Genomic DNA, 60,948 nt, shown 5'->3' with positions numbered 1-60,948 from the left:
TTTATTAATACAAAAATTAATCGTTTTGTTCTTATAGTTATACTACAGCTTTACTTTGTGTAGTCTTTACACTTAAAATCCTTCACTTCTAATCCTTGTACCAGCACTTACAGATTTCTTTTGGTTCATATCCTAATAAAATGGATTAAAAGATAAAATTTGTGTAAAAGATTCAAAAGTACTTGCAGTGAGTGACTGAGTATATTTGTCGTGATTTTAAAATCACAATCTCCGTGAATACGACACTCTTCTCATTTAATTCTTTCAAGTCTTTTTTAATCTCTACTTATGTTGTAAAATGTATTAGAGATAAAGTTTGTGTAACTAGAAGGATCACAAGAGATCCAAAAGTATCTATATAGACGGAGTCTATCTAAAAGGTAAAATTTGTGTATTTATAAGGAACAAATGGATATTTTTTCTTTATTAACTATATATGAGCGGTACCTTTATCATGATTTTAAAATCACAATCTTGGTGAATACGACACTCTTTTCACTTATTTATTAATTAATTGTATGACCCGTAACTTTATGGTGATTTTTAACACTATGATTGTAGGGTGTTCAGTTGTGGACCCGTGGGCTGCGATCATATGTGGGTTTGTGGCTGCTTGGGTGCTCATTGGGTGCAACTTGCTGGCGGAGAAGTTGAAGTATGACGACCCTCTTGAGGCTGCACAGCTTCATGGTGGGTGTGGCACGTGGGGGATTCTCTTCACTGCTTTGTTTGCAAAGAAAGAGTATGTGAATGAAGTGTATCCGGGGCTACCTAATAGGCCTTATGGCCTGTTTATGGGTGGGGGTGGAAAGTTGCTGGCTGCACATGTTGTTCAGATTCTGGCCATCACAGCTTGGGTGAGTGTCACAATGGGAGCAGTGTTCTTTGTGTTGCATAAACTGGATCTTCTGAGGACCCCACCTGATGAGGAGATGGAAGGGTTGGATGCAACCAGCCATGGTGGATTGGCATGTGAGTTTCACGAAAAGGAAGAAAGGAAACTGGGATTTGGATCGGCAACTACTGTTTGATCTTGTTTTGTAATGAAGAAAAAAAAAGACTCCTCTCAAGTGAGAGCATAGAAACACCTTATTTGCTACTTTAAAGACAAACTGTAAAATACTATATATAGTAGTAGCTATCAGTTGTATAACTTTCTGGTATGTTCATGTTTCTCTATTCAATAGAGGTTTGCAAACATTTTAAACACATACAAAAATTGTTTCGACTATTTTATTTGGTTTACCAAGTTTATTAGAAGCATGGCAAGTTAAGATACAAAATTCATTTTAATATCTGCTAATTAATTAATGGCATTCCATGAGTTCTCAGTCATGCAATTCTGTCTCCAAATATAATTGGAGTGTTTTCTAAATAATCTATGGAATAGTAGATGGAGTGTGTTGCTCCCGGTTCAATTGGTAAACCAAGTTGCATGGTTCAAATTAGGGGTGTGAAAAAATCAGTTTCTGAAGAAAAAAAAACCAAACCTAATCAGTTTTTAAACTAAATATAAGAATGAACTGATTTTAGGAATCCAACTGGTTATCAAACTTTTTTTTTTAATTTTAAAAAACTGATTTTCATAATGATTATTTAATTAATAATGAAAATGACATTTTCACGTCCAAATCAATGGTTTTCAACAAAGAAATAAGAGAGCTTTTGGAGAGTAGTGATCAAGAGAGACATAAGAGCATACCAATCTAGGTGTGTGTGCTTTTGGAGCTTTTCAGTTAAATATTTTGTTAAAGCACATCTAGGAAGAACCGTTGAGGGACCGGGAAGAAATTGCTGAAAGTGATGTACAGAAATTCACTGTGCTCTTTTTGTAGTACATATGGGCAGCAATAATTTCTCCCAGCTTACCAAACTGTATTCTGCATATTAAGGTTTCTAACGATTTTTATCCTTACATAATAAATATCCTTTTTTAACCAATAATATAAATAATGACAATGTTATTTATTAAAACTAGCTAATTATAATGACACATGCATGACACATCAAATAATATAATCTAATCCTATTCGTTCCTAATTCCATGCATTTAGTTATCACTGTTAATGAACGAAGTACAAAGGAATTCACCTGAAGCAATGATAAGAATGAAATGAAAGGTTACATGGATTAAAAGAGAAGTTTCCCATGAAAACAAATAAGGAAGCTAGGAAGCACTATCACACTCTAGCTCAAAGCCATCCAGAGCGGTCTTTAGCTTTCTCAAAGCCTTCTATAGGAAAAACAACATCAAGATTACATCATGCATGCTACAAATTACATCAAGTCCAATTGCAATTTATTAAAGTCATATGCCCAATAATAATCTTGGATGACAGAGTTGAGAATCTAACTCATGTAACTAAAATGGCAGTACATGATATACAAACTAAATGTGTGAAGCAACAAGTTGCTTCCTGCACCCCACGAATTACTTTTCGCACTGACAGGTATTTTTTTTTTCATTTTAACTTATGGATTGGCCAATTTGAAATTCACCCATCTAAAAGGTAAAAAAGGTCATGAAGTGATTTTTAGGTGCAAGAAGCAACTTCCATGCAAATATTATACAACTGCTTTCAGATAATTTAGGCTTAATTTTTTTATTTTTTGATGAATTTTAATTTCAACAAATTAATTTATCACATTTTACCTCCAACATTTTAAAAAACTTACAAATTACCTTTAGTTGTTGAGCTGACATGCTGTGCTGAAATGATTGTACTTTTTAACCTTTTTACACAATTGTAAACACAACAATCCAAGTTTTATAGAATGTATTTGAGGATATAAGCAAAAACCAAATTCTGTGTCACGTGTGAATTAGCCACATGGGAAGACATTTAGCGTAGCACCGCAACAAACTAGCTTTATATTCATGCATATTAGAACTCCAAGTTATTCATCATTTTTCTTTTCCTATACTCAGTGTCGCTCTGGTCTCCAGATCTTGAGAAAGATTTCACGTGCAGGTCAGTGTTATCCCAACATCATCATCATCTTGAAGAGAGATCTACTTATTCTAAAAATAATTTTTTTAGAATTATTTTTCATCTATATCATTTATTTTTTTGAGATTTAATAATAAAAATTAGTTACTTATTAGAACTATTACATCTTAAGAAAATAAATAATGAAGATGAGAAGTTGAAGTAAGTGAATCCCCTCCATATATATATATATATATATATATATATATATATATATATATATATATTTCATTCACATTTTTTCATATTACTCCAAATTTTCTGTTTTTGTCCGATTAGAAGGAGGATAATTAATAGAGTTGTCAATATCTAATTAGTTCTACAGCTACATTTTCTTTAATTGAAATGTACATACATTTAGCGATTAAAATTCTTTCTTGTTCAAAGAGAAAGTATTAATATACACTTGTTTTTTTTTTTTTTAAAAGTAACGCAAGTGGTGAAAAGAAGTAATGAAACCTGAAACTTCAGGCACACAATTGAAAGTACTTCTTGTGGATGACGTTGGGATCTTCCTAGTGACTTACCGAAGGATCACTACTACAAAAATAATATTTTAAGTCGGTTCTATAAGATATTTCAAGACGGTTTTGAACTGTCGTAAACTGCAACGTCGTAATATTACTAATATTTATAATGACGGTTTTGTAACCGTCTTAGAATGTAGAATTTATTAAGACGGTTGCTGAAATAACCGTCTTAGTATGTAGAACTTTTTAAGATGGTTATTGAATCAACCGTCTTAGTATGTAAAACTTTCTAAGACGGTTATGAGGATAACCGTCTTAGATTTGCATATGCACAAATGACATACTAAGACGGTGTTTTACAAAAGTCTTAATATGTAGAACTTTCTAAGACGGTTATGCTCATAACCGTCGTAATAAGTCTATTTTTTTAAAAAAAAAATTTGTTGCTGCTTTACTTTTTGTAATTTTTTTGTGTTGTTTTATTTTTTGTAATTTGTTAGAATATCTAATACACTAAACTAAACATTAATTTGAAGCAAAAGTATTACTCATCATTTTCAACAATTATAAAATCATTTAATTATATAATACAAAAATTAACATAATTAATGAGAGTCTACAAATTTTCTCTAAATTTACATTACTATAAAATTGAGAATTCTTGAACTTATAAGCAATTTAAAAGTATGAAGGGAGGAAAAAAAAGGACTAACTAGTAGCAGCATCAACAAATTTTCCATCAAATAAGAGTTGGGTGTGTTCTACTTTAACTAGTGGTTTAATTGGTTCTTCAATGGCAGCAGCAGTGCTGAATTTACTGAGCCCTGCACCAAGAGCACCACTTCCACTTGAATATCAGACAAAAGGGTCAATTTATTAAAATAAAATAAGACCATTAATGAAAGCTCCAAAGCCTAAAAACACCAATCATAAGGCATGATCATTCATCATCTTGGCAGGGGACATATATTGAAATGGTCCCTGAAAGTAGCCTCCAATTGTGAAAGAAACAACATGTACTTGAAAGGCAGTGTAACGGTGAAAAAAACAGGTGGTATTATAGTTATTGCTCAAACTTGTATTACAGTTAATACATAGGATTAATCATAGGATTTGCGTCCAAAATTAGGATTCTTATAATTGATGTAAATATATATATATATATATATATATATATATATATATATATATATATATATATATATATTTTACAATGAAGATTCTGAGGTTGAATTTTTTTAATTTCTTCTTTTGATTGATAAATATTAATGGTTAATTCTTGTTAGTAAGAGAATTTTAACACATAATCTCTTTCTCAAAGTCATGTATTAATTATAGTGTGTTCGTTCATGGAATAAGAGAATTAGAATTAAATATTGTGTGGTAAAACAGGTATGTCTACTATAATAGACAGTATATAGAAATGAGCTATAAGTTTTGAAATTCACTAGGATCGACCTAAATGGAAAGAGCAGCTTGAACAAAATTCTAAGTTCAAAATCCTAATGGCCCCTTTCTTATTAAAAAAAAGGAATGAAGTCTGCCTCAATTTTGTATTAACATTTTTAAGTAATAACTTCATTGACATTAATCATAGCTCTAAGTTCATACATGTAGCAGTGGACCACTACTTTATTCCCATCGCCAGTGCCCAAAACTATTGTACGTATATATATAAATAATGATCATGGTTAAAAGTGGCAGATTGTTAATTGGTCAATATATATATATATATATATATATAAGGTAATTACTAATTAGATCTCATTTGAATTCAAAAGTTTTATTTTAAGGACACGATGAATCTTTTACCAATACCAAAATAATAAAATATATGTGCTTTATAGTAGGCAAATTAGACACCTGTTTGAGGTTGAGGATCTTTAAGATAAAAGTTATCCGACAAACTCCTACATAATTTCTTATGCTTTCACCAGCATTTGAGTTCCATCATATGTGCCTGACTGCTATATTTATATTGCGGGTTCTACAGGAGAAGATAAATTTAATTAAGGATTCAGTTTTTTTTTGTCACATGAAGAATTAGAAAATGATATTATTTTTAATATTTTATTTCACGGGTTAAAATATTTTTGTAAAAAATAAAATAAAAATAAGGTGATATTTTAATTTTATTATTATTTATGAAAATTACGCATAATATTTACATAATTATGCAAAAACTAAAAGTGTGCTGGAAGTTATATTTACGAAATCAATGCCTTATACCATCATCATAATTAAAAAATATTTTCTACGTTTCCCACACTATGCATACAACAGAAATCCGTAAAAATAAAATTAAAAAACCAAAACATACAAAGAAAGTGATCAAAATCTAATTAAAGATTAGTGATTTACCCCACACTATCACTGGTAAAATTTGTTGGCTTCCCAAGCACTAGAATTTCCTGTAAAAAGCACTCTCATTTTTCCAATAGATAGTGTATGGAACTCCCTGCAAAACAAAAAAAAAACCTTAATTTAATTATTTTTCACATGTAAAGGAACATAAAAATCAATAATATATTGGAGTGTCACATTTTTAAAGACCTTTTTGCATTTAATAGAAATGGACTGAGTCACCAATTAACCATTTAAAGACCTTTTTGCATTTCTAAAATCAGAAGAATAATTAATGCACCACGATAAAATTAGTGGAGCTTACTTTGCATGTGACGGTACAACTTCAGGGGTTTCCCCATTCCACAGTCGTGTACAAAATTCAGTATTGTGGCATTGAATCATGCTTATTTTACCTAAACAACCAAATAAAATATTGAAAATCTAACTAATGATAAAAAAAATACTAATAAAAACTACAAAATAAGAATTAAAAAAAAAACATCACAAGCACAATATAATTAAATAACAAAAGTTTAGATTATAAAACTAATTACAAAACTTGAAAAAGCATCTTCAAACCTATTTATTACACGTAAAATGACCAAACCTTTTAACTTTTTTTTGGATAAGCCAAAAAACAACATCATAGTAACTGTGAGCATCCAAAACTTTTAACTTGACAGAGACTTTGATCTATGGACAAAAACTAGTTAGCAGACAATAAATGATGTCATGACACTGAGTTGATATGCAATACCTTAACTGAATCTTGTACTGCCCTTGGATATGGAGTTAAATAATCCTTTGCGCCAATAAGGAGACAAGAAACTCTATAACCAGTTAGATCTCCTTGTCTACCAACCTTCTCAAGCAAATCTCTGGATTTCTTCCATGAATGTTCATCTGAGCTGGAAAACAAAGAGAAAAAAGCAAAACTAAGTTACAGGAGCAAAATGCCAAAAATAAATAACCAAATACGTAACTATGAATTAAACTAGATTAGCAAATCTGGTATGGTCATACTAATACAAGTATCTAAGAATCACTTTCTTATAATATAACATGAATTTGACAAGATACGACAACCTTGCCTAAAAACAACTACATACAATGACTATGACCAGAGTTAGATAATTTGTAATGTAGAGTTCATCTCACTTCAAATGTACCAAATAATCAAATCTACAAGAAGCTTTTCCAATAATCTAAAATTACTCTTGTTATATCTTGTAACATTACCTATATATACTCTGCAACACTGCTAATTATAATGAAATTCAGTAGAATACAACACTATTGAGAAAGTAACTGGGCATATTCTTGAAATTAATTACATTACCTCACCAACAACAGTCAAGGAAGTTCCAACTGGAAGTACCCGTTCAATTCTGTTGAGTCCAAGCATATGAAAACATGGTCTCAATTATGTGAATTTACAAAATAAGCAGCTTAGTGAATCCATGCCTTGGACTATTTTTAGAATAAGAGGTAAACTTCTGATGACAGCTAGACACAGGAAAGCATATTCATAATTGCCTAAAAACACAGGCCCGGTGCTGGTAAAGAAGCATAAAAAACTTGTGGAAACTTATGGTACTGATGCACAAAGGACAGTACACTAAGTCACTAACAAGTAACTGCCTTAATCTTAAGTGGTGTGTTTCAAAGTTTAACATCACAAGATTGGAAAGTTACAAACAATACTCGTTCTGTTAACCTTGTTTTTAGTTCCCTAATTATAAAACATTACAATTTGTCATCAGCATTCAAAATCAATGTGTACTTACCAGCTCCCCAACCAGTTCTTGCACAATTGTTTCTTGAAAAATTCCAATGAACTGCAATCACAGATTTAAATACCTTAAATTACCTTGAAAGATTTAGCTTTGATGGAATTCTTGGAAGTATTATATGAGTAAAAGATAATCAAAAGAATACTACATAGATAAGTATAAGAATTCACATATATATCGTTAAAATGAATCACCTCAGTCCATCTAGCACTAGTTTAAACAAAAGATTCTTTATTTTTCTCAAGGTAGAAGGATCATATAAATGAGTGACCAGGGAATCAATATATATGAACATTAACCAATAACTACAGACTACAAAGTGATAAAAAAAATAGGCAAAATTGTTATGTGAATGTTATTTACGTACACAGAGGCTACAACCTGCAGGTTCATCAAATTCAATCAAATAAAATAAAACCGAAACTAATATCCATATGATTTCATAACAATTAAAATATTTAACAGAAACATGCATGTGATCAATATCTAGAAAAAAAACAGAGATACGAGACTTGTAACGTGAAGCCAAGTCTTTCTATCTACAGCTAGGAATTCATCCCTTATATACAAAAGAGCTCCAGATATCACCCCTGCAAAAATACACACCCACCGATCAATCAAAATACACACACACAAATAAGAGCAAAAACATAGGAATGAAAAAAGATGGCGGAGAAATAAAAAAACATAACAACGAGATAAAAGTGAAACACAGGGACATTTCATCGAATAGATAGAAGGGAGTAAATCATGCAAACTTGCGAAGATTTATTTTCATATCTCCTTATCTAAATGCTATTCAAAATAGAGCAAAGATGTTTAAGATGTGAACGACCACTGGCTCGAACTCTTCCGGCAGCCAAATCGGCAAAATCCGCGGCGGCACTGTCGCCACATCGACGACGGAGATCCCAGAAGAAGGCGAAACGACACACAATTTTCCTCTCTGAGCGACGATTTGTTCGGCTCCTATGAGTCTCTGAGACGGACTATGCATTTTCAGCTTGAGGAAAAACGATAAAAAAACAAACAAAAAAAGATGATTCGCATTTGGGGGATTAGAGAAAAACGGTGCACTTTGGATGAAAGAGTGCAAAAAAGGAAAACGCACCAAGGGTCATGATTGAGCATGTCGCAGATCTCGATGTTCATGGCCCAATCAGGCCCTATGAGCATGTCGCTCGTGGCACGTTCCACCATGGAATTCACCATCTTCTCCGGTCACCGGTGCGATTCGAAACTCTCAACGAGATCGGCGATTCTCCGACGACCATAAACCGAACCATCGGTGCAATCGGAGAACATGATTCCGACACCGCACGCTCTTTCTCTCTCTGTCTAAAGAAATGAAGATTGACGCGGGAGTTTGGTGGATTCCATTGCTGAGGGAAAGGTTTGGAATGGGGTTAGAATTCGAAGTTTGAAGTTGGAAAGACGAAAGAGGAATATAAGCACTGAGCTTATGAGAAGGTGCCACGTGTCCGCTGAGTTGCGATTCGCGTTTTCAGATGAGAGAAAATATCTAAAGATAAGGACGGTTCTTAAAAACCGTATTTGAAAGGCTGTTTTCAAGGCGGTTTTTAGAAAACCGGCGTTGAAAGGTTGCTGCATTTTTTACCAAGGCGGTTTTTAAAAACCGTCCTTGTTTTAGTGTCGTAAATTTACCCCTTTGCAGTAGTGGATGTTTGAAAGAGTTGGGATAAAAGATGTTACTGCTGCGAAAAATGGCAAAGAAGCCGTGGATCTTCATCGCATTAATGGTCAAAGTTTTGACCTGATTCTCATGGATAAGGACATGCCTATCATGAATGGAATTCAGGTACGAAGTTAATTAATTGATTTCATAATAGGTGCTAGCTAGGAAATTCAAATTAAGCACTATCTTTATAAGATTTGGTTTACATATAATGAACATTTGTTTTGTAAAATGTACGTGCATTTGTGCATATAATGAGATTTTCTTGTTGGATGTTTTTACATTACAGTAGTTATATTTTGAAAATAAAAAATTCAAATATCCAATTAATAATTTCTTTTCTTTATCTCTTTTTTCTTATCAAATTAGATCATCAATCAAATCAATCATTTATCTTTCTTTAATTCTTTTCCCTCTCAAGTTGTAGACAATTCAAAATTGTCTAAGAAATATTTTTCTTTTATATATTAAGGCAACAAAGGAACTTCGCTCAACGGGGATCAGTAGCAAGATTATTGGTGTGTCGTCATCAAGCCGTGAAGAGAGTAATGTACAAGAATTTGTTGAAGCGGGGCTAGATGACTACTACATGAAACCCTTGACCGAAGAAATGCTTAGAGAAATTCTTGATAAGATCAAGCCTTGAACGGTGCAAGAATAGTGTTTACCGTTAAGTTTTACCATGTTAGCTAGTATATATATATGCTCTCCTTTGAACAGTGTCGTATGTACAAAATAAGGAGAAAACTCCAAAATGACCTTTTATTCTTTAATGAATCTTGCAAAGGGTCCAAGTTTTCAAGTAACTTTTAAAGTTGTAACTGATTTTGACTCGTTTTCAACTATATCCGCTTTTTTTTTGGTACAGCTAGCTATTCAGTGTTACTGATACGTCCTTGTGTGTTAGCTCAAGTTTCATGATAATTTCAGCTATTCAGTAATTAGTTCATATTATCACATAGCTATTCGGTCCTTAAACATAAATATATTGTTAAAACTAATATATGATCTGTCCCCCCCACGCCACCCCTTTTATCAAGAGAGGGTCTAAGTTCAATGTAGGTTCGATAATGATAGATTCTCAAACTTGGTCGATATGTGCCTAACTAAATACCTTCTGCACACTAAATATTTGTAGATTTGTATAAAGTCGATCGAGTAAAGTAATAATGAGATTTCCTACTTGATATGATTTATTTTTTTCATCGAGAGAGGTACATGCTTTTTGAGGTGCACCCTATTGCAAAGTGGTATATGTGAGATAAATTAGTCGCTTAATTACCCAAGTCGCAGGATATCTAGAAAAGAAAAAAGAGAGAATGAGGTGCATGCACCCCATAAGTGGTAGTGACATCTATTTTTGGAACCCCCAAAGGAAAAAAGGGTCGTCGCGGTTTGGCTGGATATCCTCTTTGTCGATTATGTAGTTTAGTTCCTCATTTCCTTTAATTTTTGGAGCAGTTATATTCACCCACCCCATTTTGGGCTGAATTGGGATGGAAATAAGATAGAGGTAGGGAGAAAAATTGACAGAAAAATTATAGGTGATGTGATGAAAAAATAAAAGAGATATTAAGAAACAATTAAATGGAAATGAGATGGGAAGAGAAAATGTATGTATAGTAATTAAGTATTATCCTAATTCTTGTATGAAAAGGAACATATTCGGTACAACGGACCTTACATTTGTGTCTTATAGGGGGTTTCTCCTGGGCCATATTTGGGAGGATGGAATAAGATGAGGCTGACTGATGGTAACTGATCGATAAACTTAAGCTAAACTGAATGTTATTCCAACTATATATATATATATATAGGCACAATAATTATCAATTTTAATATACGATAAAAATATATTTTTGAAAAATAATCACTTTATAAATATGTTTGCATTTACATGTAACCTAAATATATACACAGTTTTTATAAAAAAATTATAACAATAAAAAATATTTTAAATTAATGCTGCCTTTTGAGATTTTCTTTAATATGATATGAATTTGAATCAAATGTCAATTTGAATGTTGATATCATAAAAATCATGTAGTTATCATAATTAATAAAAAATTTATGTATAATTAATAAATATAAAATAAAATTAATAAATATATTTTAAACAAAGTAACGTATTAAATTAAAATTTGAAATATTTTTCCTCTTTTCTGATGTAAAATATTTTTCCTGTTAATGATCAATTTCTGGAATTTTCATAAATTAAGAGTTTCCATTTCTCTCATATAATATGCTTCGTCTCAATACCTTTCTATAATTTTTTTAAAAAAATTAAACTAAATAATTAATAATATATTAACATTTCAAAATAATCTAAAAAATTATTCCTATAAATTATAAATATGAATTTAATACTCTTACACGAGACACTAAAAACATCTTCAATGAAAACTTTTTAAGTAAATTTTTTAAGTTATTTTTTTTATTCTCACATTAGTTTGTGTGGTCCCAGAGTATCATATCATGATAGGAAATTCATACACAAATGTTTTAAGAAAAAATTTGTTACATAAATTCATTCCAATAGAGAAGAAACGGTAAGAAATAGTTTCTTTACTTAAAAAGAAACCCTTCAAAAAATCTCTCATTAGAGATGTCCTAAGCTAGTTATATATAAGAAAATGATTTAGTTAATTTCTATTCCTATGAGATGTACTTCAAGGTCATTTTATTTTATCAGTTTTATTTTATTATATACAAAGATAAACACTCTTTGAGACTCTTAGAAAAATATTCTCATTTATTGATTGAAATTGATTAAAAAGTGATAAAATTTGGTGAGTTCCAGTGGATTAATACTAATAGTTGTCCTCCATCACAACTCAACGTGTGTTATATATCAGATCTTTTAAAATGTGATGCTTTGTTATGTTCAAATTTCCCCTTAAAAATGTATAACGTTTAATTTAAGCGTGATGCCTTTTTGATCCTATATGTTTTAATTTAGTGGATACCTATTTTTCTCAATTTTAAAATATAATTATTGCTCATTTATTTTCTGAAGTAATTATTATTTTTTAAACAACCTATATAAAGTGATATTTTAACAAATAGTTTGATTTATTCATATCATAAATATTCACACAAAAAAAATCATATCATAAATGATAAAAAAAGTCAATGAACATTTAAAGTTAGTCATTAGTTACTACAAATGGAATTTGGGCCGGGCAATTAACATTGACCATGATGTCAATAGCTTACCGACCTCACTAAAAAAGAGTCATAATTATGTTTCTTTAATATTCAAAAAACAAAAAATGATAAAACTCAGAATTTGCCCTATATATACTGATATATATGTTAAGAATGGTTGATCAAAACGTCATAATACTGAAAACAAAGTTGCATACATATTCAAGAGAAGATGGGGGAGAAGAAAATTTTTGCTCTTGTGATGGCTTATGGTTTGGCAGTAACAACATTCACTGCATGTGATCAACATAATATTACTAAAACGTGCTATGGGTATGAAGCTTTACTTTCGTTCTGTGGGACTTATTTTGCTGTTGTCAAGTCCAATCCAAGTACTTATTGTTGTAGAGCAGCAACTATTGCGTTTCCCAAAGCCAACCATAACAGGGAAAGTACAAGATATCTTTGTAATTGTTTGCATGTTGTTGGACCACAATTAGATTTTCTAAAATCAAAGCTTGTAAGCCTTCCTGGTGCCTGTGGGATTAGTCCTTCTTTTTCTATGCAATCATGTATATATATATGAGGCATAATATCCATCCCCCAATCCAAAAATAAATTTGTTTTATTTATGTTTTGATCACACGTCATTGAATCGGTGAAAGCATAAATAAATTCACATTAAGTAATTTTTTTTTATTCATTTGCAGCAGTAATTAAGTTATTTTTTTATGAGAATATTAAGTAATCTAACCATGGTTAATTAAGGTTGAATCAAGTGATAATTAAACGTGTATTTTAATATTTGATAATAAGGTTGAATATGTTTTTAGTTTATGTTTTTTAATCAAGTTTTAAGTTTGTTAAATTAATGAATTTTGATTTCAAAAATATTTTTCTGATTTTTCTGTCTCTAAAATTTATTTTTTTTCCTGATAAAACAAGCAAATTTTGGTTTTTATAATATTAGTTTCTACCCCTCCTATCGCAACCGGAATTGCAAGATTAATATGATGTCATGTCTAAATTTATCATTTTTATAAGAAAATATCAATGAATATAATAATCATAAGAACTTGTTCGTACCAAAAAAAAGTTGGAATTATCAAACTGTGACAACTCAAAAATCCTAATTTAATATAGTAGGATTAACAAGACCTCACATCTAAATTAATCAGTTTTATTTTATTTTCATATGAAAATAAAATAATAATTATAATAATTTTTCTTAACGAAAAAGAGAGGTAACTGTAAAAAATCATAACTTAAATACCCTTATTTAAAATAAGATCTAACATTTTTTTTATTAGTGAGAAAGAAAACAACAGAAACAAAACAAACTAGCTCCTAAATTAACCTTTTCTTTTTATTTTACTTTTATATGAAAATGCATAACGTTTTATAATTAATGCGACGGACATAAATTAAGCATTTTATAATAAATAAATTGATCATACAAATACACAGATCAGTTGTTAGAATCACAGTTAAATGAGAAATAAATGAAAAAATAGGAATCGCCTTTTAAATTAATGCATGGGATTGATTATCACCATTATAATACATTTTTTTTTGTTGAATGACCATTCGATGCATTTTAATTTGAATATTTTAACTTAAATGTATGAAATATTTAAAATAAATGTTTATAATTCATGTACTTTTTTATGTTTGGCAATATTTTTTTTACTAGTTAGTTGAAAAGTTTATTTATTTGATTGTTTTGTGATCTGTTTAACCAATTGAGGTAAATTTTGTTGATAAACATTTTAGGATATAATATAACATGAATAATGAATACAAAATTTGCAAAAAATAAATGTAATAATTGAATACAAATATAATTAAAATAATTGATCTATACATAAAAATTACTAGTGTTTAAAATTAGTTAAAACAAAAATTGCAAATACTTTATATTTTTATCAGTAAAACAAACTGAAATTTATATAAAATTATCATATAAATATATTTGTTTTTGTTATTTTATATCAGTTACTTCACAAAATATTTTTACCACGATTGAATAAGCCAGCTTAACAATTTTTAGCTATCAATTGTGTAAATTTTTAACTTTTAATTAACTTTTTAGCTTTTAGTCAACTTTTTCAACTAATTTTACTAAACATAGTTATACTTTATATTTAAAATTGTTCCATGATACTATTATTAAGTTATTGTCAAATGATTTTACTATAGATAAAAACTTTGTAATTATTATTCTTAATAATAGTAATAATAAATAATAAATAATAGTAATATTCATTAAGGAGGAAATTTGAACATATCAAGTTCTCACCACTTATGTTCCCAAACTTTTAAGATTAAGAAGAAGATGTCACGTACTAAATAATCCTATTTTTTTTTTTATTGAAAATTTCATTTTAATTATATAAGAAAACGATTTACTTAATTAATTTCTATACATATGAGACTTTCATCAAGGTCATTTTATTTATTATGTACAAAGCTAAACACAATTATTATTATTCAAAAAAAGTGTCAATAAATAATTTCTTACAAAATTATTCATATATCAAATATTTTTAAACAACATATACATTTGTTTATACGCTATTAAGTATATATTAAAAAATTTACTCCATCTCTCCAAAAAAAAAAATAATTCACCCTGCATTACATATCTTCATGCATTAGTTATTATAAAAATCAACAAAATGATTATAATTTATAATTTATAATTAAATGAGAATGTAAATCAAACAAACTTTAATATATACAATGCATGTCAATGAAAATATATATCGTTTAATTTAAGCGTGACACCTTATTGACCCTATGTTTGAATAGTGTTGTAATTGGGTCCAGGCGAGATGTTGAAAAATATATGTTTTTAAAATCGAAGGAGTTGCCATTAATATTTATTTTAGAAAAATATTAAAAATAATTTTTGAAATCAAAAATAGGTTGAAGAGTCAAATATGTGTACCAAATATCTTAGTATCCTACGATATTCATCTTAAGATTATTATCTCTAATTAGTTAAACACATTATTTATAACTTTTAAAATATATTTATCTCCCTCAAAATAAAAATAAAAACTATGACTTATATGTTTTAACCTATATTTAATGTATATTTATTTTACTTTGATGAAGATTTTATTATTATTATTATTATCATTAAGGCGTAATTATTTTTTTTTGTTACAACGTAAGATTATATTTAATCTAGCTAGCTAAGCATAATAACATAAAGACAAACACAGAAAAAGGAAAACAAGGAATCCGAGGCAATATATATATATATATATATATATATATATATATATATATATATATATATATATATATATATATATATATATATATATATATCCGAGGGGACAGAGCTTAGAGAATTAATCTAACAAAAAAAAAGAAAAAAAAGAAAGAGGAACACATGCATAGGGGTTCGTAGGCTCATAGCATAAAATGGACGAAGATATATAATAAGAACACAAGACATAATACGCAGACCAAGTAACATCAGCAACAACCACAACTATCATCTCTATGAAAGAGAGGGAGAAAAAAACGTAGATATGGTGGCAACTGCAAAAACACGGGAAGTAGAAGAATACTTACCTTGGTGGATGCTTATGCTTTCTGCACGTTGGACTCAAGCTGGTGGGTTCATGGTATTTTATACGCCACAGCCCACAAAGGTGCCATGTTTGTGTGTGTGTTAAAGTAATAAGAGGAAAAGTGAATGAGTAATATTCAGACAAAAGGAACTTGTTCAAGGTGGTTCAAATTAAATGTGGAGAGAGAGCTGAAATTAAAGGAGTATAACTCAGTTGATTTAGAATTTAATGTTTGTAAATTTTTTGACACCGTCTTCATTCCCATCGATAAAAAAATGTGGAGAGAGCCACGGCTTTGGTTGAATGAGTGGTGCAGTGTGTGGCTTTTGGTATCTTTGCTGTGTGTGTTGGGTTGTGATGTTTCCCTCATTGTGTGTGTAACGTTGTGTCTGTGAGAGGAGTGATGAGTAAAAAACAAATATGTGGCTTTGCCTCTTGTTTATCATACTCAACTCTCTTGCTCCTTGTTTTATTTTTTATTTTTTTATATTTGATATCAAGGTTGTGTCGTTGTGTTGTAGGAGGTAGTGATTGAGGCAAGAACGAGGTGCAAGAGTGTTTCACAAAGCTGTTTTGTTTAAATCAAAAGGGGAGAAAACCGGGACACAGCAAAGAAGACTTTGGATCATATATACTAGGAATACCACAAACATAGTCCATCTTTTCTTTCTTTCTTGTTTTTTTGCTAATTTTCTTTTTTCCTTTTGTTTGCATTCGAATCCCTCATGTCTACAAGGAGCATTTTGAATCCTTTTACTTTTTTTGTACTATTTTTTGCAATTTTTTTGTATTTTTACATTTTATATATTTTGCATTTCAATTTTTTTTTTACATTTTTATGCATTTTCTTCGTTTAAACTTTTTTTCATTTTTTTAATATTTTTATTAGTTTATCAGGATAAAATTGAGTGTTCACACACATAGTCTTTTTTTTTCTTTCTTTTTTACTATGGACACATATAGTTTATTTTCTCAATTTTGAAACATAATTATTGCTCCTTTATTTTCTAAAGTAAATTCATATATTAGGGGAGTAATTTGTTTTGTTCATATCAAAATGATAAAAAAAAGTCAATGAACATTTAAAGTTAGTCATTAATTATTACTAATAGAATATGGTCAGTACAATTAATATTGACCACAAAAGTCAGTATAGGTTACCTCACTAACAAAAACAAAAACAAGTGTCATAATGTTTCTTTAATATTAAAAAGCGTCATCCTAACTATTGTTTTTTTAGTGTATTGATTAAGAAATTAAAAAAATATATTCGTTTGTAAAATTTATAAAAGAAGATAAAAAGTTGAATAATGTAATTTTACATATTTTAATACAATTTTTTTTAATTCTTTAACAAATATCCTAAGAAAACTAATTAGTAAAACCCGATAAAACTTATAAATAGTTGTATAAGGACTGATATGTTACGAATAGTTGATCAAAACATCATAATTCTGAAAAAGAGTTGTTTACTAATTCAAGAATGGGGGAGAAGAAAATTTTGTCTCTTGTCATGTTTGTCATCATGGCTTATGGTTTGGCAGTAACACCATTCACTGCATGTGATCAATTTCATATTCCTAAAACTTGCTATGGGTATGAAGCATTACTTTCTATCTGTGGGACTTATTTCGCTGTTATCAAGTACAATCCAAGTTCCTTTTGTTGTGATGCAGCAACTATTGCGTTTCCTAAAGCCAGTCGTAGCAGTGAAAGTAGAAGGGGTTTTTGTAATTGTTTGCGGGTTATTGGACCACAATTAGATTTTGTGAAATCAAAGCTTACAAGCCTTCCTGGTGCTTGTGGGATTAAACCTTCTTTTTCTATGCAGTCATGTATATATGGAGCCTAATATCCCTCTCCCAGACCAAAAATAAATTTGATTTATGAATATTTTGGTTAAACGGGTTATTGAACCGGTGAAAGTATAAATACATTCACGGTACGTAAGTAATCTATCATGGTTAATTAAGATTGTGCAAGTAATAATTAAATATGCATTTTACAATTAAATAATAGGGTTACATATATTTTTAGTTCATCATGTTAAAAGAGTTTTTTTATGAACAACTTATAAGAAACTTCTTATATTAAATATGTTTCTTTGGAGTTTTTCTATGAGCAAGTCATAAGAAATTTCCCACTTCAAACAAAAAAAAAAGTCATAAGAAATTTCAATCTTAATTTCTTCATTCATTCATTGACTCCTCAATAGTTCCATCACTAGTGCCTAAAATCCAATTTGAAAAATTCTTAAGAGCATCTCTTATGGGTAATTTAAGCAATTGAATTATTTATCTTATGTTAATTGATTCTTACATGTCACATCATAGTTAAATAATTCATATTTTACTAAAATGATATAGTTTTAAGCAATTATTAAATTATCCCCTTAAATGAAAAGAAAATATTTTTTTCTCATAAACAACCATTGCTTATATAAACAACAAGAGTTAATTTTAAACAATTTAATACGATATATAGACCACTTCCAATGATAAAAAAAATTAAATAACAATATTTGAAAATAAACAACTCATTAAGTAACCAACGTTCAAAATGTTCTAATTAAGTTATGTAACTTCATAATCTAAACTTCCAATCTCGAATCTTATGTTTTTCATAGTTTGAATACCTAATAATGATTGCATATATAAGAAGAAATGAATTAGTATCACCTCTTATAAATCAGTACATAAATGTGATTAACCCACAATTTTTCATATATTTGTATATATTAGGAAATAAAATCATTAACAAGACCTTTAGTTTACGATAATTTCTTTCAAGTCAATAGTTCCTATAATTTATAGTATATTTAAAATGCTAGAATAGCTAATAAATTTAATATCCTCTCCATTCCTTTTCAATTGTCGAATTTTTTGAGATTTTTATTTATTTATTTGTCATTTGTAATGTTCAAAATCACATTAATTAATGATTCTCTTATCAATTATACCTTCACTTGTCTCTTTATCTTCAATTAATTTACTCATACATTTATTATGGAGTGAAAAAAAAAGGTTAAAATAGAAAAGCTCGCAATTATTTTATTAGAATAAAAAAATCTATTAATTTTTTTTATTTCTACTACAAAAGAATCTTAAAAGACAAATAAAAAGTAAGGAGATGGTAATGTACTGGAATGCAACATAACATAGTAATAAATGATATTAAAAAACAATGGACATTTAAAATTGTCATTAATTATTATTAATGAAAGAAATAGAGGCATTTAACAAGAGTCATAATTATGTTTCGTTAATACTCAAAATAAATTAAAACCGATAAAACTTGTGAACAAGTCTATATATATACTACTATCATGCCACAAATGGTTGATAAAAACTTTATAATAGTGATAACAGTTGTATACATATTCAAAATAAGATGAAGGAGAAGAAAATTTTGGCTCTTGTCATGATTTATGGTTTGACAATCACAACATTCATTGCAAGTCATCAGCTTTATTTTCCTAATGTTTTATGTATATTTGTATATTAGGAAATAAAAAACATTAATAGTACCTTTACTAGACGATAATGTCTCTCAAGTCAATAGTTCCCTATAATTTATAGTATATTTAAAATGTTAGAATAGCTAATAAATTTAATACTTTATTTGTTTCTTTTTAGTTGTCAAACTTTTGAATAAATTCTGTTTCTATTTATCTTTAATTTATAAAGTTCAACATCACATTAATTTTTTTTATCAATTATATTCTCACCTATCTTTTTCTCTTTAATTAATTTACAAATACATTTATAGTGGAGTAAAAAGTAAAAAAAAAAAATCTCACAATTATTTTATTAGAATCAAGAAAATTTATGACATTTTTCATTTTTACTACAAAATAGCCTTAACAGATAGATATGTAAAACGGAACTAGGTAGTAATGGGCTGGATTGCAACATAACATAGTAATAAATGATATAAAAAAAGCAATGGACGATTAAAATTGTCATTAATTGTTATTAATGAAAGAAATAAGAGCATTTAACATTGACCATGAAAGTTAATAAGGACATTTAAAATTATCATTAATTATTATTAATGAAAGGAATAAAAGCATTGAACAAGAGTCATAAGATATCTCAAGTTGAATTGAATGATAAATATGTAATTATGTTAAATATTTATTTATTTTTTTTATTCGTAACAAGATACAAACATAATTCTCCCATAAAAAACATATGTGATGTATAAAAAAAAAGTCATAATTATGTTTAATTAATACTAAAAAATAAAAACCTATAAAACTTGTGAACAAGTCTATATATACTACTATTATGCTACAAATGGTTGATAAAAACTTCATAATACTGAAAACAATTAATTGTATTCATATTCAAGATAAGATGAGGGAGAAGAAAATTTTGGCTCTTGTGATGTTTGTCATGGCTTATGGTTTGGCAGTAACAACACTCAGTGCAAGTTATCAACTTTATTTTCCTGAAACGTGCAATGGATATAGAGAATTACTTGCCTTCTGTGGGACCTATTTGGCGGATGTGAAGTCCAGTCCAAGTTCTTATTGTTGTAATGCAGCAACTATTGCGTTTCCCAAAGCCAGCCGTAGCAGTGATTTTTGTAATTGTTTGCGGGTTGTTGGACCACTATTACAATTTCAATCAAAGCTTCTAAGCCTTCCTGGTGCCTGTGAAATTATACCTTCTTTTTCTATGCAGTCATGTATATATGGGGCCTAATTCCCTTTCCCAAACCAAAAATAAAATTGGTTTATGAATATTTTGGTTAGATTTTTTTTTAATCGAAAAGTGTTAGTGATTAATTATTAGTTTTTTTGGTTAATGAAGGAATCAAACTCATAATCTTTGTCTTCCTTCTTTTCTCACAAAATCAATCTTATATTTTTTTATTAGATTCTTTTATCATGAAATTAATTTTATATCTTTTGATTGGATTGGTTATTGAATTGGTGAATATATAGATAAATTCACGATAAGAAATCTAAGCATTGTTAATTAAGATTGGCTCAATTGATAATTAAATGTGTATTTTAATGTTAAATAATAGGGTTAAATATATTTTCAAATCATGTTAAGTGAGTTTTAATTTTTAGTTGTTAAAATTTGCATTTGAAACCCACGTCACAAAGTGCCATTTGGAGAGACGGAAAAGAGTAATTTTCAAAATTCAAGAACTAAAAAAACATTTAAATTTAAGGAATTAAAAAAAAATAAGAAAGGATTAAAACAATAATTAAGCTTGAATTTAATAGTGGACTTTATTACAACTTGTATCCATCTTTTTTTATAATATATTGTTTTGATTTTTTTTGTAAATTCTTTTTTAATTGTCTATTGCATTAATTATAGTTATGTTTCATCAATATTCAAAAATGTAATATTTACACACATATATAAAATAAATATTTTTTTACATAATTTGACACCCTTTTGTAGTTTTGTTAAATCATTAAGATTTTAAAAAATAGTTTTTAAAGTATATTTGAAAAATGAATTTAAATACATAGTAATATTATATATACAAAGCGAATACTAAGTTTTGGTGTACACGTTTCTTTATCCCATTTTACTCATAATTACCTTCCTAAATCTTTTTTTAATCTCTGTAACTATATTTTTCAAACAACACGTACCTGCAGTTACATCTTGCAAACTAAATTAACAGCTATTATTTAACTTCTATTATTTTTTATTTTTATTTTTAGAAATTACAGAGGTAAAGAGTAATCTTTTCTCTTAATAATAATAATAATAATAATAATAATAATAATAATAATAATAATAATAATTTATGTTTCTATCCTTAGTTATTAATTTATGTGCAAAATTCTTATTTTCCATTATTATTTTTATACAACATATTTAAATTGAGTAGAAGATTATATGTTAACAATTTAAAAAGACAGTTATTCAATTATAATTTATTATATACGATAATTTTATTAATTTTTAAAATAATTATTTTAAAATAATTAATTCAAATGATAAAATGTGATTGAATGACGTTAGATAAGTATATATTAAACTCTTTTAAATTAACCAAATTAAGATGCATATTACTATAATTTTAAAATTATTTAAAATACTTAGTGTGCTGATGATTTAGCTCTTCTGGCTGAAGTTAGGTAATATCAAGTTGCCTTGATCTTTTTTGCACTAGCTCTGGCCAAATAAGGACAACCAGAATTTACTTCTCCAACAAGAATGTTAACTGGCAGCTTCAGGAGGAGAAGATTAGTGAATCTTTTGGGTTTTTCCTAGAACTGAAAATTTGAGGAAATACCTAAGGTAAGATAAACTTGGTTCATGAGATCCTAGACAAAATGTCTAGTAGGATTTTGCCTTAGAAACCAAAACCTTGTCAGTTGTAGGATGTCTTACGCTTACAAAATTTGTTTTGTTTGCCATTCCCTCTTATATTATGAAAACCGAACGAGTAAAAATGCAGCCCGCACCCGTCCGTTTGAAGGATCGGTGATCGGGTTTCGGTTGCGAAGGGTGGGTACATTCCTGTTGCCTTCACTCACATTTTGGTCGCCGGAGATAGACTAGCTTACAGCTTTCCGTGAGCTTGCATGCAGCTCCGTCAATGGCATATGAGGTTTTCTTCATTCTTCTTTGTTCTGTAATAGTTTTGAATCCAGACAAAGAGAGAGATCGATGCAAGATTTGATTTTTGGATTTTAAGTGAAACATAGATGTAAGAAGGAGAGAGAACTAAAGCTATGGACTCTCAACGTCAACGACCCAAAATGAGTGTTAATGTTATCTTGGATTTTCAGATTAACTATTTACCGCAAGGCTAGGTTTGAAGATTTAGTTTTTTATTAATAAAAAATATGTTCACTGCTCCATGCTCTCAGTTGAAGCTACCTTAATAACTGGTGAGGCAACACTGAATGCTTTTGAGAAATATCTTTTAAATACTGCAACGTGAATGGTCGGGTGCGGGTTCGATGGTCCGTTTTTATCCGTATAAAACCGAAAATTTACTTTAATTAACCCGAGGCCCGACCATATCCGTCCGAAAGACTTACTTTTATCTCAGTTTAGTCGGATCATACTTTCTTGCTCACCCCTAATGAAAACTACAACCTTGCTCAAACAGATTTGTTATGATAATGACAAGAGCTGTAGAGACTTTTGTGGGGGAATCTGCATCTTATATATTGGTCTAAGATATGCACCCCTATAAAGATGGGAGGCCTAGGTCTTAGATTTGCTAATCTTGTTAATGAAGTCTTTTTTTTTTTTTTGAAAATAACTTGGGAAGTTTGTTCTGACTCCTTAGAGGGAGGTGGTGGGTTCAATTTCTTCTTACTAAGATTCTGATAAACTAATAATTAACATTTGTTGATAGAAAAAAAATTGAGAGGATTTTTAGGAATCAATTGCCTGGAGGTTAGGCAATGGCAAGACCATCAGGTTTTGGGTGAATAATTGGATCCTGACCGTAGGGCCTCTTATTTGTCATGCTCCATGGCATATTCAGGTGATTGAGCTTAATTAGAATGTGGCTCAAGTTGTCAACAGAGAAGGGAGTTGGAACACTCAGTATTTGCCTAACAATTTGCCCAAAGGAATTGTAGAAGATTTCAAGCTATGACAGTTCGCCATTATCAGAATGGTCTTAGAGTTTTGCCATCTATTGGATCTTATTTGGAAGTGAAGGAATACAAAGATTTTTAATGTCTTGGTCAAATAACTCCATGATTTTGATGAAACATCAATGCCTTGTTCAGGACTTGAAGCACATGCAAGAGATGTTCCCAATTCTTCAAAATAAGAGACCATATTCCAACTTATGCAGGGTTCACGTGGATACCTTCCATCTGCTAGAGTAGTTAAAGATAACTGTGATGGATGGAGACTATTTCATTTTTGGTCCTTCAGCTTCTGGCTGAGGCCTTCTAAGAAATGACGTTTAGACAATATGTTAGGATCTGTTGGATAAACTTATTCAAGAGTTCTTTTAGGAAACAATTAAGAAAAAATGAAATGAACTTCTTCATAAACTAAAAATTAACTTATGTATAAGTTAGAATAATCTTTTAGAAAAATTATATGACAAAACTTCTATAAATGATCTTATGCACAAGTTAATTTTAGCTTATGACAAATTTTATCTGTTTCTTACCCAAAATTCAAAACAGGAATAAAAAATGAACAAGGTAAGGTAAAAAAATGAAAATTAAAAATGCCCTTAACTTTTCACATGTTTCTAAGATAATCATTTTCTTCTTGCAGGAAATTAATGAGGCCACAGATAAGGACATAACTGTCCAAGGGTGGAACAAGGTAGCAAGAAACTGAGTTATTCTTCTATATAATCATCCAAATGTGTTACCCGTAATAAGATAGGGGGAACAAAATAATCCACACTCATTGGATATTCTACTATATAATCATCCAAATAAATACACTGATTTCCTATCGCTACAAGGGTAATTGTTACCCCATCCAAAACAACACGCTAACTAGTAATAAGCAATCCCAAATAAGTCAATTACCGGGTGGTAACCCAGGCTTCTACAGGGAACTAAGCTACATTTTCAAACTGCTGCATGATACTCATCTATAGTTTGTTTCATTGCATCTAACTGTGACATAATAAATTCCACTTTCTTGTGACAAATCTCATTGGCGATTCTTGAACCATAGTCACATTTCTCAAATGGACGATATTCACAAGCACTTTTGATTTCATCCCGCAATGCAACCTGAATGTCCTGAAAGATTTGAAAAAAAAAATGAAATTAAAGAGTTACAAAATTACAGCACAAGTTTGAGCATTAACATGATGATGAACTTTAAGTAACTGTAAGTACTAATAGGCTGATCTAGTTGTTGTTGACACATGTTAGATCGTCAGTATTTAAGACATTTATGTATGGCCCACAGATTCAGAGTTCAAATTCCAGCTGGCTGCAAGTAGGTGGTGTTAGAACAAGCCTATGAGACTGAATTTCTGTTAATGAAGGTGGTTAGGGTTATTGACTCAGTTAAAATTCTAATGAAATTTGGCAAATATAGGCTATTAAGAGATAGGGAGAGAAAGATTAGAGATATATTGTTAAGTTAGAGATTGGTTATGGGGGAGAGATCTCAGGTTCTTGAAATCCGAGAACAAATTTTATTTTTCTCTTCCTAACCAAGGCTCGCTGATTCTAGGCTAATGGAGATTTCGTCAATAAAATCCTATCTTTTCTTTCATTATTTTGCTAATTTCTGAACCAGTACCTAACAAACGATTAATGTAAAGTAAATAAAATATTCTTACATAATTCCTGCTGTTAATTTTATATAACGTTAATTATTTAAATGAGACCACTTAAATAAGACTAGTGCAGTTTTGGTAGTGTGTGCTCTTTTTGGGACTTGCACCCATAATGCCACCCTCTTTTATATACATGAATAGACAAAAGAATAAATTGATTTCTGGGAGACAAGGACCTTGATTAATTGCATGAACTCAAGGCAGTGGTTTTGGACCACATCCTTCCTAGGACCAACAGGGCTTGCAAGCTCATCCATGACTCCTCCTGCAAGCTCCAAAACCTTCACAATTCTCTACACATGACCAGCAGAAAGGATAAAAAAATTAATCGAACAAACTAGATATTCTGTCACTTTCATGACATTTTTGAACATGTTTTCAAAATATTACCTTTTCTACATTCTGAAGTCTCTGCAATGAAGTTGTCTGGCCCTGTGAATCCATGGTTGTTGATTCCTTGTGTTCCTTCTCTGTGATCACACACCAAAAACTAGGATTAATTTCAGATACATAAGGTTTGCCATTTGAAGATATACAGATTATAAATTGTTATAATCTGATACACCAGCAGGCTTCACTCTAAACTGCGGTTAATTTTTCAGTCAAACTCATAGCAAAACTACAGCATATTCAAGAAAAAAATAGCCATAGCCAGCAGTTAATTTTCAATCATAGCGTGCAAGTCACAGCAGAAAAACTGATCAAGAATTAAAAACAATGAGCAGAGGAAATGAGAGACGTGTAGCAGAGGAAATTTGGCCATGCATGCATGATGCATCATGTTCTCTATATTTTAAGCTCTTAACCTGAGCAGAGGAAATGAGAGAAGTGCTGCAGGGAGAGCAGCCTTTTACTTTATCTAAAATATACTTTATTAATTTAAAAACGGCCATATCTACCAATCAGAGAGTAAAGTATTTTCTGACAAGTTTGAATTAAAAAAAAATAATAATAATAATAATAATAATAATAATTAGCCTAACGGATCCCTAATGTTTAATTAGTAAAATACTAGAATCTTAATGGTCTGTTTGTCACGCTTAGAGAAAAATTAACCACAAATTCTGAGCATTTTGTTAACTGTTTTCACCAAAATAATGGTATTTGACTTAATAACTAATTATAAGCTATATGCTAGGGCCCCTGACCTGGATTTCCTACACTCATGCATTCACACAATCATGAGTCATTGGCGTTGGATGAAAATCTGACTGTTCAAATCTCAGATGCATATTTTAAACATGGTTTAACAAAATCAAATGAATCTTCTAATCTTCATTCGCATTTTCTAATTAGACACAACATTTAAATTTCAATATAGTTTGTTAATTAGAGAAAAATAGTATACTTGAGTTAAGGCTCTTTAGTTGAATGCTGTCTTAGAAGTTACGATTGTGAGTACTATGATATTTCTTACCATAGTAGAATAACAACTGAAAAAGATAGATGCACAACCAAATTGGATACTGTGAAAAAAGGAGGTCAAACTACAAGTGTAAAATACAATCAGCATTTCACAATAAATTCAATTCAAGGTCGAGCAAATGATCAAAACTACCACGGGTAACACAACAACCAGAACCATCAGTGAGATACATTAACTAGACAACCAGAACCATCAGTGAGATACATTAACTAGACTACAAATTAGCAATGAAAAAAATGAGGTTATGCAGCAAGAGACTCAAACTTATCAAATAGAATCTAAACATGGAACTGAAAAACAACACGATGAACAAGTAAAATAGCTCCATAGTGAATCACTACTTTAACCAATCCAGTTCCACAGATAATTCCCGTGTCTCTATGAAATAAATTGACAAAAAACACCTAATTTCAATTTCCAATTCAATTTTGACCAATGCCTTACCACAAACAGTCAAACATAGTTACAACACTGCTTCATGAAGTAACTAGTCCCCAAACCAAATGACCCAGCTTCGAAATTTGAACTCTTCCATCTCGATTGAACATTTAACTTTCTCAAATTAAGAAAGAATTCAAGAAAAACCCTCTCATGCATGCACAAAATGTATCTATCTGGAATTCAGATATCTAACAAACAGAAACCTAAATTAAAAACTGTTAACTCATAAAATATATAGTAGAATAAAAAATCAAAACCATGAAACCTTAAGACCAAATCTGAATGAACAAACCCTAACAAGAAATGGGGAGATGAGAGCAAGAGAAACAAACCAGAGAGAGAGAGAGATAGAGAGAGCTTGAGAGCCAGAACCAATGAGAACTAAAATAGTCATCAAAGTATAATAAAATCAAGATCATGAAACCTTAGAACCAAATTTGAATGGAGAAACCCTAGCAAACGAGAGAGAGCAAGAAAGACAAACCACAGAGAGAGTGCTGGTGTCGAGAGCGAGCAACGCCCGAAGGTCCGCCTCGCCTTTCGATCCAGAACTATTTTGAGGGGATTTAGAATTATGTGTTTTTAGGTAGTTGTAAATTACTTTTTCAAATTCTAAAATTTTAAATTCATCAATCAAATACTATATATAAATTTGTCTAGCTACCAAACAAATTCTACGTATCAACAACTACACTCTCACTTTTTATTTTTCTTATTTTTATTTTTTTTTGCATTTTAAAAAAAAATTCCTGTTTGCTTTTCCGACCCGTGAGGATTAATTACGAAAACGGGTAGAGTTTTATAAAAATTATCATAATAAGTATTTTTTTAAAAAATTATAAAAATAGATAAATATGATCTCACAATAAAAAATTATATATCAGGGTATGATTTCATTTTTTATTTGTTTAAAATATTTTTTTCTTTAAAAACTAAAATTATATGTTAAAATATATTTTTTAAAATAATTAAAAAAATGTTAAAATCATATTTTAACATATTATTTCAACTTTAAATAATAAAAAATTTAAAAACTGAAATAGTATGTATATATACGATTTTTTTTTATAATGAAATCATACTTCTAAATACGATTAATTCATTTTTGTAATTTTTAAAAAATTATGCAAGAGACGACTCACCAAGAGCACTGACACAGTATTCTAGTTTTAGTAAAACATCTAAACAAGTCATTTTAATGAAAATAAATTTAATTCCCACAAAAAAATACATTACCCAATTATAATTACCGCAACCAAATGCACTCACTCTTAGTTTCAATGAAATTTGGAATAAACCGAAATCGCATCAGAAGAAGAGGGAAGTACTTAGAAGTTAAATATAAAAAATAAAAGTAAAGGGAAAAAAAGATTTAGAAGTAAAAAAATAAAAAAATAACACTAATAAAAAATAACTAAGAACATGAAAATAGTGAATAATTATTAAGAGAGAGTAATAAAAGTTTAAAGAATGAAAAAAATGATAAAATTATTTAAAAATTGTGGATACCAAGAATAACTATTTCCTTTTTTAATAGTATAGATAATAGCAGCAAGTTCTGTTTGGTGTAATGAACTGAGAAAGGAAGAGAAGTGACTCTCCTACCTCGCACTTGTGAAGTGAAGAAAAAAGGAAAAACACGTACGTTGCTTGGTTATTTGTCACAGACAACTGGTGGCGGAACGACGGTGAGTAATGAACCTTAACTTCGTTCAAGTTGCTTAGTTTTCTTTCTAAATTTGTAATAAAACAGTAGTGAGCTTAACATAAATAAAAAATATATTTGATATATAAATTATATTTTTATTTACAATAATAATTTAATTTGTGATATATGATTATTAACATCTTTTAAAGGAAATCTTGAAATTCTTTTACTGCTGCTTAACAAGACTTTTCACAATTTGTATTTTCGTATTGACTAATTTGTGTTTGTTTGTGCACAAAATAAATTGTAAGCTTTAATTTAATGTTTTTAATTAAAATATATAATTACATTTTAATTTTTTAAATTATAGATATAAATATGAAAATAAGATTATTATGTATTATTAAATCAAACATCAATGGATCCTATATATCATAGTTCAATTATGTATTTTTAATAATATTTTTATTTAATAAATATGTATTTTTACATGCTTCAATTAATAATTTAAAAATAGGCTTCAAGACATTGGAATAGGTCTAATATTCTCAATGTGTGATAAGAGAACTTATAATATTAAGATTAATTGAAAAGGAAAAACACACATTTTTAAAAGAGAATATTTATTTTAAGAGAAACATTGATATCGTCAGTGAAGTGATAAAAATCCTTGTAGGTTAACACAAAAAAAAGACCATGATCTTAAATATATCAAATTGCACACAGTTTCTACTCCATCTTTTTGTTTTGACACTTGCATAAGCTTGCTAATCAAATCAATACTAACCTAAAATCATTAGTAAAACAAGACATTGCTACAGTGTTCTTATTCCTATATTTATTTTTCATTGTAAAATTAGAAACAAACTTTAATTCTCTTCTTTATTTAAATTTACGTCTCGCTCTCACATTAAAGTCTAATATAATAATTCTTTATACATCTATGATCTAAAAATCAAGAGCTTTCAAAATTCTAAATATGATGATTTTAAACAAGGCCTAATTAAAGATTCGATCCACTATCAAATTTATTTTTAAAAATGGCCTTTGAATTCACGATAGACAAGAAAAGCTACACTAAAGCACCGATTTTTTTAGAATTAATGGGCCGTCACCACTGATTTTCGTTAAAAAACTATGGTTGACAGCATTGAAGTGGTAAAGATTGCTTCTGATGGCACTATCACGCCATGCCAAATCATTGCATAGGAGTATAACAAAATATCTAAAATTCGTAAATGTATCATTTTATAGTTTGCAAAATTCAATTTTACATGACTAATTTACAGACATGAGGTACTAAAACATTAGAGGTGTTACAATTTCAACAGCATCATTGCATTAGCGAAACTTCTCCCAGCCTCTCGAAATAAAGTACAGTACACTCTTGCCTACCGTCCCCTTGTTAGCCATCTTTGTGATACAATAACTTGGTAACCCGATCATTTCTCCTCATCCTCAGAATCTGACTTTGCAAAAACTGGCTCAGGTTGGGTTTCTGCATATGCTGGAGCAATGAACTTTGGATCCTTTGCTGCAGCATCAGCATATTTCAGGATAGCTTCCCTTGGATCTTCCTCCATCCATGTCTCCTTGATCATACCACCTTTCTGCAATTACATTAAAATGTAAGTACCTTCCACTGTCACAATCTAAAGCATGAAAACTGCAAATTCAAGAAAAATAATACGGAAGAAATGCGCTCAAACAACAAACCTTTAGAAGATACTGGGTCAGTAAGCTTCCTTGACTAGTACCAACTCGTCCACCAAAGCCAGGACCTGTCATAGGTAGTTCAGGCTTATGGGACTTCAATGGATCCTTTAGTACTTTCTCTCGCTGACGCTTACGGCTAGGCTGATCTCTAAATAGTGGTAAAGCATGAGGATTGTGAATGACAGGTTTTGCCTCAAAGTCATCAATTGATTTTTTCCTTGGTGCACGTGCAACACATACAAGAGCTCCTCTTTCACTTACGGTTGGATCATATAGTATGTGAGTCCCACCTTGGCTTTTATCACCAGTAGTTGCAAAGATCTTTACCGATAAATGCAAGTTCAAAACGAGTTATAAGCAAGAGCAACAAATCCTGTTCAGAGAATGCAAGATGACACCAGAAAATTGTTAAGTAACGTCGCTGGGATATTATGTTACCTGATTCAGTTTGGGATGCCAAGAACACTGAACAACACTACAAGTGGGTGATATGCCAACTTTTGAAACAAGCTCAAGATTTACTCTATCAAAGAAGCACAATAAACCTCCTGTCATGCTCTCCCTTTCCACAGATGTTCCAGTCAAAAAGAGTCGCTCATCAGGACTGAAGGCAATATTTGTTTGTGCATAGTGATTTGGCAGATCCTCAAATACTTTTAATGGTTCTTTTGTTTTGCGCAGATCCCAAACCTGAGACATAATTCAAAAGTCAGGAAGATTAGATAGGGGTAAATACATGTCTAATTAAAGAAAGCAAAAATATCAACAAGCTATAAGATGATTTCATTGTGATCATTTATTTACCTTCAATGAACCATCAAAACTCCTTGACAATAAGATTCTCCCATCACTTGAAAATTTCAGACCACTAATATCATCCTCATGACTTTTCTCAATATGTACATCTGGCCTACTCCCCCATCCAGGCTTAATATTCCAAATCTGTTAAAATTAATTGACCATTCCAAGCAATATATAAGGAGATAGTTAATGGTGTTTCAATCCAAGCTTAATATCAGTAAACAGATATTGACTTTATTACCCAGTATTATAGCGAGAAAAGATAGATACCTGAATTGAACCATCTCCTATACCACCAGCAATGCATTTACCATCATGATCCCATGCACATGTGGTGACAGGAACTCTTCCAGGTCTCGCAAGCTTTGGTTTAATGACCTAACCATTGAACAATAACAACAAAACTTCAATAACATCAGAAAATTGTAAAATATAAATTAGAGCATAAATTTATTAAAACTTGCAATAATTTTTTCCCATTAAGTAATAAAACGGAGTAAGAGGGGATTTTATAAAGACAATGTCACACAACCGCATGCAATGTAGAAGCCAATAATTGTACAAGCAATGTTAGAAGCAAGAGATGCTTTCAGCCACTTTTCTGTATAAAGCCTAAAGTTTTATTTTAAGAAAATCCAAGTACCCCCAAATATCTGTTTGAAAGGCTCTTTATTTTCATATAAAGATTATAAATAAAAACAAAATCACAATGCATGGAACTAATCAAAAGAAAATATTTACCATGGAAGAAGACTAAGGTAAATTTTCCAAACCTGCTTCTGACTTTTGAAGTCATTGACATCCCATATGCGCAGTGAGCCATCCTCTGATGATGTTAAAATGGTCTCTTTAGTTTTTGGATGCCACTCTCCACATGTCAATCCAGATATGTGGCCCTTGGTATTCTTTAGATCACGAATATACATGTCTCCTTTCACAAACTCTCCCAAAGTAAGCCCATCACGATCATAAATCTGTGGGAATAGGACGAATGTTACAGTTAATGGAAAATCACTGGAGCACACACACAAAAAAAAAACTAGCAGATAATGATGCCACACACTACCTTTGCTTGAGCTGATCCAGTCACACACAAAAAGCGATCTGCAGTTGGACTCCAGCTTAAATTGCGAACTTGATGACCTTCAAATGGCTCCAGCTGTCGAAACGATTCCAAACGAGCATTCATTCCTTGAAAATCATACATTCGTACCATATAGTCATAGCTTCCAGAAAGCACTCTTGATCCCGTGTGGTCCACAGCAAGAGCTGACACAACCTGTTAATTGACCAAATGTTAATTGTTGATAAATTACTTCCTACCACGACTGATTTCCTTTCCCATCACATTCAGATTTTGAATACCTGCAGCAGCTGCTCATTAACATAGTCGGGGTCTGTCTTCTAGGGTTCTAGTCAAGGTTTTAAAATAACAATCCATGACAACAATTTTGGTCACATTGTCAAGGTTTTCGGAATCTCTGTGACCGCAATTGGGACCAATGAACCATATTGGCCACATATGTCCGCAATTTCCAGCAATATTGACGAATGCGACTAAACGCAACCACAAACTGCAATTTAAAACCTTGGCTCTAGTTTCTGTACTTACTCATTTGCAGCAACCCCAATCATTAAAAAAATAATTAATCGCAGCCCACAACTTATAGCAAAGTTAAAGTTATTCATGTTATCATAGTATGACATAAAAATAGTGTAAACCCTAGTATTCTCCCCTTTCTCATTTCAATATCATATTACTTAATTATTGACAAATCTCAGATAGCACTTCTACCTTATCTGAAAGCTTGGGAATTGGAAATGAAAATAGCTCTATTAGTTGTTCCCATGCCCTAGCAGGCACTGTTTATTGTTCTTTTTGTTCAATTCTGCAATTAAGAGAGAGAGAGAGAGAGGATGGAAGGGAATACCTTGGTGTGGCCCTTGAGTACAATCTCGTTGCTGAGGGGAATCCGGAAGCGGGTTCCTACCTCATCTTGATCCGAATCGTCTTCGGACTCCGACGCGATCGGCGGAGGCGGGGGCGGGCCAATCATCTCGGCGTCGTCGTCGTCTTCTTCTTCGTCGGCAGCTGTGGGCGGAGGCGGCGGCGGTCCCACCATTGGGCCGTCGTCGTGATCTGGCGGCGGCAGCGGAGGAGGAGGAGTAGGGGTTTTGGGAGGGCGGAGGGAATTGAGCCAATCCCTGGAAGAGGAGGAGACAGAAGGAAGGTCGTTGGCTGTTTTGGGATTGGAATTGGAACGACGTGTCGCATTGTGGATGGCTTCAAGAGGGGTTTGAGGCTTCGATTGCTTCCCGAATGAGAGAGGGAACTGAGCTCGAACACCGTCGTATATGTCACCTTCCTCCTCCATTCTTCTTTCTTTACACAAACTTCTACTACCTCTACCGCTACATTTCATTTTCATTATTATAGTCATGTGCACTGCCCATTCCTTCTGTTTTATTCGGACCTGGCCTTTTTTTTTTTGTTCTATTCAGTCCATTACCCCTGTCACTGTTCTTCGGGAATTGATATTGGTCCATCCAAATTTACTATTAGCCCCTACCAGAACTTCAAAAGATTAAAATACCCTTTCTCCTTTCTCCAATTATTGACACCCTTCCTTTCCCACCACCCTTTCTTCCTTCCTTCCTTCCTTCCTTCCTTTCTTTACTCTCCCCCCTTCCCTCCTTGCCACACAAAGCCTTCCTTACTCATGGTATTTTCTTTTTTGTGTTTGTCAACATAACAAAATTATGATGTCATTGTATGGTAGAATTTGTCTCATAATGAAATCACAATTTTATTTTGCTGCAAATTTGTCTCTCAATGAAATCATGATTTCATTGTGATGTAATTTCTATAAAAAAAATACACAATGAAATCACACTTCCATTTCACATTTTTTTTTGCACCTCCACTTCCATTGTTTAATGTGTTTTGCAACCACTTTGTATAGGGGAAACACACTTTCACTGCACTAGTGTGGATGCGCAAAAATCTACAATAAAAATATGATTTTAAAGTATGATTCCGTTGTGCATTGTGTAATGGAATTACATTTCTATTATAGAATGTTTTTCACACCCTTACTAATGCAGCAGAAGTGGGTTTTCACTATACAAAGTTAGAAATGTCATCTTTCAAAATTTGGAATGTTGGTAGGAGCCAATAGCTACGTTATTGGGGCTACTAATAATTCTTCAACTCGTATTTGAGAATCAAACCTACCATCCACAACATTTTGTATTATAAAAACAATTTAGTTTTTTGATGAATTGTTAGCTACTTTTATACTGTTAATTACATTAAATTTACCTTCAAAGTGTTTTTTTAAAATAATTGTTAAAAAGTAATTAATTAATAAGGAATTTTTGCCCTCTTCTGTTTTGTATAAGCAGATAGTTAGTATATTGCCATCCTGTTGGTACCAACATCTTAGCATTGTGGTGCTGTCTACGTCAAGAACTTCAACATTTAAAAAATATTTATTAATTTTACTGATGGTTAATATTTATTAAAAATCGGAACTTTAATGGCACTAATGATATTTATCAATTTTGCTGAGGTTTTTACTATCTAAAGGACTTGAGCAATTTTTGCTTAAGAGATTCAAGTCTGTTTCACTGGTACTAATGATATGTTGATAAGTGATTAATCTTTTAGGTATCTTTCTTAATTTACTAAATTAATTTGTTAGTATTATTTTGAAACCAAACCCAAAGTTAGGAACGACATCACCATCTTCTCTTTTGTTTATTTTTCTTCTCCTTTTGGTCCGGAAAATTAATGACAAAAGACACTAGCTATCGAATTTCAAGCAACTTCACAACACCAATAAGAAAGTTATAATGTTTTATTCTTCACATTTCCATATAATATTTCACACACAAATGGTAATTTGATGGGAGGGCGTATCTGTGTTTTAATTTTTTATTTTGAGAGTAAGGGAAGACGTAATCAATGAAATCACCAATCCCATTTGTTTAACGGAGAATTGATGGCAGCCACTGATAATTGATGGCAGCCACAGATAATTGAGGCTGTAAGCAGTAGGGACACCTTCGGCTAGTAGAGTGACGGGAACAAAATCATATGTGGTGATGTTTGCTTATTATTAATTTAGCAAGACTGAAAGAGAGAAAAACCTCATCATAATGTATAAGACCACATGCATGTATACGATGCACTATAAATTCTTTTGAATTACAAGTATTTACTATCTTGATTGTTTCTACCAAATCTTGTAAATACTAAATAATATGAATACAGTTATGTATTAGTATTTTTTTAATTATATTTTATAGACTTAAATATGTTTTCAAAAAGAAATTTCATTAGTTTTTCCCCTCGTAAACTTTAAAATGTTTAAAAATGCTGTTTTTGTCGATATTTAATGTGGTAATATAGGGTCCATTTGTTTAAGTTTATTTTATTAAAAGAATACTTTTTTGATAAAAAATAATTTTATATTTTTTTTTGTTGTGTTTGTCTAAATTAATTTAACAAAAAAGAAAATCAATTTTCTATTTTTTAAGAAGCAATTCCTAATTCTTTCTTAAAAATCACTTTTTTAAAAATATTTTTTTTTAAGAATAAACAAAGCTGACCTATAATTAAGTTACATCTAACCATGTCATGTTAGTTACCATTCCGTTGTAACAACTAACATGTGACTTGACATGTTTAAATACATGTTATCAGTTATGGATAACTAATGAAGTACTCTATCTAAAGTGCTCAAAGAAATAAAGTTCTTCCAAAGATTGGACACATACCCCACATAACATTCATTACGTATCATATTTTGATTATTTTCTTTCTTTCTGTCTTTTAGTTATACAATTTATTGTTCAGATAATATTTGTTATTTAAAAACATTGTCAAAAGAGACTCGTAAGCGATGATATCATCCTTGCTCATTTGTTTAAAGTTGTTTATCCCTCCAATGAATTATGAAGTAGTAAAGTGGAAATGAAGTGCCTATTTACAGGAATCATATAGTTGAGCACTTGAAAATGAAAATCCTCTCTGCCCACAATGAGTGGTAATTGTGGTTATCAAATCCCCGAATTAACTTTAACTCTTATGAGTTTATGAGTTCATCTGTTTTTTTTAGTTAATTCTTGAGTAAATTCTTTTTTTAATAGATTCTAGGCAAACTCTATAAACTCTACATAAATTTGGTAGACTCTCCAGATTATCACCGAGTCAACAAGTTAATAGTTAAAAAAATTAGACCAAAGTATAAGTCATTTTTTATTTGTTTTCTCTCAGTATAACATTCAATATATTTTTATTTAGTGTGCTATTCTCAAATACAAAATTCTCATTTTTAATAATATTATCAAACCTTTGCTCTAATAACATCAAACCTTGAAGAGAATGATCTACCACTACTATAACATCTGCAAGTTATTATCTAATAGTGATGTATTATTATTAGACTTGGTTAATTAAATATTTTAAACTTTATGATTTACTATTTTGCTTTATTATATTGTTGAAATATTTAATTAGTATGTTATTTATATATATTTTGTTATTATTTTTATATGAAGGAGATTTTTACGAGTTTACGAGTTAAGTCAGCAGTCGAATCTATAGAATTCTCACGAGTCTGTGTAAACTCTCGAATTTGATAACCTTGGTACCAACTTTGCTTGCTAAGCCGTCCATGTTGTCGGACACCATCTCTATGTATATGTATAAATATATCACATCATCATCTCTTGTATTACATTCAACTAAACACAGACTAAGGACCTTGTCCAGTTGCCATAAACTAAACTTTGAGATTTGCATTTCCTTTTTCTTTATTACTACTCTTTGATTCTTGAAGGCTAAAACATTTGAGTCTTGATTAATCCTTGGAAATGGAGGACGGGGGTAGTGTCAAAGCAGGTAGTACTACTAATACTATGAGTAGTTTCAGGATTGGGAGTAGATCAGTTTGGAGCAACAGTGGTGTGGAAATCTTTGCCAACTCTTTCCACCAGGAAGATGATGAAGAGGCTCTTAAATGGGCTGCCATTCAGAAACTTCCTACTTTCGCACGTTTGAGGACGGGATTGATGACTTCACCTGAAGGGGTTGCCAATGAGGTCAATGTTCATCAACTTGGGTTGCAAGAAAGGAGAGGTTTGCTTGAGAGGCTGGTCAGAGTTGCCGAAGAGGACAATGAGAAGTTCATGCTCAAGCTCAGGGACCGCATTGATAGGTGAGTGTGTGTCTCAGTGTCATTTTTCTTGATTTTAACTGAGCTGCATGCAACCGACTAGGGTCGGCCTAATGCTAGGAGTTTAGATAGTTTGCATCAAGTTTGAAGTTCAAATCTCATTGTCGCTATTATACATAGACAAAAAGAAAGGAAAAAAAAAGTAAGTTGAATGCCTTTAGAATGTACTATTGATGACTTGTTTTTTTGGATTGGATGGTGTCAGAGTTGGAATCACCATTCCTACAATAGAGGTCCGATTTGAGAACATGAACATTGGAGCAGAAGTTCATGTAGGTAGTAGAGCTTTGCCCACTTTCACTAACTACATGGTTAATAAAGTGGAGGTAAGTGTGCCAATACCAACCTTTCAAAGTGAATAGTATTAACCTCTTTGAAGGAGATTTTAGTATGTTTTTTTTTGTTGGTTTTTAAAGGGGCTATTGAACTTCCTTCATGTACTCCCAAGTAGAAAACAACGTATAAACATTCTCCAGAATGTTAGTGGAATCATAAGGCCTGCCAGGTAACAATTAACGCTGAAAATTTTCTATTAATTGATTGTTATATTTCATTTGGAAGACAACAAACAATCTTCAAAACAAACATGCCACTGTTTGCTTTTTCTCCAGAATGACATTGCTTTTGGGTCCTCCAAGTTCTGGGAAGACCACACTCCTGTTGGCTCTGGCTGGAAGACTTGATTCAAAATTAAAGGTTAAGACATATATTTAATTGTTAAATGATGTTATCATGCTTGGCTCGTAGTTTCCAGTTTTGGATTTGCAGCTAATAAGGTTTGACTTATTGATCAGTTCACTGGAAAGGTGACTTATAATGGTCATGGGATGAATGAGTTTGTACCCCAACGAACTGCTGCTTATGTCAGTCAAAATGATCTTCATATTGGAGAAATGACAGTTAGAGAAACCTTGGCCTTCTCCGCACGGGTCCAAGGAGTTGGAGCTCGTTATGGTTAGCCCACAGCATTGCAATTTGTATACCGTGCAAAAATTTCATATGCAAAATCAAGTTTTAACCAAAATTATTTTACATTCTGCAGATTTGCTAGCAGAGGTGTCCAGAAGAGAGAAAGAAGCAAATATTAAACCTGACCCAGATATAGATGTCTATATGAAGGTAAGACACAGATAATTGTCTACTAGGGATATGTTTGACCTATTTGGACTGCATCCCATAAAGTTACTTTCAATATGGATATGTTTGTCTCCTAGAATGATAAGCTTTCAAACTAACGAAAGAAAAATGATTGCTTTTCAATTGTAACAGCATATTTGTTGAAATTTGGGAATTCTATTTCTACCCATAAGCAATGGAATTTCCTTTTGGGAAGATGTATGCTATGAACAAATCTATTACATCTGCTTCACTTTATATTTTTATTATATTGAAGTTGAAGGCACCATCTATTTATCCTTATTTCTTAAAATTAAATGGAATGATTGATAATTAACGGGTTGAACTTGTGATTTGTAATGCTCAGGCTGTAGCAACTGAAGGCCAGAAAGCAAATTTTATCACAGATTATATTCTAAGGGTAAAAATTCCAGCACTCAAATGTTCTCTGATAATCTTAAAAGTTATTTTGTGTTAAATTCCAATTTGATTTGCTTTATATTTGCAGATTTTGGGATTGGAGGTTTGTGCTGATACTATTGTGGGAAATGCAATGTTAAGAGGTATATCTGGTGGACAAAGAAAACGTGTTACAACAGGTAAAACAAGCTTGATTTCAAATTTTGAAGTATATATATCATGTTTAATTAACTCAAGCAATCCATTGTGCAAAAATTCTTAGCAAATATATATCTATAAATACAGGGGAGATGCTGGTTGGACCAGCTAAAGCTGTATTCATGGATGAAATATCCACTGGTTTGGATAGTTCAACAACTTTTCAAGTTGTGAATTCACTCAAGCACTTTATCCACTCTCTCAAAGGAACTGCTGTCGTCTCACTCCTACAACCAGCACCAGAGACCTACAATCTTTTTGATGACATTATTCTACTCTCTGATGGCCAAATTGTGTATCAGGGTCCCCGCGAACATGTTCTTGAATTCTTTGCTTCTGTGGGTTTCAAATGTCCCGAGAGGAAAGGTGTTGCAGACTTTCTGCAAGAAGTAAGTGTGGATTTAACTTCTTTGTATCTGTTTACGTGGGAAAACTGAAAATAGACGTTAAATATTATAGGCTAATAGCAATTTATTTTTTTCTTACATGTACAAATTTATTATTATGTTAATAAAGGTGACGTCAAGGAAAGATCAGGAACAATATTGGGTACACAGAGATCAGCCTTACAGATTTGTCACAACCGAAGAGTTTGTAGAGGCATTTCAATCATTTCATGTTGGGAGAAGCCTTGCTGATGAACTTGCTACTCAATTTGACAAGTCTAAAAGCCACCCTGCAGCTTTGGCAACCAAAATGTATGGATTAGGAAAATGGGAACTGTTGAAGGCTTGCTTGTCAAGAGAATATTTACTCATGAAGCGTAATTCATTTGTCCACATCTTCCAACTTTGCCAAGTAGGTTTGAACTTTGTAACTTTTGATGTTAATGTGTCATGTATCATGGACATTATTTATGTAATCATATCCATTACTAATGCCTCTTACAACACCTTTTAGCTTGCTATAGTGGCCTTTATAGCCATGACCGTTTTCTTCCGGACTGAGATGCACCCAGATTCTGTGACCAGTGGTGGTATATATGCGGGTGCATTGTTCTATGGCCTTCTTGTAATTTTGTTGGATGGATTTGCTGACCTTACCATGACAGTTTCGAAGCTTCCTGTTTTTTACAAGCAAAGGGACTTTCTCTTCTTCCCTTCATGGGTATATGCTCTTCCTGCATGGATCCTAAAAATCCCCATGACTTTTGCGCAAGTGGGAATCTGGGTGTTCCTCACCTACTATGTTATTGGTTTTGATCCATATGTTGGAAGGTAAAAGAACTGTATTTTAAATAAATGCTCAATAAAGCTGTGTACTGATTTTTTCCCATCCCCTCATGTTGAAATACTAGTGACTAAAAAATGACATGTATGTATATCTCTACTTAACGCAGATTCTTCAGGCAATTCCTTCTTCTGTTATTTGTTAACCAGATGGCTTCTGCCTTATTCCGGTTTATTGGAGCACTTGGTAGGGAACTGACGGTTGCTTTCACAATTGGGTCATTTGTATTGGCCATCCTTATTGCCATGAGTGGTTTCATCCTGTCAAAAGGTACCATAATATTAATACAAAAGAAAAAAATCTTTCTTTCATTAAAATAACACTACTCTTTTGCCTTTGCTTTATGCTGATAGGCAATATGAAAAAATGGTGGTTATGGGGCTTTTGGTCATCACCTATGATGTATGGACTGAATGCCATGATAAACAATGAATTCCAAGGGAAGAGATGGAGACATGTAAGTTTTTTCATACTAATCTTTATTTTTATTTTTATGCTTGCCTTATATAAATAATCAAATGTATGGATATATTTTCTTATTAAAGGTTCTACCCAACTCAACTACACCGCTAGGAGTTCAAGTTCTAAAATCTCGTGGGTTCTTCACCCAGTCAAAGTGGTATTGGATAGGTGTTGGGGCACTGATTGGATATACGATAGTGTTCAATATTGCTTACATCCTTGCTCTCACTTATTTGAACCGTGAGTTTCTTCACCTTAAAAAAAAAATGTTTTGTAACCAAATGAGGGAGGCTAATATGTGTACTAATATTATTACAAATCGATTAGCAGCAATTGTGCAGCATCAAGCTGTTAAATCAGAGAAATCTCAAAGCAATGAGCAGGATGGTGGAAGCACTTCTGCTAGGTCTTCATCCAGAAGGAAAGAAGCTGACAGAAGAAGAGGAATGGCTCTTCCCTTTGAACCACATTCCATCACCTTCGATGATGTAACATATTCTGTTGACATGCCACAGGTAATGTAGATAAATAAAAATGAAAAAAGCCCTTGTATTAAACTTTCAGAGCATTATTAAGATTACTGAATCCTTGACTAAATTTTCAGGAAATGAAGAATCAGGGAGTTCTCGAGGATAGGTTGAACCTTTTGAAGGGTGTCAGTGGCACTTTTAGGCCTGGTGTTCTCACAGCTCTAATGGGTTCCACTGGTGCTGGCAAAACAACTCTGATGGATGTACTAGCTGGAAGAAAGACTGGGGGATATATTGGTGGGAACATCACAATTTCTGGCTATCCAAAGAAGCAAGAAACCTTTGCAAGAATTTCTGGATACTGTGAACAGAATGATATCCACTCTCCTTATGTTACAGTATATGAATCCTTGCTCTATTCAGCATGGCTTCGATTATCAGCAGAAATCAATTCTGAGACCAGGAAGGTCGGTATTGGAATCCCATGTTGAGTATAAATATCTTAGTTAAATTACTTATTACATTGATATACAATTTTCTTATACAGAATTAATGATTTGACTCCTCTAAAGTGATAAGTATACTTTAATAAATAAAGCAAGAAATTAACAGAATAGATTTTAACAATTTTGTAGTCATCTAACACTGTACAAGTAATTTATTGTCACAATGTCAACATTTAACTTTCCAATTAATAGTTATGAAGCTATATTTTAATACTTTGCCTTTTGAAATGCAACTGTCACTTTAGAGAAGTCAAATTTCAGAATTAGTTACCTGAATCCATGCACAATCTTCCTCTCATAGGGATTTCTTCCACACTTCATGAATATATTGTGTCAATTGGAATTTTATAAAAAAATATTTGAATGTTTTATCAGTTTACTAAGTTTTGAAATGATTAATGGTTTGTGGCAGATGTTCATTGAGGAAGTCATTGAACTTGTGGAGCTGAACCCTCTAAAGCATACAATTGTTGGATTGCCAGGTGTTAACGGACTATCTACAGAGCAGCGCAAAAGGTTGACTATTTCTGTTGAGCTAGTGGCTAATCCTTCTATCATATTCATGGATGAGCCAACTTCTGGGCTAGATGCAAGAGCTGCTGCTGTTGTTATGAGGGCTATTAGGAAAATAGTGGACACTGGAAGAACAGTTGTCTGCACCATCCATCAGCCTAGCATTGATATATTTGAATCTTTTGACGAGGTAAATAAGCAGAGTAACAAATTGTGACATCTTTATTCTCTTCAACTAACAAGTTTGTAATTTTTATTGTCAACTAAATGCAGCTTTTTCTAATGAAACGAGGAGGACAAGAGATATATGTGGGGCCACTTGGACATCATTCTTATCATTTAATCAGTTACTTTGAGGTAAAACTCTTATGAAAATTAGGATATATTGAAGTGCATCTTTTGCTTCAAATATCTGTCTTAGCAAAAATTTCACTGGTATGGACATTTTTATCATGAAGGGAATTAAAGGTGTCCGTACAATTGAGGATGGCTACAATCCAGCAACCTGGATGTTGGAAGTCACAACTTCAGCAAAAGAAATGGAATTGGGGATTGATTTCGCTGAGCTGTATAAAAATTCAGACTTATACAGGTATACTCAACTCTAAAACAGGAAAATAATATGCTAGAGCCTAGAAAGAACAAAGCTATAATTTTGTTAAAGAAGTTGTTCAAAGTATGAAAAGGTTGTTGAGGTAAACTGCTTTGTGGCATATATTTCAGGAGAAACAAGGAACTTATTGAAGAATTGAGTACTCCAGCCCCGGGTTCAAAGGACCTTTATTTTTCTTCAAAGTACTCTAGGTCCTTTATTACCCAATGCATGGCTTGCTTATGGAAACAACATTGGTCTTACTGGCGCAATAATGAATACACCGCCCTAAGATTTCTCTTTACAATTGCTGTTGCCTTGTTGTTTGGGAGCATATATTGGAACCTTGGCTCCAAAATGTGAGATCAACTCATCAAACTAAAACTAGGAAATTTTATTGCATCAAACTAATGTTTCTAGCTCTTTCTAAAATTGTATTTCCATATATATATTGCAGCAAAAAGCAACAAGATCTTTTCAATGCCATGGGATCCATGTATGCTGCTGTTCTTCTTCTTGGTATTAAGAATTCTAATTCAGCACAACCGTTGGTGGCAGTTGAAAGAACAGTGTTTTATAGGGAAAAAGCTGCTGGAATGTATTCAGCTTTGGCATATGCTTTTGCTCAGGCAAGTAATTAGTTATTTAGAGACTTGACTTCTTAACTTCCTCACATATATAAATAATTTCTTTCAGTGTCTAACTTTTCTGATCTTCACATTTTCTTGCAGGTTGTAGTCGAACTACCTCATGTTCTTCTACAAACTGTGGTCTATAGTGCTATAGTGTACGCAATGATTGGTTTTGAGTGGTCTGTCACTAAATTTTTCTGGTATCTCTTCTTCATGTACTTCACCTTCCTCTACTTTACCTATTATGGCATGATGTCTGCTGCCATGACCCCAAACCCATCCTTAGCGGTTATAATTTCTTCTGGATTCTATGAAGTATGGAATCTCTTCTCAGGGTTCATAATCCCACGACCAGTAAGTTTTAACTTCCTTTGATTTTTAGTGCAGTTTCTTACTTAATGCTAGCAACACACTTTCTAACATTTTTTTCAATATAATCTCTACCATTGTTTGAAATTTGTTGAAAATCACAAAATCATGAGTGAGGTGCACTAAATAAGGAGTGATATCCACACAATTTTGTAATTTTCAACCAATGGTAGAGAGTTTATGGAAAGAGGTGCGTTTATTGTTGTGTGTAACTATATCAGATATGACACTTCAATAACTTCTAGATGCATTTTTGTAACTTTTTTACTTTGATTTTTTTTTAATTTTAAATTCTTATAACAATTTGGATTGAAATGTCACAATAATTAGATAAACATTTTATTATGTTTATAATGTTCATATTCATTTGTAAAACATGAATTGCTCTAGTGATTTATCGAGCCTTATGATTTAAATTTTTTTTTATATCTATGTGTCTGTGTTGTATTGTATTTGTGTTTCATTTCGTTTCCTAAGACAAGATTATTTTCTTTTTCCTTCATGGGTGAGCAGAGGATGCCTGTCTGGTGGAGATGGTATTATTGGGCAAATCCAGTAGCTTGGACTTTGTATGGGCTGGTGACATCACAGTTTGGAGATATACAAGACCATATTGAGTTTAATGGTAGAAGTACGACAGTTGAAGACTTTTTGAGAAATTACTTTGGTTTTAAGCATGATTTTTTGGGAGTAGTTGCAGCTGTACTTATAGGATTTGCAGTAACTTTTGCATTGATCTTTGCCATTGCCATAAAGATGTTAAATTTCCAAAGACGTTAAGAATGACATTCAACTTTTGGTTAGGATATTCTGGTTAACATGCAATAATTTGTACAGGAAAAAAAGCATGGTTTTCTCACTTTTCTGTATTCTCTTATTTCTATTAAAAAGTGTATCATATAATATCACTTTTGAATACATTTGTAAATTAATCCATTGGAGAAATGCTATCAACATAATCTTTTGAAAAAAAATTCTATTATTGGATGAAATTTATTGAAAGTCAAATTTTTTGTAAGTCCCACAATTTATTTAATGAGTACCTCTCCTAAATAACATGATTATATGAACTCTGAAGTATAGATTCATATAATCATGGTATTTAATATAAGGTGTTTTGAGAACATTTGAGAATACAAAAAATATCTTTACAAGAGTTAATCTATCCTAATGCCAAACCATGGAATTGAAGTATTACATTAGACAGTAGCTCCTCAGCAGCAGCAAAATTTAGCAACTCTAGTGCTTCAATGGCTCTGGTGACAGCTCCTTTGCAAGCCCCGTGAAGAAAACCAGCTTCTGTGGTCTGGCCTTTGATGGCTTTTGCAACTATCCCAATGACGCTTATATGCATTTATGTTAATTTAATTCGTTTGATTAGTTCAATAACCAAAAAGTGACAGCCTCAGTAAACATGAAAACTTACATATGAAATCTCTCACCACCTTTATCCCACACATAATTGCCAACAGTACACTCAGCTTTGAAATCATATAAGCAAGCCAAAAAACTTAACTGACGAGGAACATTATTATTTAAGTGCACAAATTAGCAAGTGGCAGAACTGCGTTGTGCCTTCATCATGAAAGTCTAAGTGTGAGAATAGAGGTTCAACAAGTACATAACTCAATTTTTGCAAATTATGAAGATTAGTGTGAGACAAACTAGGCAGTAGGCACTTATAATATTTTACATTCTAGCCAGGCTTAATATATGCACTACCTTGTTCTCTTCATATAAATTCATCATAGTAATTAGAAGACACCTGAAAATGAAAGGCAAAGAATAACACAAATATTAAGAATTTGACAATTAGAAAGGAATATTAGATCCTAACCATGACCCTACTTATCGCCTGCAACATGCAGAGTTACATATGAACAATTATTTTCAATCACAATGCGGCATGCATTTGTGTTTGGACAACTTAAAACTGGGTTGTCACAAGGCCCTGTAAATGTTGTCCCATGAGGTCCCTGTGGCATTTATGGTAGGGAACTGGGGATCACTTGTTATCACAATAAAAAAAATCCCTCTTCTCTCTCTCTTCTTTTTCTTTCATTTTATTGATAACCTATATTGTTTTTTTTTTCTTTCTTTCTTATCAAACACGTTCTTAATAACATTGTGACCACTGTGTATTCACTCAGTGCAGCATGTCTTGGACACAGTAGACAGCAGGCACACTCTTCATAAGACACTTTTCATAAGAGTTTGACCACCGTGTACTCACTAACCGCAACAGGCCTTGGGATGCGAAACAAGTTAATTAGTGGACCACTGGACAGCTTCAGTTTGCCCAGATGGATTATATTTATACCCGTTCCAGTCGATTTCAGTTCCAATTTAATGACATCAAGTCATCAACACTGAGTTATGAACACATCCGATCCAATGAATAATCTCAACTGGCTATGAGCCTGGTAACACTCGATTTTAATAACAGTGTTTGCTATGTATTTATCATTGGTTGATTTAGTTAGTACACAATAAATGTATCATAATCTAAATTCTTTATCCAGAAAATCAGAATCTAAACTTAATAGAATTTGAAGATCGTTGTTTACTCAGTTAAGGGTATTATTAATTCTCCTGTATTTTTTCCTACTATCTTATAAAAATAACATTAAATGAAAAGTAAATGTATTTAATATCTTAAACATACAAAACATACTCAATATTTAATAAAAGAGAAATGAAAAGATTAGTAGGAGGATATAAAATTATTCTTATATAAAATAATTCTAAATCTTCGTACAACATTCTTTATTAATTCTCTTACTTTTTTTAATGAAAAATATTGAATATATTTTATATTTGTAAGATATTAAATATATATATATATATATATATATATATGTTTGTAAAAAAAAGATATTAAATATATTTATTTTTAATTTTATATTTTCTTTATAAAGATTTGTTTTTTTAAAGAAAAAATTAATTTATATTTTGACTAAGGTACTCCTTTATTTACTTAAAGACCACATGTATCTTCGATCGAAAGTAATGAGTAAGATAAAATCATTATAAACTATAGAATTCTCCCTAAGTATTTAACGTACTTCATACTCAAAACTCTAACTTGAGAATGATAATCAAACTCAAATAATTTTACGCCAATTGATTCATATGTTTATAAGTACCTCTCTGATCCAAACATAGTCTGATACGTACACAAATTTTCATCATTCTCTCTACGTTCACCTCCCTCTTCTTTCAAACTTGGAGTGCCTTGAGAATGTGATATTTGAGATAAGATACACATATATAACACTAGCCATTCATTCAATTAGGTGCTACTGTTAGTGAGCTTGTATTAAAATTTAAATGGCATCCACATAGAAATGATTTGGTCACAGGAAAAAGAAATCACGGGAGCAGGCCCTCAGTGAGTTACAGAGCGGATTGGACAGCATCTTCATTCATAAGGAGTGGACGCAGCAGCTAAGAGAATAATGAGGAGGATCTCAAATGGGCTGTCATATATTGAGTGCTTGCCTACACTCAACCACATGAGAAAAGGGATGCTGAGTGTAGTGCTTTATAATGGAAAGGTTGTCCATTGCCAAGTTGATATCAGTAATCTTAGGCTGCTGGACAAGAGGCAGCTGTTGGACAATGTACTCAAATTTGTGGATGATGACAATGAGAAGTTTCTTCACAACAGTACATAGATGTATGTTTTGCATTAAAACCTCAACACTGAAACAGAAGCATTATTACCAGCAAATGCAATATAAGCATTTGGTTCGGCAATAATGATATCCCCCAACAAGCCAAAACTATTGGCCTGATTATGGAAGTAAATATCTTCAAAATCTTTCCAATGAAAGATAAGAATCTGCAAAATGAATTTCATGAGCAATCACTGAACAAGTGAGACTCTTCATTAGCTAACCATTTAATACACGTGTGAATGTGTAAGAGTGGAAAACACTGACACTATATTATATATCCCATCAATCTGTCTCATTGTGCATTCAGTCAAATAAGATATGTACTATTTGGTTGCATCTAGGAAGTGGAAATGGAGGGTGGTGAGGGCATTTTCAGAGCAGGAAGTAGGAGGGGTTTTGGGTTTGGTAGTTCATCACTTAGGAGGAAAAGTGATGCAGATCCAACCTTCTCCAACTCTTTCCACAGTGATGATGATGAAGAAGCTCTCAAATGGGGTGCGATTCAGAAGCTTCCCACGGTTTCACGTTTGCGGAAAGGCTTGTTGACTAACCCAGAAGGGGAGGCCAGTGAAATTGATATACACAAACTTTGGGTTGCAAGAAACGAGAGCTTTGCTTGAAAGACCATTGCAAATGCCGAAGTGGACAATGAGAAGTTCTTGTTAAAGCTCAGGAGTCGAACTGATAGGTGACAATTAATTCCACTATCAATTTTTTTTAAACTATTTTATTGTGCTTTTAAAAATGAACCGATGCATGGATTTTTTTCTTACTCATTGAATGGCAACAGGGTTGGAGTTGATATTCCTACAATTGAAGTTCGATTTGAGCACTTAAATGTTGAAGCGGATGTTCATCTAGGAGGCAGAGCTTTGCCCACCCTCACCAACTATATGGTTAATATAGTAGAGGTAAATATTATAGAGAGCTGTTATATATTATCATTAACAGAGAGTCTAAATGCTTATTTCCCCCTTTTTTTTGGCTTTTGTGAAGGGATTGTTGAAGTCTATCCTTAGAAGTGGAAGACAAAATATGAATATTCTCCATGATGTCAGTGGAATAATAAAGCCTTCCTGGTAATAATGCAGATATACTTTATGCATAATATATATCATTAAAAACAAGACTGCAGTAATTAGCTAACACCTTCGGAAAACAATAAAAAAATTTATATATTTTCTCCTTTCCAGGATGACATTGCTTTTTGGGTCTCCAAGTTCTGGAAAGACCACACTCCTCTTGGCCTTGGCTGGAAAACTTGATCCAAACCTAAAGGTTATTATATGTATAAAATTGTTTAACATTAAGATTTTAACATTTTTGCCTTATTTTTATCTGGTGGACCTTAGCCTAATATTCTTGATTAGTTCAATGGAAAGGTGACTTATAATGGTCATGAGATGAATGAATTTGTACCCCAGCGAACTGCTGCATATGTCGGTCAAAATGATATCCATATTGGAGAAAAATGACCATCAGAGAAACCTTAGCCTACTCAGCCAGATTACAAGGTGTTGACATGCATATGGTTCGTGTACGTGATTGCTATTTTGTTTTCTCATAGTTAAATCTCATACGATTACGAGGACAAAACTTGATATTTGAAATAAAAACATGTTGTATCATGCAGATATACTAACTGAGGTGTGTAGAAGAGAGAAGGAAGCAAATATTGTCCCTGATCTAGGTATTGATATCTATATGAAGGTATGATGGAAATCATTTTATAACTAGTTACAACATATTAATTTTTTGAAATTTGTGCCTACTCGGGTGACAATCATATGTGGAGTTTTGATCTAGGTGGCAACTTAGTTTAATTTGATGGCAAACAAGCCGTAATTTTTAAATTGAACTGTTCCATTTGATATGGATTTTGATATTGAAGTTGAGTGCATCATCTACTTCTTTTAGATTTACAAATAGAATGTTTAATAATTAATTAAGTGGCTGAACTATTGTGACTTGTCTCTCAGTCTGTAGCAACTGAAGGCCAGAATGCAAATCTGTTAACAGATTATATTTTAAGGGTAAAATTCATTCACTCAATTTTTCTCTGATCTTCATAAACTCATTATGAAATTGTGCTAATTTTATTTTTGTTCACTTTATATTTTCAGATTCTAGGACTGGAGATCTGTGCAGATATAGTTATGAGAAATGCAATGATAAGAGGTATCTCTGGTGGACAAAGGAAACGTGTTACAACAGGTAAAATAGGCTTGGCCTTAATCTCTAAATGCATCAAGTTTATTTTCCTCAACTAATTGGTCTATGTGAGAATTTTAACAATTATAAATTTATTAATGCAGGAGAAATGCTAGTTGGTCCTTCTAGAGTATTATTCATGGATGAAATATCTACTGGTTTGGATAGCTCAACAACATTTCAAATTGTCAAATCAATTAAGCAATATGTCCACCTTCTCAAAGGGACTGCTGTGATCTCGCTCTTGCAGCCACCACCAGAGACTTACAATCTTTGTGACGATGTAATTTTATTCTCTGATCCACATATTGTGTACCAAGGTCCCTGTGAACACGTGTGTTGATGGATCGGTAAGTATACCAATTCGTCTTAAACAGGAAAGTTAAAATAGGAGTTCGAATGTGGAATCTATCAAAGATTTTATTTGTACTTAGGTAGATAAATATTTTATTAATAAAAAAATTAAAGAAAATTGTCTTGGGAAGATTATGAGAAAAACAATAATTTAAATTGACAGAAAATTAAATCAAATAAGAGGAGAAATTAAACAAAAAATTTAATTAATTAATTAAAGACAGAAAAGATGAGAAAATTCAATATTATTGTAGGAGGAAAATAAAAAAAATGAGAATGTTGAAAACTTAACCTATCAAAGCTACTCTTCAATATAATATTAATGATTTTTCTCTATTTATAATTATTCCAATTTACACATGCATCGTATACTTTAATTTTGATCCCCGCATGAAAGAGTCTAATTTATTTATTTTTTCTCCCAAGTTCCTTTGCAGACTATAATAATAAATTGCATTAAAATTAGAGATGTATAATAGGCTAAACAAATATCATTTCTAGTGATGACTTTATTTAGATACTTTTTTCCCTAAAACTTACTATGCAAATGTGTGATCAAAGTTACCCCTAAAACTTACTATGAAAATGTGTGATCAAGCCACGAACAATAATATTAAATATATGAATATTTATAAATAGATTGGAAGAGAAATTACATTTAGAGCTTCTTCTCTAGTTTTGTTTTCTATAAGGAATAGCATTTTCTTTTAGAATTTTTGTGTGTCTTTTCCTTTTTCTCTTTTTTTCTTTTACAGGTACAGTTGAGACGACTTTTGAATTAGTTTGATTTTCTTAATTAGTCTATTTTTTTAATTAATCTTCTTTTTTTAATTAACTTATTTTTCTTTATTAGTATTATTTCCTTAATTAGTTCTTCTTTCTTGAATTATCTACTTTTTTGTTTTATTTTACTCATTAAACATCATAAATTATCCCTTTTAATATTCTCTCCACAAAAAAGTTAAATGTTATTAATTTAATAATTATTTGCTCAAAAAGAAAAAATTAGAAGAAAAAGATTATAAATTCTTATATAATTTAAGTTCAAAATATACTCATAATTAACCTCATCAACAATGACTTTCCGCTTTTCCTTTATCTTGTTTTCTCCCACGAGATTGAGAAAGCTAGAGGCCAGTTCCTCGGGCTTCTCGTGGCCATGTGCCTCCACGATCACTACTCTTGTTGCTGTGTGTTGCTTGGGAGCATGTATTGGAAACTTGGCACCAAAATGTAAAGATCAAACTGGACTCTAGGAAATTCTCTTTCACACTCGTCCTTCTATTTGTTCTTAAACATTAATTCACATCGACCAATTAATTGCAGTGACAGGGTGCAAGATCTCTTTAATTCAATGGGCTTTATGAATGTTAGTTGTTTGGTTATTGGTGTTAAGAATTGCAATTCAATGCAACCAGTGGTGAGTGTAGAGCGAACCGTCTTTTATAGGGAAAAGACTGCTGGAATGTATTCATCTTTGGCATATGCTGTTGCTCAGGCAAGCAATATCTTATTTATTTAAGCACTTGATTATTTTCATTAATGAAAATATTTTTCCTCATCAATCTTCATATTTTCATGCAGGCTCTAATTGAAATTCCTTAGAGTACGTTTGGATACAAAATTTTAACTGGGAAAAGTAATTTATTAGAGAATTTGAATTTTTGTAATTTAGAATTTATTGTTTGGATGTTTTTCATGAAGAATTTAAAATTTTGGAATTTTAAAACAGAATTTTAAACAACTAAAAATCTGGAATCTTAAAATATCGATCGGGTATGAACATACGTATAATTAGCACACCAATTATATCTTTTTTTTTCATTCATTTTTTTCATTCTCATAATTTTAAATTTTTTTATCCAAACACAAAATTTTGAAAATAAAAAAATTTCAATTGAAGTATTTGAAATTCTTAAAATTTAAAATTTCTCTATCCAAACACATTCTTAAGTTATTGTACACTGTGGAATACGCCATTATATAGTTTACTCTATCTATGGTTGGTTACGAGTAGAGTGTCACTAAGTTTGTTTGGTACCTCTTTTTTCATGTTCTTCACCCTCCTGTATTTTACCTACTATGGCCAAATGTTGACAGTCGTCACCCCAACCCTATCCATTTCCGCTTTACTCGTGAGTGCATCTGCTTTATTGTGTTCCACAATCGGTAAGTTAATTTTAGCTTCTTTTCATGTTAAGTAATCTATGCATGTTTCCTTTTTTTCTTTTTAAATAAGCATATAAGAATACATAATTTATGAGGTTTCTTTTCTTTTATTTTTTTACATGTACTAACAGAGGATCCCGATATGGTGGAGATGGTACTCTTGGGCAAATCCACTACCTTGGTCTCTGTATGGGTTGTTGGTTTCTCAGTTTGGAGATACAAAGGACAGTATTGACTTCAACGGAAGAAGCATTCACGTAGAAGACTTTTTGAGGAATTACTTTGGTTTTAAGCATGAGTTTTTGGGAGTGGTTGCAGCTATGGTTGTTGGATTCACAGGATCTTTTTGCATTGATTTTTGCTTTCTCCATCAAGATGTTTAAGAATGTCATTGTAAATTTTGATGTAGGTTCATATCGTTGCACATGAAATCATTGATGGATACAAAAGTGTATCAAAGGGAGGGGGGAGGGGAGAATTTTTTTTTTTTACACAATTACTTAAATATCAAATTCTAATAAATAATAAATTTAACAAAATATTTATTATTAATTTTATGTGTAAAACTAAAGAATTCTAAAAAAATATTGAGAGAGAAGGTGGGGGGGGGGGGGGGGGGGAATCCAACAACGGAAGTTGACTGCTTATTTATCAAATTTGGACAAAATTGCAAAAATTTGAAAATATGTAGACAAAATACACAAAAAAAAATTAAGGTAGGCAAAATTCGCAAGATGGGGTACAAATTGTGTAATTAAGTATTTTTTTAAAAATTATTTAATATATGTAAATACTATATTAATATCATTAAATATTACATTAATGCTCAAGTTAAAGTCTATTTGACTAAAGATAGAAATTAAGAGATAAATTATTATTATTATTATTATTATATTCTTTAATTTGGTTAGTTTAAATTTTGGTTACGAAAAATAATAATTGAAAATGAGGATTTTTATATGTTGAGCAGTTAATCTTAATATAATTCATGTAAGTATATATATATAATATTTTATTTAATGTATATATACTAATATACTAAATATATTTGCAAGGGTATAAAATAAAGGTCAAAGTATATATACTAAATATATTCGTAATAATTATTTTTTATTTGATGATGATTTTTAGGGTATATATACAACTATTAATATTTTTTTTAACTATATGTACAAGTATTAATGTTTAATAACGTTGGTACGTGAGAAATGAGTTTAAATTACCAAAACAAGGCCATCAGTTAGTTTCTCGCCAGAAATTAATTGTGAACAAAGTCCAAATATACTTCATATCAACACCATGCTAATAAACAAGAAAATGTTGCATGAATGTTTAGAATATTTAAATGCGTAACATTTCATTTTTCGTAAAATAAATTAAAAATAATAAAATTTTAGAAAAATAATAAAATTTTTATAATTAAATAAATAAATAAAATAATTTTATTAATTAAAATAATAATTTTAGGATAAATAAAATGAGTATATGTTCTTAAAAAATAAAAAAAAAATTATTAATTTATTTGATAAAAAGTAAAATATAGTTCCTTTTTTTATAAAATAAATAAAAATAGAATAATTGATAAACAGAAATACCTTATATGTAAATAGAGATTTTTCAATTTTTATTCTTCATTTCTCTTAAATTCGTTTTCCATCTCCCTTTACAATTCATCCTTCCTTCCTCGAACTCAATATATATATATTGGTACATATATTGGTAACCATGTTCAGCTTTGCCAACAATTAGTCTCTGTTAGAGAAACTACTTGATTATCTTAAATGGTGTTCTCTCCTGTACGTTTTTTTTTTTCACAAGATTCGAAATTGAGATTTTACTTAAGTAGATCATGTTCAGTACACTGGATGAAGAGATTGTTGGCAGGGGCAGATCTACATTGGGCTGAGGGTGTACACTTGCACTCCCTCATTTTTTAAAATTCATTAAATTTGTAAATAAAATCTTATATTTTTATATTTTATTTTATTTATATTGATATAATTGAACCCACTAATTTTATTTTTTATAAATTATACCCACTAATTCAGGGTCTTGGATCCGCCCCTAATTGTTGGTAACCCAATGTATATATCTCATTCAGCCAGAGGGAAGTAACTGAGTCGATACCACACAAAACATCAGCAAAACAAAGTGGGAGAAATTAGTTTTTTGTTTCGGCGAAACAGATACTACTTACTAGGTTTAGTAGGCGTTGCATTAAGGTTAAAACGTCTTTTGTTGTTTGGTTGCTGGAGGGTGGGAGTAGTTTCCGGATTGGTAGCTCATCCATTTGGAGGGTCAACAGTGACGCGGAAGTCTTCTGAAACTCTTTAATTTCCACCAAGAAGATGATGAAGAGGCTCTCAAATGGGCTGTCATTCAGAAACTTCCCACTGTTGCATGTTTGAGGAAAGCTTCAGCGAGATCGATGTGAAGAAACTTGGGTTGCAAGAAAGGAGAGCTTTACTTGAAAGACTGGTGGCCGGGAACTGTTGAAGAGGACAATGAAAAGTTTTTGCTCAAGCTCAGAAACCGACTCCCACTCTCATTTCTTCTTCTTGATTCTAATAGAGGTGTCTAATTTGATGGATGGTTTCTTCTCCTCCTCACTTTGTTCACCGGATTGGATGATATCAGAGTTGGAATCGATCTTCCTACTGTAGAGGTTCGGTTTGAGAACTTGAACGTGGAAATAGAAGTTCATGTAGGAACTAGAGCTTTGCCTACCTTCTCTAACTTCATGGTTAATATAGTGGAGTCCATGCTAACATACTTCCAGAATTGCCTTTTTGGAATTATATTAACATGATTACGGAAAGGTTATTCGGGAAGATACTATTTTTTATACTTCCGGAATAGGGCAAATTTATTGTAGGGGACCACTTTTAAAAAGTATTTATGGATTGAGGTCCCTTTTTAAAGAAATTGGAAGGGGGTTTGATTTGTGGTAGATGGCGGTTAGATAGCTGGTGCCGCCAGTAACTTTGACGGGATAAAATAAAAACAAAATTAATTTATATATTTTTTCCTAAACGGGACCGCAACCCGACAATGCAAATGGCTGGACATGCTGAAGAAGCATGCGGCTAATACAAATGGCGGTACATGCACAATGTTTTTATTATTGTTAAAGATACAAATCTATTAGCTAGCTGCAGATAATATAATTTAAGCACACAAAGACTCAAGTCTACACAGGAATGCTGATAAAAACACGTGCTTCGCTTCACGAGACTGCTTCAAAGTAGCAGCCACTCATTTTATTACTAGCAAATTTAATCAGATTTAGATTATATAAAATACTAATAGTAAAATAAGTAATAATATCTATTCCTGTTTATGTCTAGAAGAATTATTAATAAATCTTACTATTTGTTTAGATAGATAGGCCAAAATAAACAAGGAATAAATGAGAAAGTTTATCCCTAACATTGCATATTTAAGAGAGTTTTAACTTAAGAAGTTCACGTAATCAGTGTTTTAAAGGAAATAATTAAGAAATTAATGAATAAAAGTTTCGACTAAAAGTTATATTAAAATTTATTAAAAAAATAAGACAAGAATACGATAATAAATATTCTTCATTTAAATTGATTGACTTTTGACATTTAAAAAATCATATTAACTGTGTATTCAATTTTTAATAAAACATTAAAATTTTATTTTAAATTTTTAGTTTTGTCTCCTAATATATAATTATTATTATAATCTTTGAATATTTAATAACATATTTAAAGAAATTGAAAAAAAATAAAGATATTTTAGTAAAATAATATTATTAATTAATCATTTAGTTTATATAAAAAAAACCTTGACAAATGACGGTCTTTTGTTTACATGCAACAAAATTTGTAGTATATTAACAATGGAATCCTTTTTTTCGTGAGTGTGTGCTTAAATAATAGATTTGTATCGCCATTTGTATTGGCGGCATGCTTCTTCAGCATGTGTCCCGCCATTTGCATTGGCGGGTTGCGGTCCCACTTAAGTCATTGGCGGCATCAGCTAGGAAAAAATATATAAATTAATTTTGTTTTTATTTTGTCCCGCCAAAGCTACTGACGGCACCAGCTATCTCGCTGATGCCGCTGACGGCATCCACCACAAATCAAACACCCCCCTGCAATTTCTTTAAAAAGGGACCCCAATCCGTAAATACTTTTTAAAAATGGGCCCCTACAGTAAATTTGCCTCCAGAATAGTCTTGTATTAGGGTCTATTCAAGTAGTTTTTAGTTATAAGTTTAACAAAATTTAAAAGGCTTAAATATATAATTTTGGTCTTCTTATTTTGTTTAATGTGTAATTTTGATCCTTCAATTTTAAAATAATAATATTTGATTCTCATATTTTTTAAAATTCTCAATTTTTGTTCAATCTTAAATTTTGCCATGTTTTATTTTTGTCCAATTTGTAGACCTAACATATTTATTTTAAGTAACATTAAGAAATGATTTAATTAATTAAAATGTAAGAAATAAATGTAGGCAAAATTGAGGATCAAACCAAAAACGTGGAATTTTTAAAATAGTGAAATCAAATGTTTCTATTTTAAAATAGAGGGATCAAAATTGCATATTTGACAAAATATGAGAACCAAAATTGTATTTAAGCTAATTTAAAAAAAAAATCAATTTTTAGTTTTTAGAATTTAGTTTTAATTTTTTTTCTCTAATTTTTAGTTTTAAAATAAACTCATTTTAAAAGTTTTTTACCCTACTAACATTAGTTTAAGGGTGTGTTTATGTGGTGACTATAATGACAAAAACAATGATAGAACAATAGTGGAAATACCAGTAGTCCAACACAAGAAATGGAAAACCAGCAATTACTACTACAGGGAAGAGAATGTATGATATCTTTGCTTAAAAGAAACAGAGAAAATATGATGAGTATAGGCTGGTAAAAGGAATTGCAAAAGCTGGTTGAAAAAACAAATTTGTCACATATCACCAAATTGATAGAGTTAATTAGTGTGACAAACAAATAGAAAAATCAATTTGGTCTACATTAAAATAGATAGTTTAAGAAATTAAAGTGAAATTTTTTAAACTTAAAAAATCATACGAATAAAAAAAAACAAGATGATGGACCAAAAGTATATTTTGGTAAGAGAAAAAAAAACAAAAAAACCACAAGTATATACTAATAAGAAAGGTCAACTGAATTGGTGTTGTATCTAGACTCTAAGTATAAGATCATGTAGTCCTTGCTAATCTTGATGGCACATGTATATAACTACATTTTTTCAATATATAAAAAAAGTTGACTTTTTTCATGTAAAGATTAGTTAAGATCACAGGATAGAAATCTAGATCGAAATAAATATTATATTTCTCTTTGAACCCATATGTCACTTAAGTAGTATGTTTTCTATTTCTCCGTCAAATATTATACCTTAAATACCCACACTACTCTCCCTTTTTGGAATCCGGTCCCTCTGTAGCTGTTGAGTAGGATTTGGTGTGTGACCAAACTTTTCCCCATTCATTCAATATTTGGCTCGTGGGAAGTAATGAAGTAGGATTGTATCTTCACCGTGTGGACCTATCCCCCAGTTCTAAGGAACATCGCAAAACGTGCTAGCTATTTTGGCACTTCAAAACCCGCCCAACATATTTGACTCCGCTCAAATTCCATGTTCCTCCTTCCTCAATCTCAAACTCAATATATATCCCATTCAGCATAACAAACATGACAGAAAGTTTTTGTTTATGGGAATTAAACAGTTACTAGGTTTCAGAAGGAGTTGCATTAAGGTTGAAACTTCTTGTTTTGCTTCTATTTTTTCTTTCTTTTTTCTTTTTGGTCTGGTGGCATGGAGAGTGGGGGTAGTTTCAGGATTGGTAGTTCATCCATTTGGAGGGACAGTGACGCGAAGATCTTCTCAAACTCTTACCACCGAGAGAATGATGAAGAGGCTCTCAAATGGGCTACCATTCAGAAACTTCCAACCGTTGTGCGTTTGAGGAAAGGTTTGCTCACTTCACCCGAAGGGGAAGTAAATGAGATTGATGTACAGAAACTTGGGTTTCAGGAAAGGAGAACTTTACTTGATAGACTGGTGAGAACTGTTGAAGATGACAATGAGAAGTTTTTGCTCAAGCTCAAGGAACGTGTTGATAGGTGAGACTCCCACTCTCATTTCTTCTCTTCTTGATTCTAATAGAGGTGTCTTTGATGGATGGCCTATTTTTTTTCCCTTCAATTCGATGAGATATCAGAGTTGGAATTGATCTTCCTACTATAGAGGTTCGGTTTGAGAACTTGAACATTGCAGCTGAAGCTTGTGTCGGAACTAGACCTTTGCCTACCTTCACTAACTTCACGGTTAATATAGTGCAGGTGAGTATTGGTACAAACTTTTTTATATAGTAGAACATGCTACATGATCTTGCCGAAGGAGGTTCTAACTTGTCATTTCGGTTTCACTTTTTTTTTTTTTTTTGTTAAAGGGTCTGTTGAACTCTCTTCTTACACTTCCCAGTAGAAGACAACAGATAAATATTCTCCAGGATGTTAGTGGAATAATAAAGCCTGGCAGGTACCTATGCAAATGAAGTTCTATTTATTCATAGAGGTAATTAGCTAGCGCCTTCAAAACCAATATATAATGTTCCCATTTTCTTCTGTTCAGAATGGCATTGCTTTTGGGCCCTCCAAGTTCCGGGAAAACCACACTCTTGCTGGCCTTGGCTGCAAAACTTGACCCAAAATTGAAGGTTAGGACATTAATGAGAGAAAAAGAAACATACTCTGCAATTTCAAAATAAGTGGAAAGAACAAAAAGTAGACATAGCACAAGTTCTTACATTCAAACATAAAATTAAAACAACAATAAAAACCCAATGAGTATATAGCTCAGTTGACAATACATATTGAGTTTGTGGGAAAAGACATGGGTTCATTAGGAATATAAGAAAATCGTAATCAAAAATAGAAATTTTCTATGAAATTCATAACTCATAATCATAGTGGATGCAGACGAAGAACCACATCAATGCAAAATGAGAAACAAAATCCTCAACCTATATATTAGGTCCATTGTTATACATGCATCAGGATCTTTCCTCACCCGTATCTCAATCACACTATCTACAGATAAAACCTCATTATCTCTTGTTTGCATTATCATAATTTTGAAGAACCATGGAAAATCAAACAATAAAATAATTTTATAGTAATCTTCATTCTCAAGTTCTCTAGAAACCATATTGAAAGAGAGAACCTATCTTGAAAATTTACCTGTTTCTCCTAAAAAATGCTACTAGATATATTAATTAGTTACTCACAACTAAGAAGAATCAATTTGGTGTCATTCAATGCCTCAAGAAATAAATATTCTAACCTTTAGAAATCCATTATAAGCCTTAACAACAGCAGGTAATATAAATTTGCCAAACCCCCCAATTTACAACGCTTAAACTTTTAAAGGAACGCATGAAAACCTTGGGTTTAACTTGTACTACTTTAAACCAACACTCACCAACTATCTACACACCAAAAAAAGGAAATCTAAATATTGTTAAATAAGAAAATTCCCAAGAATTCTAATGCAATCAACATCATTATTATTATTGTTATTGTCATCATCATCATTTGTTTTTATTTAAATGATGAGTTTCATTCTCCCGCTTTAAAGGGTTTCTTCCTTGAAATTTATAGTAATTACCGACCTTGATCCTTGAACAAATGATGAAACTTCTCACACATAATCAACTTTGGTTCCTAGCAAAGACATCTCCTTATAACAAAGGTCCTCACCAAGCCACCTTCTCCAAAGTAACCTCCTTAAAGCATAAGGGCTTCACACGTCTACAACATTTTTGACCGTGGATAACTATAATACAACCTATCAGTTTTTGCTCCTTTCTCCTTTTGCCAGCGTGGTTGTTGACTACTTATTGTGTTTAGTCCTACAACATTTTTGCTTGGCCCTATAGCTATTTCCGTTCAGTCTTATAACTTGTGTTTCCTAACAAGAATAAATAATAATTAATGATATAATTTTGTAAAATCGTTCTATTCATTAAGTTATTTATTATTTTTCTTTATATTTGTGAAAAATCTTTAGTGTCACTGGGACACCCTCTACCTCGATACATATTTATATAATAAAATACATGAAAATACAGAATTACATAAAATGATTTTATTCAATAAATATAAAAGAGTTCATGTGGGTAAAAGGTTCACATTCGTTTTAATTATTAAATTAAAAATTTATCAGTTAAGGATATGAAAATATTTTCGGCTTAAAATAAAGTTATCCAAAACTTCAAAGAATGAACTAAAGACTCAACATGTGAAACAAAAATAATAAAAATTATGTGTTTAGAACTTCATACAATTAATACAAAAACTCATGTCCCAATATCACATCCTATCAGATCATTGTGTCATAGCGTCCTCTAGCATAAAGTTTTTTAAGGTCATCCACCTAACCACCTGCTGTCA

At 31.4% G+C, this 60,948-nt stretch overlaps 6 protein-coding genes and 1 pseudogene across 20 annotated transcripts in view; 4 read left to right on the top strand and 3 right to left on the bottom strand.

The window, feature by feature from the left end:
• Nucleotides 1-4,083: 4,083 nt before the first annotated feature.
• On the bottom strand, nucleotides 4,084-9,121 carry LOC100815918 (uncharacterized). 12 transcript variants are annotated; one of them, XR_005889924.1, is made up of 9 exons: nucleotides 8,435-9,115; nucleotides 8,112-8,189; nucleotides 7,594-7,644; nucleotides 7,146-7,194; nucleotides 6,564-6,714; nucleotides 6,129-6,219; nucleotides 5,822-5,918; nucleotides 5,324-5,447; nucleotides 4,084-4,284 (listed from the first exon to the last, which is right to left on the bottom strand). XR_005889924.1 is itself a non-coding variant. In XM_041012602.1 (6 exons), exons 1-5 carry the CDS (start codon nucleotides 8,718-8,720, stop codon nucleotides 7,160-7,162), a joined length of 318 nt encoding a protein of 105 aa, XP_040868536.1. In that variant the 5' UTR covers nucleotides 8,721-9,121; the 3' UTR covers nucleotides 6,561-6,714; nucleotides 7,146-7,159. The 12 variants fall into 12 exon arrangements, 1 of the variants encoding a protein (XP_040868536.1); XR_005889927.1 differs by lacking the exon at nucleotides 5,324-5,447 and having other exon boundaries at nucleotides 6,564-6,709; nucleotides 8,112-8,602; nucleotides 8,711-9,112; XR_005889923.1 differs by lacking the exon at nucleotides 5,324-5,447 and having other exon boundaries at nucleotides 6,564-6,709; nucleotides 7,594-8,189; nucleotides 8,435-8,602; nucleotides 8,711-9,112.
• A 159-nt stretch (nucleotides 9,122-9,280) lies between these two features.
• On the top strand, nucleotides 9,281-9,941 carry LOC100813957 (two-component response regulator 24). Its single transcript, XM_003553467.4, has 2 exons — nucleotides 9,281-9,418; nucleotides 9,768-9,941. Exons 1-2 carry the CDS (start codon nucleotides 9,281-9,283, stop codon nucleotides 9,939-9,941), a joined length of 312 nt encoding a protein of 103 aa, XP_003553515.1.
• Nucleotides 9,942-24,318: 14,377 nt separating this feature from the next.
• LOC100306257 (uncharacterized) lies at nucleotides 24,319-27,772 on the bottom strand. Of its 4 annotated transcripts, XM_041012370.1 has the most exons (6): nucleotides 27,648-27,772; nucleotides 27,496-27,544; nucleotides 27,167-27,351; nucleotides 25,687-25,766; nucleotides 25,473-25,589; nucleotides 24,319-24,748 (listed from the first exon to the last, which is right to left on the bottom strand). In XM_041012370.1, the coding sequence occupies exons 4-6, from the start codon at nucleotides 25,738-25,740 to the stop codon at nucleotides 24,572-24,574; spliced, it is 348 nt and encodes a 115-aa protein (XP_040868304.1). In that variant the 5' UTR covers nucleotides 25,741-25,766; nucleotides 27,167-27,351; nucleotides 27,496-27,544; nucleotides 27,648-27,772; the 3' UTR covers nucleotides 24,319-24,571.
• A 2,270-nt stretch (nucleotides 27,773-30,042) lies between these two features.
• LOC100815380 (WD repeat-containing protein 70) lies at nucleotides 30,043-33,759 on the bottom strand. The gene is made up of 8 exons (XM_003554258.4): nucleotides 33,260-33,759; nucleotides 32,395-32,607; nucleotides 32,102-32,302; nucleotides 31,599-31,706; nucleotides 31,332-31,469; nucleotides 30,966-31,217; nucleotides 30,528-30,848; nucleotides 30,043-30,421 (listed from the first exon to the last, which is right to left on the bottom strand). The coding sequence occupies exons 1-8, from the start codon at nucleotides 33,755-33,757 to the stop codon at nucleotides 30,254-30,256; spliced, it is 1,899 nt and encodes a 632-aa protein (XP_003554306.3). The 5' UTR covers nucleotides 33,758-33,759; the 3' UTR covers nucleotides 30,043-30,253.
• A 3,295-nt stretch (nucleotides 33,760-37,054) lies between these two features.
• LOC100813417 (pleiotropic drug resistance protein 1) lies at nucleotides 37,055-44,994 on the top strand. The gene is made up of 23 exons (XM_003553466.5): nucleotides 37,055-37,552; nucleotides 37,776-37,896; nucleotides 37,987-38,075; nucleotides 38,182-38,266; nucleotides 38,365-38,524; nucleotides 38,613-38,689; nucleotides 39,054-39,107; nucleotides 39,195-39,285; nucleotides 39,392-39,693; nucleotides 39,821-40,102; nucleotides 40,205-40,521; nucleotides 40,644-40,804; nucleotides 40,888-40,991; nucleotides 41,080-41,236; nucleotides 41,327-41,511; nucleotides 41,601-41,933; nucleotides 42,385-42,675; nucleotides 42,759-42,842; nucleotides 42,944-43,077; nucleotides 43,209-43,436; nucleotides 43,535-43,706; nucleotides 43,809-44,063; nucleotides 44,592-44,994. The coding sequence occupies exons 1-23, from the start codon at nucleotides 37,209-37,211 to the stop codon at nucleotides 44,856-44,858; spliced, it is 4,293 nt and encodes a 1,430-aa protein (XP_003553514.1). The 5' UTR covers nucleotides 37,055-37,208; the 3' UTR covers nucleotides 44,859-44,994.
• A 3,114-nt stretch (nucleotides 44,995-48,108) lies between these two features.
• Nucleotides 48,109-52,875, top strand: LOC113000435 (pleiotropic drug resistance protein 1-like; annotated as a pseudogene).
• A 5,207-nt stretch (nucleotides 52,876-58,082) lies between these two features.
• LOC100812888 (pleiotropic drug resistance protein 1) overlaps nucleotides 58,083-60,948 on the top strand; it is a 12,798-nt gene continuing 9,932 nt past the window's right edge. Inside the window, exons 1-4 of the mRNA XM_026126982.2 lie at nucleotides 58,083-58,617; nucleotides 58,716-58,836; nucleotides 58,947-59,035; nucleotides 59,129-59,213. Coding sequence (XP_025982767.1) covers nucleotides 58,310-58,617; nucleotides 58,716-58,836; nucleotides 58,947-59,035; nucleotides 59,129-59,213 — 603 coding nt within the window. The 5' untranslated portion in view covers nucleotides 58,083-58,309. The remainder of the gene's footprint in view (nucleotides 58,618-58,715; nucleotides 58,837-58,946; nucleotides 59,036-59,128; nucleotides 59,214-60,948) is intronic.

Source organism: Glycine max, chromosome 19 (genome assembly GCF_000004515.6).
Source record: "Glycine max cultivar Williams 82 chromosome 19, Glycine_max_v4.0, whole genome shotgun sequence".
NCBI classification, from domain to species: Eukaryota; Viridiplantae; Streptophyta; class Magnoliopsida; order Fabales; family Fabaceae; genus Glycine; species Glycine max.
The sequence above is the reverse complement of the archived record's forward strand: the minus strand, read 5'-3'. Positions and strand labels throughout refer to the sequence as shown.

Coding starts and splice junctions, on each gene's coding strand:
- LOC100815380 (XM_003554258.4), bottom strand. CDS start 33,757: ATGAAAATGAAATGTAGCGGTAGAGGTAGTAGAAGTTTGTGTAAAGAA. Junction 31,218..31,331: donor GTTTTGATGGTTCATTGAAG/GTAAATAAATGA, acceptor ATTATGTCTCAG/GTTTGGGATCTGCGCAAAAC. Junction 30,849..30,965: donor GGCATCCCAAACTGAATCAG/GTAACATAATAT, acceptor TTATCGGTAAAG/ATCTTTGCAACTACTGGTGA.
- LOC100813417 (XM_003553466.5), top strand. CDS start 37,209: ATGGAGGACGGGGGTAGTGTCAAAGCAGGTAGTACTACTAATACTATG. Junction 37,553..37,775: donor CTCAGGGACCGCATTGATAG/GTGAGTGTGTGT, acceptor GGATGGTGTCAG/AGTTGGAATCACCATTCCTA. Junction 42,843..42,943: donor ATTTAATCAGTTACTTTGAG/GTAAAACTCTTA, acceptor TTTATCATGAAG/GGAATTAAAGGTGTCCGTAC.
- LOC100813957 (XM_003553467.4), top strand. CDS start 9,281: ATGTTTGAAAGAGTTGGGATAAAAGATGTTACTGCTGCGAAAAATGGC. Junction 9,419..9,767: donor CTATCATGAATGGAATTCAG/GTACGAAGTTAA, acceptor TTATATATTAAG/GCAACAAAGGAACTTCGCTC.
- LOC100815918 (XM_041012602.1), bottom strand. Junction 8,190..8,434: donor CGGAAGAGTTCGAGCCAGTG/GTCGTTCACATC, acceptor GTATTTTTGCAG/GGGTGATATCTGGAGCTCTT. Junction 7,195..7,593: donor AAGAACTGGTTGGGGAGCTG/GTAAGTACACAT, acceptor TGGACTCAACAG/AATTGAACGGGTACTTCCAG.
- LOC100306257 (XM_041012369.1), bottom strand. CDS start 25,740: ATGGATTCACAGGGCCAGACAACTTCATTGCAGAGACTTCAGAATGTA. Junction 25,590..25,686: donor GACTTCAGAATGTAGAAAAG/GTAATATTTTGA, acceptor GGTCATGTGTAG/AGAATTGTGAAGGTTTTGGA. Junction 24,749..25,472: donor AGTTCATGCAATTAATCAAG/GTCCTTGTCTCC, acceptor CAAATCTTTCAG/GACATTCAGGTTGCATTGCG.